The sequence below is a fragment of the Hyperolius riggenbachi genome, chromosome 9 (genome assembly GCF_040937935.1).
Source record: "Hyperolius riggenbachi isolate aHypRig1 chromosome 9, aHypRig1.pri, whole genome shotgun sequence".
Lineage (NCBI taxonomy): Eukaryota > Metazoa > Chordata > Amphibia > Anura > Hyperoliidae > Hyperolius > Hyperolius riggenbachi.
Genome location: NC_090654.1, coordinates 279,290,857 through 279,351,804, shown reverse-complemented (window position 1 = coordinate 279,351,804; position 60,948 = coordinate 279,290,857). Strand labels below are relative to the sequence as shown.

At 45.8% G+C, this 60,948-nt stretch overlaps 1 protein-coding gene across 2 annotated transcripts; it reads left to right on the top strand.

The window, feature by feature from the left end:
* Nucleotides 1-2,676: 2,676 nt before the first annotated feature.
* FAM181A (family with sequence similarity 181 member A) lies at nucleotides 2,677-46,383 on the top strand. Of its 2 annotated transcripts, none has more exons than XM_068252320.1 (3): nucleotides 2,677-2,731; nucleotides 44,785-44,850; nucleotides 45,148-46,383. In XM_068252320.1, the coding sequence occupies exon 3, from the start codon at nucleotides 45,202-45,204 to the stop codon at nucleotides 46,057-46,059; it is 858 nt and encodes a 285-aa protein (XP_068108421.1). In that variant the 5' UTR covers nucleotides 2,677-2,731; nucleotides 44,785-44,850; nucleotides 45,148-45,201; the 3' UTR covers nucleotides 46,060-46,383. The 2 variants fall into 2 exon arrangements, with proteins under 2 accessions (XP_068108421.1, XP_068108422.1); XM_068252321.1 differs by lacking the exon at nucleotides 2,677-2,731 and adding an exon at nucleotides 39,116-39,155.
* The last annotated feature ends 14,565 nt before the right edge of the window (nucleotides 46,384-60,948 follow it).

The window sequence follows — 60,948 nt, the reverse complement described above, 5'->3', positions numbered from 1 at the left end:
CTTCCTTCACTGAGAGGGGCGAGGGAGAGGCGGCGATGCGCGTCTGATAGACGCGACTAGAGGCAGGGCTGCAGCCGTTAGCCCTGCCTCCAGGAAAAGAAGATTTACGACCAAGTCTACGACCAAGGTTTGCGGGGGTAGGTTTGGGGGTGAAGGGACCCCCGTTTAGAGGTGCGATGGCGGCGGTTTAGCAGGGGCACACATGCCCCTGCTAACTATGAGCTCTGAAGCGAGATTTATTCTCGCTTCAGAGTCTCTTTAAAGGACCATTGAAGTGAGAGTAATATGGAGGCTGCCATATTAATTTCCTTTTAGGCCTCTTTCACACCAGGACGTTGCGTTTAGGGGACGTTATAGGGCACATAATGTGCCCCTAACGCAACGCCTGGTGGTGTTGGAGCAGGACGCTACCAAGAGCTGTGTTACAAGCAGCTCTTGGTGCGCCTGCTCTGTCGGAGGCACTGCGGAGACCACGTGAGCGGAGCTCTCCGCATCACGTGGTCCCGCCAGCCAATCCGCGGCCGCTCCAGGATGTAAACACTGCAAGTGCAGTGAATAATAAGTAGCCATGTCCCTGGCTACGTAGCGGCCTCTCCCCGCCTCCTCTCCGCCCATAAAATGAAAAAAAAAAAAACCCACTGAGCATGTGCAAACAGTCTGTAAAGTACTGCATGCAGTACGTTATGTAGACGTGCTGCGTTACACTGTAACGCAACGTGGGCACTGTGAACAGCCCATTGATTTTTCATTGCTGTGCGGTGGGGTGCGTTACAGGCTGCTCTAACGTGCGCCTGTAACGTCCCACTGTGAAACCAGCCTTAAGCAATACCAGTTGCTTGGCACTCCTGCTGATCCTCTGCCTCTAAAGGCTTATACACACATCAGACCATAGTCTTTGGAAAATGAAAGATCACAGACCAATCTTACCACCCTTCATGTAGTATGAGAGCCATACTCTACACAGTCTTTTCTATGGAGCTGAACTCCACATCAGAAAAAAATCTTTGCAAGATGCTGCACACAAACATGCTGTACAGACACAAAAGATCAGTATCTGCAAAAGATCTGTTCCTGCCAAAAATCAATTCCTGCAAATTGCAATGAAAGTCTATGAGATCTGCAGATCATCATACACACATGATTTAACTGACATTCATCTGCAGATCAAGCAGTCATCTGCAGATCTGAAAATCCATCCTGGTGGATCTGATCTGCAGATGAATGTCAGTTAAATCATGTGTGTATGATGATCTGCAGATCTCATAGGCTATCATTGCAATTTGCAGGAATGGATTTTTGGCAGGAACAGATCTTTTGCAGATACTGATCTTTTGTGTCTGTACAGCATGTTTGTGTGCAGCATCTTGCAAAGATTTTTTTCTGATGTGGAGTGCAGCTCCATAGAAAAGACTGTGTAGAGTATGGCTCTCCTACTACATGAAGGGTGGTAAGATTGGTCTGTGATCTTTCATTTTCCAAAGACTATGGTCTGATGTGTGTATGAGCCTTAATACTGTTAGCGATAGCCCCGAACAAGCATGCAGCAGATCAGGTGTTGCTGACACTATTGTCAGATCTGACAAGATTGGCTGCATGCCTGTTTCAGGTGTTATTCAGACACTACTGCAATCAAATACATCAATCAAATATATCAGAAGGGCTGCCAGGGAACTGGTATTATTTAAAAGGAAAAAAAATATGGCAGGCAGCTTCCACATACTTCTCACTTCAGCTGTCCTGTAAAGTAGCAGTGTCAGCCATATGCCAGGAAAAAAACACATATAGATAAAGTAGACAAATACTTGTTCTATTGACATAACATATGTATTGCACTGTCCACACTTTGATTTCAGTGAATTTTATATAATAAATAAAGAGAATAAAGAGAATTCTGTTCCTGGCGTTTTCCATCTTGATTCCCTCTGACTCAAGGAAATCCTGATGTCATTTCCTCCCTTACTTTCTCTTAGAAACTTCCCTGTCATAGCTAGCTTGCTTTGTAAACATGTGAGCACAGCACAGATCATATTTCAGCCGCTCAATGAACTGCCTTCAGCCAATCAGTGAGGAGCAGGAATGTGGGAGGGGTGTTGAGAAGCTTCCTTCTCCCAGGCAATGTAAATAATAGAGCCAGGATGACTGAGATAAGATTTATTACAGCAGAAACATTTCTGATTAGATTGGAGTGCTTGCAATGCAGGGTGAGGTTCCAGGCTATGTAATGAACACAGTGCAGTGGGTAAGTGGAATTTGATTTTGTGGCTGACAATCTCGCTTTAAGGCCTCTTTCAGATGGGAGGCTGAACTGTGAGCTTGCTGAGCAGTTGGGGTGTTGAAAGTGTGTACCAGGCTTAAAGAGAAACTCCGACCAAGAATTGAACTTTATCCCAATCAGTAGCTGATACCTCCTTTTACATGAGAAATCTATTCCTTTTCACAAATAGACCATCAGGGGGCTCTGTATGGCTGATATTGTGGTAAAACCCCTCCCACAAGAAACCCCTCCCACAAGAAAAGTACATACTCTTGGCAGTTTCCTGTCTGGGAACCTTGCTGCATCGTGGAAAATAGCTGTTTACAGGTGTTTCCAACTGCCAAAACCCATGCAGCAGCTACATCACCTGCCAACAGTAAAAATGTTCACTGGAGTTCCTCTTTAACTATCACTGGGGGGGTGCGGGACTACATACTAAGATATAAATATAGGAGGTGTTTCTGATGTTATAACCAGGTAAATTACCATAAAAGTGGGTAGTATCCTAAATAATTGACTAGAATTGTACTATATGTCACTACAGGGCCTCTTTTATGTTTTGTGATGACAGGGCTAAACTTCACTGTTGCATCATGGCACTATGGCAGCAATTGGGCAATCCATGCAGCCAATCAGTAGCCAGCTATGTGCACCTGTCCTTTGTCCCGCGACAAGAGCTTACATTGTATGTTGGCGGCTGCAGGTGGTACCAGCGATATTTGGAGTGTTTGGTAGAAACAACTTAAGCATTTGCGAAACATTATGAAGAAATCCTGATACTGATTTAAAAGCCTAACAGGGGGTTAAATCTGAGAACTCGGACTTCACCAGCTTATCATCTTTATAGTAAACATCGGAGAGCGGAAAACTGCGAACAAAAGGCCAAGAAGATAGAAGAAGATCTGGGGGAGCATAAACACGAGCTTCGTACGCGGCTGACATAAATCTCTGTCTGTTTGGCTGTTTATTGGGAACGATACACTCCGCAGAAGGGTTACGTGAAGGTCAGCCAATCAAGCAGGGCTTACTGCGCGCAACGCGTCAACTGTATAGATAATGGGCGCGATAACTATTCTGCTGGCAGCTGTTTTCATATAAACATTGTTAAGGGCAAGAGGTCCAATTTTCTTTTGAATTGTTACATGCCACATAAAGCATAAAACTTCTATTATTTCGATAAGGTTTTCCTTCTGTCCTGTGGCGGATGTCCGACGTTCAGGCCTTCGTTCTCATTCAGTTTACGTCACAAAGTGACTGACCTCCTTAGATCAACTGTCTTCTGAGCCATACACTGAAAAAAATGCAAGGTCCCCGGACCTGAGATAACAGAGTGTGTTGTATTCAAGTGAATAATGGACGCCGGCCAGTTTATTTCAAGAACATTAAGCAGAGCCATTTATTGAACATTCTTGTAATTTTTCTTGCACAGCATCAAACAGTACAGGGGCTATCCTCCGAACATTCAACGTTCCAACAAAACAAGGCTTTAGAGACTCTTGGTAGCATTATTATCGTGGTAAGATTGCAGTGGATTTCACACTTTCTGTAAAGCTGGGGCCCCACTTGCGCTGGACCACCAACAGCTAGCAGGAGCGGACATTGTAATGGTCCACTGTGGTCTGATTGGGGCCTGGAGCACATGCGTTTCCACCATAGGCTCAGGGCAGTTTCTAGGCATATTTGCATCCAGGGGAAGGGTGTTAAAATGATGAGAACGTTATTTGGGATGCAATATTTAGCCCCTTCATTATAAGTAGCCAGGTATAGGTGCCCCCAGTATGCGTATATTAATTTTTGGCAGTGGGGATTTTTGGTGCAGGATGAGCAGAATGAATACTATTATCTCTCCGAGTTGTCACAACTCAGAGGGAGAAGTAATTAACAGTCCAGCAAGTGCCAAAAAGCCCTGCTTTTCCCAGTACAGGTATCCAAGAATAGGGGCCCTCAGTATTGGTAGCAAGGTATAGGTGCCTCCAGTATAGGTATCCAGGCATAGGTGCCCCCAGTATAGGTAGCCATGTATAGGTGCACCCCGTATAGGTATCCAGGTATGGCTGCCCACTGCACAGGTAGCCAGGTATAGGTGCCCCAGTATAGGTAGCAAGGTATAGGTGCACCAGTATAAGTAAGCCAGACATAGGTGACCTCAGTGTAGGTAGACAGGCATAGGTGCCCCCAGTATAGTTTAGCCAGGCATAGGTGCCCCCAGTAGAGGTAGCCAAGCATAGATGCTTCCTGTATAGAGGAGCCAGGCATAGGTGCCCCCAGTATAGGTAACCAGGCATAGGCACCCCCAGTATAGGTAACCAGGCATAGGTGCCCCCAAAATAGGTTAGCCAGGCATAGGTGCCCCCAGTATAGGTAACTAGGCATAGGTGCCCCCAGTATAGCTTAGCCAGGCTTAGGTGCCCCCAGTAGAGTTAACCAGGCATAGGCACCCCCAGTATAGGTAACCAGGCACAGGTGCCCCCAAAATAGGTTAGCCAGGCATAGGTGCTCCCAGTATAGATAGCGACGCTTAGGTGCCCCCAGTATAGGTAGCCAAGCATAGGTGCCCCCAGAATAGGTAGCCAACTGTAGGTGCCCCCAGTCAGTTTAGCAAGGCAGGATCCCCCAGTATAGGGGAATGTCTTTAAGAACTCGGAATGTCTTTCGTCGTCAGGAGTTATTTCAGGAAATAGGGCAAAACACAAGGTAATTCCCCAGACTTTAACACGGAAATCTCCACTTAGTGAGAATTACGCAGACATTACTTCAGGCTGGCAGGACGCAGGATCTGTAAGTATCTCCCAGCTCATGCCAGCGTTAATCCTCGGCCCGCTAGCGGGGGGGCTGAGGGAGTAAATGGTACGCAGACCGCCAAACGCTGCCGCTATTCTGGGAAAGGTTAGGCTTACAAACAGGTCAGGCAGCCAAAATAGAAATCACTAGAAGCCATTTTTATCAACCGCAATAAAATATTGATGTGAAATTCCAATTATATACATCTGGAGCCCAAAATAGGTAACCCCGACCACCTTTCCCATACGTTGGGGAACGCAGATTGCGTAACGCGAATTTATTCTGCTGCTGCACACAAGTCTTAGAGTCGGCCTTTTAGATCACCCTAAATATAGCTTTGTTAGGAAAACTTGCCTCTTGGCAGCTAAACTTTACAAGATTATACTGTAAACAGATATTTTATATCTTGTTTAATATCGTGCAAAACCAGGGGCTTTACAATAAACCCTGCAAGGGATGCATCAGCAGAAGGGCCCAGAAGCTGCAGAGGGCCCCATGAGGGGGGGGGGGGGAGGGGAGGAGAAATTTCTTTTGCCTGTTCTGAGAGACTGACAACTAAGGGTACGGAGAGAAAAGGCATTCTGATCTCTGCACAATTGTTCTAATGACTGCATCTGCTCAGCCACTGATAAGGAATCATTCAAAGTTTTGCAGAAAAAGCTTTGTAGACAGTCCCTATTCAGTAGAATAGTAGAAGGAAAAAAACAGAGAGAGATCCGGGAGCCCAATCTGGTGCAATACGGTTATTGGATCTGGATATAGCTATTAGATGCAATAATTATACTCACAAACATGGGTTGCAGTAAGGCAACCACTTGTGTCCGCAGGTGGGGAAATACCGTCCCCACTCGGCCTTTGGATCCTTAGGTGGTCGCTGCTCCAAGAAACGATTTATTGGTCGACCGTAGTCGGCCTAATCTCCCCTACTGGCAGGAGGGGTGTTAGACTTTTTGGGTACAGTCAGATAGGAGGCGCCCGGTTAAGGATTTCACTATAATATTCTATATGACAGTATCCAATTATTACAAGTTAGGTTGTCCTACTTTATAGGTGTCCCTTTAGGAAAATTTGAGACAATCAGAAGCATAAAGGAATAATTTTAATGGTGCACTAGAAGACCGTCTTCTAGTACCCAAAAAGTCCCTATTCAGTGTTCAGCAGGGTCTTGTGTACAGCGCCCAGCCCCCAACCTCTCTACCCCTCCCCTAGTGCTGTGTATTGTAGTGATGCTGGAGGAGTCTACAACGACAGTTCTGCTCCATCAGAGATGGACAGAGTGAGTGTAATAAGCTGAAGCTGGGAGCACGCTTATGTGTTAGTTTTCTATATGTGTTTTCTGCACACCACGTGTGTCTTTGTGTGTGAGAACATGCACATTTTATCACAGAAGCTAATGTAATTGATAGAGAAAAAGCATGCAGTGCTTCACTGCTGTCTGGTTTTATCTGCATGGGGAAAACACATTCAAGTGTGCACTAACCAACTGAATAACATTGGTTCTCGGATTACCTGTGAGAGTCTGAGGCACTCAGTGTGGTTTTGATGCTGATAAGCTGTATGCTCCTTTTTGATTGGCCTGATGAAGCGGGATTGAGCCCGTGAAACGCGTTGCCTATTTTTACTGTGGAGTGGAGTATAAATAAATTGTTGTTTGACTGTTGATGCCACAGTCCTTCCTTTGTTTGCTTTGTCTGCATGGATGGGATAGGCCCACCACTGCCCCATCGGTTTTAAGCTTGTTTAAGTGACTTTTATTCTATTGGTGCCTCTGGAAAGCTTCTACATATTGCTAAGTCCACCCTTGGTGGAGGGTTGTACCCATCTTCTTCCCATCTACAGAGAGCGACTTTTAATCCTGAGTGGGGTCAGGTTAATCTCCCCACCTGCCTTCACAGTGGTTGCCTAATGGTAACCCTGGTTTGTGAGTATTAAATTGTTATATTACTCATTATTAATTATCATCTATACAATATCACACTATTGGGCTCCTGGTGTCCCCCCTCCCTTTAACCCTTTTACACATAGAAACGATAATATCTTTGATAACCTAAAATCTGTACATACAAACAAAATAATATGACAAAAACTATAATGTTGCAAGCTTCTAAAAACCATAACTTATTTCAAAAACGTTAATAAAATCTCTTCCAAGTGCCCAGGAGCACTCACAGTGGCTTTAGTGCAGGAAAGTGTGCCTAGGTCCTCACCCCAGTACCAAGGGGTCACAACATAGAATCTCGCCAAAGGACCGGCACCACTCGATGTATTTAGAAGCCCTTTATAAATTTATTGGCATCAATATGATAGCAACGACAGACGCTGTTTCGGCCCCCATGGGCCTTTATCAAGTTGCACAGGATCATCAAATGACAATATCAAAACTGCACATATATATAAGTGCAGTTTTGATATTGTCATTTGATGATCCTGTGCAACTTGATAAAGGCCCATGGGGGCTGAAAGAGCGTCTGTCGTTGCTATCATATTGATGCCAATAAATTTATAAAGAGCTTCTAAATACATCGAGTGGTGCCGGTCCTTTGGCGAAAAACTTTAATATCCTAATGGATATTATCCTATCCTTATCGGCGGCCTTTTCTCTCTGATTTGGGCTACCTTTTTGTCCACACTTAGCCAGCCCCCTTTTTTCCTGTTACCTTCCCGACTGATGCATGGAACTGGAAAGACCTGTGCTGAGGGGGAAGTGGTATTGTGTCCCGTGCTCAGGAGTCGCCAGCGTTAAAACTACGCTGCATCAGGCAGCCATAAGTGCGTCGTAATTTTAACTACATGCGGCCCCAAAGTCTGGAGACATTTTCTCTACCAGGCTTCTCCCCCTAGTGTCTGAGAATAAATCAGACACTAGAGTGGGGCATAACTAGAGGGCAGCAGCCCTTGCGATCTCGGGGGGCAGAGCTGTGGGGGGTAGGGAGGGTCGGAAACGCCGATTTCCGATTCTGCAGAAATTTCAATTTCTGCCAATGCCGATTAATGATTCAGAGGATTCACGATCGTTCTCCGATTTCCAAGTAGTGGGGTTTTTTTTTGTCATGTTTTGCATTCTCTGATTGGCCAAATACATCCGAGTTGACTCTACATTCCCTGATTGGTCCAAGCTCAAGGCTGTAAAGGGCACCAAAGGAAAGCAAGGGAACATTTGGGGGTCCCACCAAAGTTTTGCTGGGGGGCCCCCATGGATTGCCCTAGAGCTCTTTCATGCACGCCACAGGTGTGGCCAAAGGTCCCCCTGATCTTTTAGGATCCTAGCCACGCCCCTGGTACTTACCTAAGTAGAGGAGTGCCCTCCTCCTTGCTACTCCAGTGCTGAGAACGGCCAAAGCTCTGCCTCTTGGACAAGGACCTGTTGATGGAGATCGGCTGCACTGTGCACTGCAATAAGCACTCGCTTATTTACATACGGTAGCTTCAGAAGGTCCCAGCACTGAAACAGCGAGGCAGACTGAAACGGGGGAATCCACTGGAGGATTCCTCTACCGCCATAAGCATGTGACTTTTTCTGTTTTAAATGTGACAGGTTTGCTTTAACAAGACAGGTATCTTGTCGCCTTTGTGTTTAATAAATGACCTCAGTCACTTGGGTGCTTCCAGCCTCCTATATAATGAGAGATTTATGGTCCGCCTCGAACGATCCATTTCAATTTCCAACCTAACACCCCCCTCCCCTCCCCCGCCAACACTCCACCTAATTATTGGCTCATGTATTTATTAGCTGCGAGGCCGGATTCTCATATCAATCACCGGTACCGCGGGCGCGAAGCACCAATTCAGCCGGCGCAGCTGCTGAGGGTCGTTTGTCAACAAGTCGATGGAGAAAGACGGGGAAGGGGGCCGGTTCGAGGCCCCCCCTCCCCCTTTACGACAAATAAATCGGGGAGATGGGAGCGCCTATAGAGGATTGCGATTTATAGCCGCCAAAGTGCATCCATATTGTAAAGTCTATTCAGCGCTGGCAGCTGGCCTGAATTATACCCCGACAAGTCAAATCGTAATAATAAAAAAAAAGTGCGACCGCCTTTTCTGAGATTCCGCCGCGTCTGCTTCTTTCACTCGAATGGTTAACGGCTTATTTTAAATAAAACGCGTTTAAATCAATTGTGCTGCTGTGTGACCTGCAGGCTCAGAGTCGGCACGCCATATCCAGACCCAATTTCCATAAGTGGTTTTCTATAAAATGCTTATTCTGATTTCTTTTACAAACGTGGCCTGGATTGATTGTAAAAATGTTTCGTACCGGGAGCAAGAATCTAAATTCCCTGCCTGGATCATATTAGACCATAGCAATGGCTTCTTATGTATAGAGTACAGTGCAAAAAGTTTTCAGGACTTGGGGAACCTTGGAGTTATATTTAAAGATTAGAAATAAGCTCGCCCATTAAAAAATGGGCAGTAGGCTTTGGCTGCGCCCACCAGCACTGCCTCTCTCCCTCCAATGGCTGCACTCACACCACCGCCAGGCACCTGATCACTGCCGTCCCAAGTCTGTCCGCGTGTCGTGCATGCGCAGTATGCAAAAAGCACGGACACAGGGACAGAGGACACAGGGACGCAGCAGTTTTATTATATAGGATGGTTAGATCTCAGCTATACTTACCCGGGACAAGGTACTCCAGCACCCGAGGCAGGGATACCAAAGTGCTCCCCTCCATCCCTCCCACCACAGCCGTCCCACACTGATTAGACTAAAGGTGGCCACACACGATACAATAAAATGATCCGATTTTACAGTAATTCGATAAAAACGATCGTATCTCTCAAAAAAATCGAAAGCTTTTTTTCATTCGATCGGATTTCCCGTTTTTTTCGATTTAAATCGAGCCGGAATGCCAGATATTTTTCTTCAATTTCTACTAAAGATTGTATGGTGTGTGTTGGATTGTTAATTTATTAATATACACACCCTAGCAATTTTCTCTGCGTTTCCAATCATTTTTATCATAATTGAGGAAGAAATTGAACATAGGTGTGTGGTACATTGGTTATATTTTTGAAATGATACAATCAGTCAGAAAAATTGATTGCAATTCTTAATTGAACAGATATTTAAAAAATTGTATGGTGTGTGGCCACCTTAAGAGGTGCCCCAAGGCCCCCAACACCTTAATGTCTAGTTATCTGGCTTGCAGTCACAGCCATGTGTCCCCATTTTTTCTCTGCTTTAACCACAATAGGGGAATGATAGCTGAGTGAGTTGTGCGCCCTGAGGCTGGAGTCTCTCTCGCCTCTGCCTTGGCCCGGCCCTGAATGCGTGGGGGAGTGGCGTGTGTGGCGGCGGTTGCGCGGAGATCTTTAATCAAGGTCTCGTCGAGAGGATATTGGCTTAGTATAATTTCCGAGGATATTGGCGTGGGAAACATTAATTAAAGGTAAGTGTTCATGGTTAATTGGCAGAGGCTTGGTAGAAGGGACCCCACATCATTTTTTATAATTTCCCACACACTGAACAATTTTTTTTAATAAACATGTTATGTTAGTATGAAAATATGTACAGTATGTATGACAGTATGACTGATATATGAGAGTAGTTTTCATACAATGCAAGTAAAAAATTATGGTCGTAATTTTGCGTAATACTAAAAATTACAACTCGAAATCGGAATCAAAACAGTAATCCATTCCACTTGTATTTGAAATTACTAGTGTGACCGAAATTATAAAAAATTTGGTTGAAGTAACTGGAAGTTGAAATTGTCAATTGCGAACATCACTAGTAAGGGAGAGGGCTGTATATTGCGAATCAATGCAGCTGTCACAATCAGTTATTCAGATAACCTCCCTTCGTTATTACCCCCATTCCTTTCAACAAAGCAGCCTATTCCAATCTGATGTTGGTTGGCCCAATCAGGCAATCAGATCCGGATTTGTACTTATTACCACCCAAGGCCCACTATCACTCACCAGCCACCCCCAGACTGACAGCCAGAGCCGGGACAAGGTCCTCCAGCACCCAAGGCTGAGACACCAAAGTGCGCCCCTCCATCCCTCCCACCCCAGCCATCACACACTGATTGCTATTAGACTAAGAGGCGTCCCACGGCCCCCAACACCTTAATCTCTAGTTATCTGGCTTGCAGTCACTGCCATGTATCCCCCTTTTCTTATTTCTCTCTGCTTCAAACACAATAGGGGAATGCTAGCTGAGTGAGTTGTGCGCCCCCTCCTACACTGTGCCCCGGAGGCTGGAGCCTCTCTTGCCTCTGCCTCGGCCCGGCCCTGCTGACAGCATCATAACCCTCCCCCAACACAGCAGGGATTAGATTGTAGTCTCCTCTGAGGACAGTTAGTGAGGGCAGGGGTTAGATTGTAACCTTCTTGGCGAGCGGCACATTTGGTGAGTGACAGGCAGCTCAGAGATCACTGTGAGTTCCTGTTCGCTGCCCCTTCATCTCCTGAGTGCCAGATGCGGCTGTTTGTAGATGCCCACAGCTATGTGCAAACTCTGTGTAGCAGGGCAAATGTTCGGCAGGCTAACAGCTACTGCCACCCTGCTGTCTACAGTCCGCCCTTTACTTTCCTGGCGCCCTAGGCCATGGCCTTTTTTAGCCTTCCCTGAAATCCGGCCATGGGTACAATGGGGCAACAATTTCACTGTATAAGACTTCTCCGTCCATCATTGATTAGGCCTTGGCATGGCAATGCCAGCGGCTGAGGAACTACATATCCCAGCATCACCCACCAGCCCACAGCACTGATAACATGCATGGGCGCCCTCCGCGCAGTCGCAGGAACGGTCGATCGAGAGATGGGAGTTCATTAAGCGTTGCTTTGCCTTCCCAGAACCCTATCTGAGCAGCAGACTGCGTCTGTTGCCATTAAACGAGAGCGATAATCGAATTATCTGCGTATTAATAACGTAACCAGCCTGTCATTAGTCGGGGAGAGATGGTATATCTTTCCACTTCCTGACACTTCCCAGCCCGCTTTCTTCACGCTGAATTATCCCTGCCTCTGCTTAGTTTCCCCGCTGCTAATTAGTGTGATGAGCGGGACCCTCCGCCTCGCCCGGCAGCGGCTAAACGCTTCACAAATAGCATTATCTCGCTAATGGCTCTAATCACACATGAGAAGCGGGGTCTGGAGAGCCTCAGCCCGTCTCCACAAGTAATGAACGTGATATCAAAGTTTCCCTCCACAGTTACTAAAAATAATAATAATATAATAACATCTAAATCATTCATGCATAAAGGGGCATAACAATCGCCCCGCAATGGATGCAGCCGCAGGGGACCCCATGGCAGGAGAAGGCTGGGGGTGGCGGCTCTGGGGCCCAACCAGGGGCGTTTTTAGGGGCAGGAGGGGGGAGCAGCGCAGGAGGGAGGAGCAGCGAGCAGATACAGCGGCGGGGAGGGGGGCCCGACTCACATCATGCGGCCCACCAGCACATATCATGTAATGCAGGTTACATGATGAGAGACACTGCTGGAGCCATAGAGTCTGCTGTATGCCTGATCAGCTAACTGGGAGAGTCCTTGTTTACCTCCCCAGCTCTGTGTAAATTGTTACATGTCCTCATACTTGCTTCCTAGAACCAGCTGCAGCTCTTCTGAATCTTCCTGCCGCATCTCATCTGTTCTCATACCCTACATAATGGTCATGTGATGCTAGGTAGTTCCCATACCCTGCAGGATGGTCATGTGATGCTAGGTAGTTCCCATACCCTGCAGGATGGTCATGTGATGCTAGGTAGTTCCCATACCCTGCAGGATGGTCATGTGATGCTAGGTAGTTCCCATACCCTGCAGGATGGTCATGTGATGCTAGGTAGTTCCCATACCCTGCAGGATGGTCATGTGATGCTAGGTAGTTCCCATCCCTACATGATGGTCATGTGATGCTAGGCAGTTCCCATACCCTGCAGGATGGTCATGTGATGCTAGGTAGTTCCCATACCCTGCAGGATGGTCATGTGATGCTAGGTAGTTCCCATACCCTGCATGATGGTCATGTGATGCTAGGTAGTTCCCATACCCTGCATGATGGTCATGTGATGCTAGGTAGTTCCCATACCCTGCATGATGGTCATGTGATGCTAGGTAGTTCCCATCCCTACATGATGGTCATGTGATGCTAGGCAGTTCCCATACCCTGTATGATGGTCATGTGATGCTAGGTAGTTCCCATACCCTGCATGATGGTCATGTGATGCTGGGTAGTTCCCATACCCTGCATGATGGTCATGTGATGCTAGGTAGTTCCCATACCCTACATGATGGTCATGTGATGCTGGGTAGTTCCCATACCCTGCAGGATGGTCATGTGATGCTAGGTAGTTCCCATCCCTACATGATGGTCATGTGATGCTAGGCAGTTCCCATACCCTGCAGGATGGTCATGTGATGCTAGGTAGTTCCCATCCCTACATGATGGTCATGTGATGCTAGGCAGTTTCCATACCCTGCATGATGGTCATGTGATGCTAGGTAGTTCCCATACCCTGCATGATGGTCATGTGATGCTAGGTAGTTCCCATACCCTGCAGGATGGTCATGTGATGCTAGGTAGTTCCCATCCCTACATGATGGTCATGTGATGCTAGGCAGTTCCCATACCCTGCATGATGGTCATGTGATGCTAGGTAGTTCCCATACCCTGCAGGATGGTCATGTGATGCTAGGTAGTTCCCATACCCTGCATGATTGTCATGTGATGCTGGGTAGTTCCCATACCCTGCATGATGGTCATGTGATGCTAGGTAGTTCCCATACCCTGCATGATGGTCATGTGATGCTAGGTAGTTCCCATACCCTGCATGATGGTTATGTGATGCTGGGCAGTTCACATACCCTACATGATGGTCATGTGATGCTGGGCAGTTCACATACCCTGCATAATGGTCATGTGATGGTAGGTAGTTCCCATACCCTGCATGATGGTCATGTGATGCTGGGAAGTTCCCATACCCTGCATGACGGTCATGTGATGCTAGGTAGTTCCCATACCCTGCATAATGATTATGTGATGCTAGGTAGTTCCCCCGGGAGTCAAACTTATGACCTCATGCTTCTCAGTCAGGGGCAGTACCTCTGGTGCTATAACCGGGAACCTTTGGGATTGTGCACAAGGATTCTACGGAACACTGGCATTCTGTGAAAACCTTTTTCTCCGTTTCTATCCATTTCTGATACTGAATGCAGGGCAAAATATTCCCATTTCCCCAGTGATGTGACCAGTAGGTCACTACCGACCACATGTTTTGAGGCTCTGGAGACAGCAGTGCATCACTGAGAGCGAGGAGATGGAGACAAAACTGACAACAAGGGGAAGTAGATGACGATGGCTTTTAGCATGTCTCTGGCCACACTCCCTGGTTTACTTTTAGGTGCCAGTGGTGCCCATACGAAAAAAGGCACATGGAAATGTGGGTGCCCAGTAATCCCAATAGTAAAATATCAGTATTAAATACCGATATTTTACTATGGCTAAACCTACTCTCACACAGAACACCCCCCGCCCCGACGCCTAACCCTAACCCGTCCCTCCGCACAAACAAACTTCCTGCATGACACAGAACCCCCGCGCACCACACAAACTACCTACTTGGTGCCTAACTCTAACCCCACGCAAAATTCCTAACTAGTGCCTAACCCTAGAACCCCCGCCCCCTGCACACACTACCTACCTGACGCCTTGAATACACCTCCCCCCCACCCTCGCCCGCACAAACTACCTACCTGACGTCAATATTACCTCTCAATAGCGATATTTCAATGGGCGCCTATGCCGACGCCAAAACTTCCAACACTAGTGGGCACCCATATTGCCTGCTTCATTGCAATACACCTCTCATTCTACTGTACTTGACCAGCGGCCATACACCTGCTAAGATGGATAGCCTATCTATATAATACTTTTATCTAATGCTATACCATCCCCTTCTATGATACACATAACCCTCCGCTACCTATGCCTACCTCTAACCCTCCCCGGCTCACACTAACCTCCCTCTACCTACCGCTACCATTGATCCCCCTCCAGCGCTCCTTGTTTTGGAAACTCCAGCACTAAAAGCAACCCCCAAGGTCGGCTATTGCTAATAACAACAGTCACCAGAATTACATAATTGGCACTGCCATATTGCATTGCGGCCCAAAATCCGCAGGTGTGCCTCCCGCCCGTTTTTAATGCCTGTTGATAAATTTGCCCTACAGTCTGAAAAACACATTGGAAGCTTATAGGCCTAGTGCACACCAAAAACCGCTAGCAGATCCGCAAAATGCTAGCAGATTTTGAAACGCTTTTTCTTATTTTTCTGCAGCGTTTCAGCTAGCGTTTTGCGGTTTTGTGTAGCGGTTTTGGTGTAGTAGATTTCATGTATTGTTACAGTAAAGCTGTTACTGAACAGCTACTGTAACAAAAAACGCCTGGCAAACCGCTCTGAAGTGCCGTTTTTCAGAGCGGTTTGCGGTTTTCCTATCCTTAACATTGAGGCAGAAACGCATCCGCAATCCAAAATCTGCAACAGCCCGGAGTATGCGTTTCTGCAAAACGCCTCCCGCTCTGGTGTGCACCAGTCCATTGAAATACATTACCCTAGCGGATCCGCACCCGCAAGCAGATCGCAAACCGCAGCGGAAACGCTCCGGTGTGCACTAGGCCATACTGTTCACTCTGTAAGGGCTGTTGCACACCAAAAACCGCTAGCAGATCCATAAAACGCCAGCGGTTTTTGAAGCGGTTTTTCAGAGCGATTCTAGGCATGTATAGAGAGATTTTCTAAACATGCATAGCGTTTTTTGGAGCATTTTTGTGTAGCAGATTTTATATTTTGTAACAGTAAAGCTGTAACTGAACAGCTACTCTAACAAAAACACTTGGAAAACCGCTCTGATCTAGCATTTCTCAGAGCAGTTTTCCACTTTCCTATACTTAACATTGAGGTCAGAAATCTGCAAAAATGCTGCAGGACCCGAGTTTGCGTTTGGGGGGAAAACGAGCCGCTCTGGTGTGCACCAGCCCTTACTTAACCTTTGCCCATCTTCCTGGTACTCCGATGAAGCCAGGCCTGCTTCCATTGACCCCCGCGAGATGCAGCAGACCCCTCCCAGACGGCGGCTGCGATCTGATGCAGATTTCGGGTAGAATGAAGCGTATGAAGCCGCCTCATCAGTTTGGCAGCCTTCCAGCTGAGCTAAACACACAAATTTCTCCATCCTCGCCGCCGAAAGGAGCAACACGCTCTAATTGCTTTAGCAAACGCTTGTCAGAATTTCAGACGTGTTTTCACAAAACACCAAGTGCGGCTGACGGTTGCCTGACAGATTACAAACAAGCGCAGCCGGCAAAGCTGGTAATTGGCTTCTACTCGCCGCTGTTTGGTTGAACGAGGACGCAGATCCCTTCTGAAATAAATCTTGTAGTTGTCCCCCGTCTGCCAAGGAATGTCTGTTTCACCAGTGTTATTTTTTTTCCGCTTTACTCGTTTCGAAGGTGCGTCCGAACGGCGGTAAAATGTGCTGACGCTGTCGCCTTTTCATCTCAGAGAACCTGCAGTCTGAAAACTCAATTATAGTATATTAAAGGGCCAAATCCCACTTTCTTAAGGTAAGGCCTCTCTCAGACGAGCAGCTGACAGGCGGCGAACTCTGTAAGAGGCCTTAAAGTGGATCCGAGATAAACTTTTACTCATTGCATAATTGTGTTCCTTACATATAGTTTATAGGGAATTCTTTAGGCCAAATACTTTTTTTTTGTTTTAATACCCTAATTCCCTATAAACTAAACAAGCCTCACCCACAGCTCCTCCAGCGCCTAGGCACTCTGAGACCCATGTAGCAAGGGCTTATGGGAGCTCAGTCTGGGCACGAGGGGGAGGAGGTTACTATCCAGAGATTTTAGAGGCAGAGGGGAGGAGGGAGGAGGAGAGGGGAGAGAAGTTTTCCCAGGCTGAGGGGTGGAGATGCAGAGCAGCTTGCCTGTGTGTAATGTTTACAAGCAGAATATGGCTGCTCTCATTGTATCAAAGGAAGAAGTAATCATATACTTTTGAAGCTGTTTGCAGCTAGATTTGCTGTGTAAACTATCTAAACTTTAGATAAGATATATTGACAAGTTACTTGTTATAGTTAGTTTTTCATCTCGGATCTGCTTTAAAGGATCGCTATCAAACCAAGTGTTCTAAAATGACAATGTACAAATAATGTCTAAGTAGCTGTGTAAACATTTTCCTACTTTTCATGTTAAATATCAGAGGGAAAAGCTGCAATTCATTGTGTGTAGATTTTCGCTACGTTTGGAATGTCTGACTTGCAGAGGTGAATCTCGGCAGTCTGACATGCTAAGAATAGTGTAATATTGAAGCAGAGTTATATGAAAAGCCTGTCAGGTTTTACACACACACAATTACAAATGTTTATGTTGCACATAAGATACATTTCCTCTGCTCTCTGCAGAGACCTCAATCAGAGACAGGCAGAGCTTTCTCTCTCTCTCTCTCTCTCACACACACACACACACACACACACACACACACACACACACACAGAGTTAACAGATGCATTGTGAGGGAATACCCCCTCCCCTCATAGCTTAGTCTGCCGTCAGAATTGCGTCAGAAAAGTATGAAGGGAATTGGATAACTGTAAACAAAGAAGTAAGAAGTCAAATGTAAACACCAGTACTTAGCTGCACTTCCCAAACATTTCCTATCTCAATTGAAAAAAAGCCCCCCCCAAAAAAAGCACTGCACTGATGTGGCAGTATTTACCTAAATTACCTTCAGGGCTCCAGCGCAGGCGCAGTAGCAAGACTCAAGAAATACCTTAGTAGTAGTAAATACCATTTAGGCCTAGTTCACACTACAAATGGCAAGTCCAATCACAATTGCTTTTGTGAACGATTTTATAACGCGATTACCGGCAGTTTTTGTGCAATTTGCATTTTTGCAAGCAATTTTATAAGCGTATTTGTTTTGCAATTTGCGTTTTTGTGTGTGCAGCCAATCAGGTAATGCTTTCTTTCACCCGGAACTGAATGTCTTTTAAAGCAAATTTCCCTGAAAACGCACACAAAATCTCTGTTCCAATCGCTTTTAAAGCGATTTTCCCTATATCTTGCATTGAAGCGCAAACACCCAGAATATTGTGCAGGACCTGCGTTTGCGATTGGAAGGAAAGCTCATCGCTCACAAGAGAACACTCACATTGGATTTCACATTACACAAGAGCTTTTACAGCTATTTTAGAAACATTGATTTATATAAAAAAAAAAAAAAAAAGAAGCTCAAAACGCTCATAGGCTATCATTTATAAAGCATTCCTGCATACGGTAATGCTGAAAACGGCTGACTTTACCGAGCACTTAGCATGTCAATTCATAAAAGCTGCTACCGCATGAAAAGCTCAAATTACCGAGCAGTGAGGTAAATTACCACCTTGTGCGCCATGCTGACACTGTATTAGTTTGAGGTACTCTGGCTCGCAGTGGCTTTGCTTCTGCCTCTTAGAGCGCGGGCGTACCCGCTTAGTAGAAGCTCCTGGATTGCGTCTGCCGCCCTCTGTGGTTAGCGTCTCCTGCATGCGCTGTTCGGGGATCACAGCAGCCAGCTCCGTGGCAATCTCAAACCGCTAACGCCGCTGCTACGGTGGCCTGGGTGGGAAAAACTAGGTCAACGCTTTTCATCAGTTACCCTGACTTTCTCAAGACCAAAGACTTGTAAAAACCCTTCTGGCTACCTAATACTGGGGGCACCTGTAGCTACCTATGATGGTCAAGGGGGGTAAGGGAGAAGTGACAGCGGGGACAGCCAGCACACTTGTGGAGCAATTTGGTGGAAGTTTGTAGGTTCATGGAGGGCGGAGTCTAGGGTGCCAGGACATCGGTGCCTATAGGCTCCTGAGATGTAAATCTGGGCCTGAGGTCATCAGACTTTGAATACTACGAACAGATTGTGTAGATTAAGGCCTCTTTCCCACCAAGACGTTGCATTTTAGGGGACGTTATAGTCGCATAACGCCTGGTGGTGTTGAAGTTGGACATCAGATTAAGCCGCGTTATGCGGCTCTCAAAGCAGCCGCTCCAGGTTAGTGATAGGAAGTCCGGATCTTTTTAAGGATTTGGATCATTCGAATCGGATCATTGAAAAGAGACGAATCTTTGAACCGAATCATTTGAATCATTTTACTAGGGAAGCAGACTGGGTGAAATGACTAGCAGGACAGGACTTTTCCTGCACTGTACATTCTGTACGTTCCTGTTTCTTCCAGACATCCACTGTGAACCGAATCTTTCATTGTGATAATCCGGATGATTCGACTCACAAAAAAGATCCGGATCAAATGAACGATTCGTTCATGATTCGGACAACACTACCAGTCCCACCAAGAGTCACCACAGTGCAGTGAATATTAATTAGCCATGTGGCTAGTCACTGAGCATGTGCAAACAATCTAACGCAGCTCTATAGGGGTATAACGTACAGCATGCTGCACTTTCATTTAACGTGCAGCGTTATACCCTAACGCAACGTGTGCACTGTGAACAGCACATTGATTTTACAGTGCTGTGAGTTAGGCTGCGTTACTGGCTGCTGTAACGTGCGCCTGTAACGTCCCACTGGGAAACCAGCCTAACTACTAGAGCTTATATTACATGGAGGTGGTAAACTTAGTAAGTGATTGGCCAATCATAATTGAACGTGTATACCAGGCTTTAGTTTGGTAACAGGATATCAGGCAAGCTACGCTTATGAAGCCTTTCTGCAAACTTTGAATTACTTTTAAACCTGCATCTTTTCTGCCCCCTTTAAACTATAATTAGGACTGGAAGCTGCATTACAGTTCAGATAACAAAAAAAACGGACCAATATTCTACTTTATCCAATAACAATTTAGTGATTTACTGACCTGCATTGGGAAAAACAGACTTGGAATGTTCTCTGCAAGGCATCAGTGTACCAAGGTGCGTATTGAAGATGCCAGGGTAGATAAACACTGTCTTATTTATGTCCTTGATAGACTACATCTCCTGCTGCCTGCAGAACTCTGTGATGGAACTTTTCCGCCATCTGCTGGTGACAACAAGGTACACTTCCCCATTGCATGAATACGCTATATAGATACACATATAGAAAATGCAAGAAACGTTACACGGTGTAACGTTTACACCACATAAAGGAAATGCAGGAAATGTTATGCCACATGTATAGGAAATGCAGGAAACATTACGCCACATATAGGAAAAGCAAGAAACATTACACCATATAAAGGAAACGCAGGAAATGTTATGCCACATATAGGAAAAGCAAGAAACATTACACCCTATAAAGGAAATGCAGGAAACATTACGCCACATATAGGAAAAGCAAGAAACATTACACCGCATTAAGAAAACGCAGAAAATGCTATGCCACATATATAGGAAATGCAGGAAACATTACGCTTCATATAGAAAATGCAGAAAACATTATGCTACATATAGGAAAAGCAGGAAACGTTACACCACATAAAGAAATGCAGGAAATCAAATATATTAATGCAGCACACATTAAAAAAGATATGAAATGCAAGATAACCTTATATTCCCTTCTCTGCTGCTGTACAGCATGCACCGCCCACCATCACCCCATATTTCAATACTTCTAAAGCCTGCACCCTCCATATTTAAAGTAAACGTGAAGTGACATTTTTTTTTTTAAAGATACTTAACTATGGACATGGAAGGCTCTGCATCCTATAGAGCCTTCCATGTCCTCTATTGCTTTCCTCATTCCAGCGCTGACACCTCTGTTTAAATGTACCGCCTCGGGGCGGAAATATTGCAACGCAGACTTTTGCATGCAAACGCATATAAGCATCGCAAAAACATGCAAAAATCTTCATGCAAAAAAGGACTGAAAAGTCGCAAATGCAGAATTGTACATGCAGGAAATTGCATGCTGTTCTACAAGGAGGTGTATGAACTTGTGAAAAAAGTGAGTCATTAAAACCTGACAGAACCGACAGGATTTGGACTAGTCCATCTCCTCATGGGGGATTCTCAGGGTTTTTTTTGTTTTCAAAAGCATTTCCTGAACTGCAATTGCTAAATCTAATGCTGGCTGGGAATACAAGGGTCGTTTTTGAGCCAGATAGATGGCTCGACAGATCATTTCCGACATGTCCGATCTCCCGCCCGATCGTTTCGCCGCTCGATTTGTGATAACAGTGAATGGAAAAAGATAGGAAAAATGAGCGGAAGATAAGGAAATCGACTGCAGAATCGAGCAGCGAAAGGATCAAACGGGAGAATCGAGTGGCAAAAACGGGCCGTGTATGCCCAGCATAACTGACAAAATAGTGTGCAATGTAGTGGGGAGGCTGGCTGGTATCTTACTATTTTGGTAGTTCAACTGCCCTTCAGGAAATGATTTTGAAAATAAAGAATACCCTGAGAATCCCCCATGAGGAGATGGACTGGCCCAAAACCTGTCAGTTCTGCCAGATGTTAACTGACTACTTTTTTCGCGATAGTGGTCCTTCAATCAGCATTGTAGAGCAGCACCAGCACAGATTTGTTTATAGCAATTCTAATTTTCCTTTTTGATTCATGTTTTCTGTTTTATCCTTGTTAGAAGACCCAGAATCCTCTCTGGCACTCGTGTCATGTGAACGTCCGGTCTCTGGGACACATATGATGATTTGATCTATTTGTGTCCAGTGTGTTTATACTTGCACAGATTAGAGGCCCGTGCTCCATCCAATATATCCTCCTGTAAACTCTTTACTCCTTGATTGCAGTCCGAAATCTAGTGACCCTGGTGTTATGGTTATAAATATGCCCTCTGTAATCACACTGCCAGTACATTATACGGCTTCAGTTAGGGAAAATTTCCATATTGTCAACATTTAGTATCATTATACAACTTAAAAAAATAAGAGGAAATGTACTGTACCCTACCTAGTATGTCCATCCCCCTACTTTACCTAGTGTGTCCATCGCCCTCCCCCCCCCTTAGATTGTAAGCCTTTGGCGGGGTCCCCCCTTCTCTAGTGAATTCTACATGATCGTGTGTTCCTTTCCTATGACCCCCTCGTACTTGTATCGTGTGTGTGCGCCGCGATCACGCGAAAACGGATTTGAACGAAACTTGATATACAGATCCCTTACTACCTGGGATGATATGTTCTGGGGGTCTCGCGGCCCCCCTGCACACCTGGGCGGAGCTACAAACAGCTAATCAGATTTCACCCATTCAAGTCAATGGAAAAAATGTAAAAGGCTGCCATTCTCACAGTAATCAAGCCAGAGTCCCCACACTTGGCACAGTTGGTCACTTGGTGACCGAGGTTACAAATCCAGGAAAAGTGGGCGGAGCATAAAACAGCCAATCAAATTTCAGCCGTTCATTTTAAATGGGAAAATGTAAACTGCAGCCATTCTTAGACTGTTAATCGCAGGGGTCTCAAACTGGGCACACTTGGTCACTGGGTGAATGCGATTAAGATTCAAGAAAATGGGTGGAGCCTACAACAGCCAATCCAAAATTCACCTATCGATTTTCAAGAGGAATATTTAAACTGCTGCTATTTTAATGGCAGAGGCTTCAAACTTGCTACAGTCAGTCATTGGGTGACTGGGGTCCAAAATCAATAAAGGGGCGTGGCCACATAAAGCCAATCAGATTTCCTTGGTGGATAAACTGCTTCCATTCACACATTTTTTATGCCAGGAACCTGAAAGCTCACAAACTTAGTAATTGAGTGACTGTGTGTCAAGGTTACAAAAAGTGGGCGGAGCCAAAACAACTTTTACTGGGAAAATATAAACTGCAGCCATTCTTACACCGTTAATGGCAGAGTTCTCAAACTTTGCACAGTTGGTCATTGGGTGACTGAGGTTAGGATTTTGGAAGGTGGGTGGAGCCTACAACAGCCAATAAAAATTCACCTTTTGATTTTCAAAGAGAATATTTCATCTGCTACCATTCTCTTATACTGTTAAAAGCTGATGCCTCAAACCTGGTACAGTTGGTCACTGGGTGACTAGGGTCCAAATTCAGAAAGGGGCGGAGCCACAAACAGCCAAATTTGTTTATTTTTCAATGGTAATATACAAAGCATTGATACCAAGGACCCCAAAGGTGATAAACTTGATAATTAAGTGACTGTATGTCAAGGTTTGAAAAAGTGGGCGGTGGCAACAACTGCATTTTTAACATGGCAGGGTTCCCAAACTTTACACAAATGGCCACTGGGTGACTGGGATGAATATTCAGAAATGTGGGTGAAGCCTACAATAGCCAATCAAAAATTTACTTATTGATTTTCAAGGGGAATATTCACATTGCTACCATTCTTACACTGTCACATGGCAGAGGCCTCAAACCTGATACAGTCAGTCATTGGGTGACTGGGGTCCAAATTCACTAAAGGGGTGGAGCCACAAACAGCCAATCAGATTTGTTAGATTGATTTCAGCCATTCTGTTATTGTCAGGTTTCTCAAACATGACACAGTGGGCCACTGGGTGACTGGGACTAATATTCAGAAAAGTGGGTGGAGCCTACAGCAGCCAATCAAAATTCACCTTTTGATTTTCAAGGGGAATATTTACATTGCTGCCATTCATGCACTCTTAATGGCAGAGGCCTAAAATCTGCTACAGTCAGTCACTGGGAGACTGGGGTTTAAATTCTGAAGATTTGCTTAATTTCAATGGTAAAATGCAACTTATTGATGCCAAGGACCCCAAATCTCATAAAGTTGGTCATTAAGTGACTGTATGTCAAGATTAGAAATAGTGGGCGGAGCCAAAAACAACTAACTTTTTACATGGGAAAATGTCAACTGCAGCTTTTCTTACACTGTTAATGGCAGGGTTCTCAAACTTCACACAGTTGGTCACTGGTTGGCTAGGATTAATATTCGGAAAAGTAGGTGGAGCCTACAAGAGCCAATCAAAATTCATCTATTGATTTTCAAGGAGAATATTGAAACTGCAGCCATTCCCACACTCACAATGTTTATAGCAGAGGCCTCAAACCTGCTACAGTAGGTCGTTAGGTGTTTGGGGTTCAAATTTAGTAAAGGGGCGGAGCCAAAAACAGCCAGATTTCTTTGCTGTGTAAACTGCTTCCATTAGCACAATTTTGATGCCAGGACCCCAAAAGCTCACAAACTTGGTCATTAAGTAATTGTGTGTTAGGGTTAGGAAAAGTGGACGGAGCCAACACCAGCCAAATACATACCCGGGCAACAGCTAGTTATTGCTAAAATTAGCGATAGTCTACTACTACTGGATTTTGATGTTTGTAAAATATTGGTAATAATTACTGATATTTTACTATTGCTTAACCTAACCCTACTCTCACAAAGAACCCTTCCATGGTGGTGCCTAACCCTAAGACACCCCCCCCCCCGGTGGTGCCTAACCCTAACCCCTCCACTGCCTAACCCTAAGACCCACCTGGTGATGCCTAAACCTAAGCCCCCCACTCCCTGGTGGTGCCTAACCCTAAGCCCCCGCCAGTGATGCCTAACCTTAAGACCCCCCCCTGGTGGTGCCTAACCCTAACCCCTCTGGTGGTGCCTAACCCTAAATCTCCCTCCTAAAGACTTACCCCGCCCTCTTCTGCAAAGTCGCGATATGTGGCTATGAAGGTATATTTTGGCGCCCGATTAGCGGCAAGAGGGGACAATTTCGGTGGACAGGCTTGCAGAAAACACTATTGCTATGGCGACACCCAACTCAGGTGTTGCGTGTCCGATGCCGTGTGCCGAAACCACCTCCTTCACAGGGAGGGGGGGGGGGGTCTCATTACAAGGAGGGGGGAGCAGCAGGTGGCTGCAGCGCTAGGATGATTTTGATTAGATTTCATCCTGGTATCTATTGGTGATCTGTCCGCAGTGTGTGGGCAGGCAATAGATGCCTCTCTGATCAGACTACTGCACTTAACTAGTCCAGTTTCAAACATCCTAAAGTTAGCATAAGATTTGCATCTATGAATTCCTAGCATGTCAATGAGCATCCCAATAGGCAATAAGGGCACGTTCACACTGCAGTGCCTGCTGAATAGCTGGCGATTCCCGCTAAGTGCTATTCTAACCTATGGCAGTCTTATCACAGCCGCTATTGCTGCCGATCGTCGGCGTTTTTCGATTAGCGCCAAACGCGCTACCTGCAGCATTTTTGCAGCGAATCTGGAGCGATCGCAGTCCAGTGCTTAGTAAAGTGCTGACCGCGACTGCTCTGAAATCGCAGAAGTGTCCAGTGATTTTTACCACACTAATCATGGTAAAATCACTCGAGCAAAACGCTATTGCTAAGTGCTAGCGTTTTCCAATTTCGGACGTGAACGGGGAGACTAAATAGAACTTGCAAAAGGAATCTACCTGCACTCTTCCTAATTAAACCGTGCCTATCCTAGCTTCATGCTTAGGGCCCTTTTACACTTAAGTGTTGGTATGCATTTTTTTTCTTTCCATAGCAGCGCATGGTGAAAGCGCTTTCAGTTAAAACACGTATAATAGGAACTGAGCCATAGGAAAACATGGGCATTACATTGAAAATCAGTTGTCTTTCAGGTAAGGCAGACAGACAAATGACAGCACTCAAGGCTGCACCTGCAATGTAAACCAACAGAGGCAATGCAGAGCTCCACTGGGGCTAAATACAGGCCTTGAATGCAAAACAGATGCAAATTATGTACTAATTCCATACCTCCCAACTGTTCCTCTTTCGGAGGGACAGTCCCTCTTTGGGAGCCCAGTCCCTATGTCCCCCTCTTTCCTCCTCATGTGTCCCTCTTTCAGGACTTTGTCCCTCTTTCTATGTAAATCTATATATTCCTCTACTAAAAATGTGTTTGATTGACTCTAAACTTTATTCCCATCCTTTAACCACTTAAGGACTGCAGTCATAAAACCCCTTAAGGACCAGAGCCTTTTTTTCCATTCGGACCACTGCAGCTTTCACGGTTTATTGCTCAGTCATACAACCTACCACCTAAATGAATTCTACCTCCTTTTCTTGTCACTAATACAGCTTTCTTTCGGTGCTATTTGATTGCTGCTGCGAGTTTTAGTTTTTATTATATTCATCAAAAAAGACATGAATTTTGTCAAAAAAATGACTTTTTTAACTTTCTGTGCTGACATTTTTCAAATAAAGTAAAATTTCCTATACATTTGAGCGCGAAAGTTATTCTGCTACATGTCTTTGATAAAAAAAAAACCATTCAGTGTATATTTATTGGATTGGGTAAAAGTTATAGCGTTTACAAACTATGGTGCCAAAAGTGAATTTTCCCATTTTCAAGCATCTCTGACTTTTCTGCGCACCTGTCAGGTTTCATGAGGGGCTAAAATTCCAGGATAGTACAAATCCCCCCCAAATGACCCCATTTTGGAAAGAAGACATCCCAAAGTATTCAGTGAGAGGCATGGTGAGTTCATAGAAGATTTTATTTTTTGTCACAAGTTAGCGGAAAATGACACTTTGTAACAAAAAAAAAAAAAAAAAAAAGTTTCCATTTCTTCTAACTTGCGACAAAAAAAAATGAAATCTGCCACGGACTCACTATGCTACTCTCTGAATACCTTGAAGTGTCTACTTTCCAAAATGGGGTCATTTGTGGGGTGTGTTCACTGTCCTGGCATTTTGGGGGGTGCCTAATTGTAAGCACCCCTGTAAAGCCTAAAGATGCTCATTGGACTTTGGGCCCCTTAGCGCAGTTAGGCTGCAAAAAAGTGCCACACATGTGGTATTGCCGTACTCAGGAGAAGTAGTATAATGTGTTTTGGGGTGTATTTTTACACATACCCATGCTGGGTGGGAGAAATATCTCCGTAAATGACAATTGTTTTCTTTTTTTAACACACAATTGTCAATTTATAGAGATATTTCTCCCACTCAGCATGGGTATGTGGAAAAATACACCCCAAAACACATTATACTACTTCTCCTGAGTACAGCGATACCACATGTGTGGCACTTTTTTGCACCCTAACTGCGCTAAGGGGCCCAAAGTCCAATGAGTACCTTTAGGATTTCACAGGTCATTTTGAGAAATTTCGTTTCAAGACTGCTCCTCACGGTTTAGGGCCCCTAAAATGCCAGGACAGTATAGGAATCCCACAAATTACCCCATTTTAGAAAGAAGACACCCCAAGGTATTCCATTAGGAGGATGGTGAGTTCATAGAAGATTTTTTTTTTTTGTCACAAGTTAGCGGAAATTGATTTTAATTGTTTTTTTTCACAAAGTGTCATTTTCTGCTAACTTGTGACAAAAATAAAATCTTCTATGAACTCACCATACTCCTAACGGAATACCTTGGGGTGTCTTCTTTCTAAAATGGGGTCATTTGTGGGGTTCCTATACTGCCCTGGCATTTTAGGGGCCCTAAACCGTGAGGAGTAGTCTTGAAACCAAATGTCGCAAAATGACCTGTGAAATCCTAAAGGTACTCATTGGACTTTGGGCCCCTTAGCGCACTTAGGGTGCAAGAAAGTGCCACACATGTGGTACCGCCGTACTCAGGAGAAGTAGTATAATGTGTTTTGGGGTGTATTTTTACACATACAGATGCTAGGTGGGAGAAATATCTCTGTAAATGACAATTATTTGATTTTTTTTACACACAATTGTCCATTTACAGAGAGATTTCTCCCACCCAGCATGGGTATGTATAAAAATACACCTCAAAACACATTATACTACTACTTCTGAGTACGGCGATACCACATGTGTGACACTTTTTTGCAACCTAGGTGCGCTAAGGGGCCTAACGTCCTATTCACAGGTCATTTTGAGGCATTTGGATTCTAGACTACTCCTCACGGTTTAGGGCCCCTAAAATGCCAGGGCAGTATAGGAACCCCACAAGTGACCCCATTTTAGAATGAAGACACCCCAAGGTATTCCGTTAGGGGTATGGTGAGTTCATAGAAGATTTTTTTTTTGTCACAAGTTAGCGGAAAAATGACACTTTGTGAAAAAAAAAACAATACATATCAATTTCCGCTAACTTGTGACAAAAAATAAAATCTTCTATGAACTCACCATACTCCTAACGGAATACCTTGGGGTGTCTTCTTTCTAGAATGGGGTCATTTGTGGGGTTCCAATACTGCCCTGGCATTTTAGGGGCCCTAAACCGTGAGTAGTCGTCTTGAACCCAAATGTCTCAAAATGACCTGTGAAATCCTAAAGGTACTCATTGGACTTTGGGCCCCTTAGCACAGTTAGGCTGCAAAAAAGTGTCACACATGTGGTATCGCCGTACTCAGAAGAAGTAGTATAATGTGTTTTGTGGTGTATTTTTACATATAACCATGCTGGGTGGGAGAAATATCTCTGTAAATGACACATTTTTGATTTTTTTTTACACACAATTGTCCATTTACAGAGAGATTTCTCCCACCCAGCATGGGTATGTGTAAAAATACACCACAAAACACATACTACTTCTCCTGAGTATGGCGATACTACATGTGTGACACTTTTTTGCAGCCTAGGTGCGCTAAGGGGCCCAACGTCCTATTCACAGGTCATTTTGAGGCATTTGTTTTCTAGACTACTCCCCACGGTTTAGGGCCCCTAAAATGCCAGGGCAGTATAGGAACCCCACAAGTGACCCCATTTTAAAAAGACGACACCCCAAGGTATTCCGTTAGGGGTATGGTGAGTTCATAGAAGATTTTATTTTTTGTCACAAGTTAGTGAAAAATGACACTTTGTGAAAAAAACAATAAAAATCCAATTTCCGCTAACTTTTGACAAAAAATAAAATATTCTATGAACTCATCATACACCTAACAGAATACCTTGGGGTGTCTTCTTTCTAAAATGGGGTCACTTGTGGGGTTCCTATACTGCCCTGGCATTTTACGGGCCCAAAACTGTGAGTAGTCTGGAAACCAAATTTCTCAAAATGACTGTTCAGGGGTATAAGCATCTGCAAATTTTGATGACAGGTGGTCTATGAGAGGGCAAATTTTGTGGAAACGGTCATAAGCAGGGTGGCCTCTTAGATGACAGGATGTATTGGGCCTGATCTGATGGATAGGAGTGCTAGGGGGGTGACAGGAGGTGATTGATGGGTGTCTCAGGGGGCGGTTAGAGGGGAAAATAGATGCAATCAATGCACTGGGGAGGTGATCGGAAGGGGGTCTGAGGGGGATCTGAGGGTTTGGCCGAGTGATCAGGAGCCCACACGGGGCAAATTAGGGCCTGATCTGATGGGTAGGTGTGCTAGGGGGTGACAGGAGGTGATTTATGGGTGTCTCAAGGTGTGATTAGAGGGGGGAAATAGATGCAAGCAATGCACTAGCGAGGTGATCAGGGCTGGGGTCTGAGGGCGTTCTGAGGTGTGGGCGGGTGATTGGGTGCCCGCAAGGGGCAGATTAGGGTCTAATCTGATGGGTAACAGTGACAGGTGGTGATAGGGGGTGATTGATGGGTAATTAGTGGGTGTTTAGAGGAGAGAATAGATGTAAACACTGAGCTTGGGAGGTGATCTGATGTCGGATCTGCGGGCGATCTATTGGTGTGGGTGGGTGATCAGATTGCCCGCAAGGGGCAGGTTAGGGGCTGATTGATGGGTGGCAGTGACAGGGGGTGATTGATGGGTGGCAGTGACAGGGGGTGATTGACAGGTGATCAGTGGGTTATTACAGGGAAGAACGGATGTAAATAATGCACTGGCGAATCGATAAGGGGGGGTTTGAGGGCAATCTGAGCGTGTGGGCGGGCGATTGGGTGCCCGCAAGGGTCTAATCTGATGGGTAACAGTGACAGGTGGTGATAGGGGGTGATTGATGGGTGATTGATGGGTAATTAGTGGGTGTTTAGAGGAGAGAATAGATGTAAACGATGGATTTGGGAGGTGATCTGATGTCGGATCTGCGGGCGATCTATTGGTGTGGGTGGGTGATCAGATTGCCCGCAAGGGGCAGGTTAGGGGCTGATTGATGGGTGGCAGTGACAGGGGGTGATTGACGGGTGATTGACAGGTGATTGACAGGTGATTGACAGGTGATTGACAGGTGATCAGGGGGGATAGATGCATACAGTACACAGGGGGGGGGAGGGTCTGGGGGGGTCTGGGGAGAATCTGAGGGGTGGGGGGGTGATCAGGAGGGAGCAGGGGGCAGTTTAGGGACTAAAAAAAAAATAGCGTTGACAGATAGTGACAGGGAGTGATTGATTGGTGATTAGGGGGGTGATTGTGTGCAAATGGTGGTCTGGCGGGTGGGCTGGGGGGGGTCTGAGGGGTACTGTGGGCGATCAGGGGGCAGGGGGGGGCAGATCAGTGTGTTTGGGTGCAGACTAGGGTGGCTGCAGCCTGCCCTGGTGGTCCCTCGGACACTGGGACCACCAGGGCAGGAGGCAGCCTGTATAATACACTTTGTATACATTACAAAGTGTATTATACACTTTGTAGCGGCGATCGCGGGGTTTACAACCCGCCGGCGCTTCCGATTGGCCGGCGGGTTGACGTCGCGGGTGGGCGGAGCCTATTGCCGGTGGATGCGCGCGCATCCCAGCGCGCGATCCCCGGCCAGAGAGTGCCCCAGGACCTGACGCCAATCTGCGTTACGTGGTCCTGGGGCTGCCACTTTGCCGCCGCCAATATGAAGTAGGCAGTCAGCAAGTGGTTAAATTGATATATTACTAATTTTAAAATGTTAATATGAAGGAAAATGAACCACGATAGAAAGGACCAGTGTGGTTTGAATTATAAAACAACATATTTTTCTTATGAAATCTTTATGGTATGCATGACTAGGGGTGGGATCAGGGGTGTGACAGGGGTGTGGCTTAAGTGTCCCTCTTTCTCATCTCAAAAAGTTGGGAGGTAAACATTTGGATGTAGATTTGAAGCAATGAATGCAGCTAGCCACTAGTATACTTGCTTTCAATTTGTACAGCGGGAGACATGGCAGCGCTTTCAAACAGAAATTATACATGAATGATCAATCTGCATGGATGTGCAGAAGCAGCCCCGTTTCTATGGGCATGCGGTGCGGGCAATCGCCCGCAGGGTGCTGGATTGTTGCGGCAGGAGGGGGGCGCAGTGGCCGTGGGAGCTGGCATAATAGTAATAACTCACTTTCCCTCAGCCGGACTACCAACCCATGCAGCTTCAATGTACTTCCTTTCCCGGCAACTGTCTCAGTAACAGCGGTACATGCGGTACGTCATCACAGGGGGGCGCTGTTACTGAGACAGATGCCGGGAAAGGAAGTACATTGAAGCTGCGTGGGATCAGCTATTCAGCTGAAGGAAGGTGAGTTATTACTATTATGCCCGCTCCCACCGCCGCTGCAGTCACTTACCTTCCTAACCTATACAGCAGGCACCTACCTACCTAACCTATACAGCAGGAACCTACCTAACTAACCTATACAGCAGGAATCTACTTACCTAACCTATACAGCAATCACTTACCTACCTAACCTATACTGCAGTCACTTACCTACCTTACCTATACTGCAGTCATTTACCTACCAAACCTATACTGCAGTCACTTACCTTCCTAACCTATACAGCAGGAACCTACTACCTATCTAAGCTATACTGCAGAAACCTACCTATCTAACCTATACAGCAGGCACCTACCTACCTAACCTATACAGCAGAAACCTACTACCTATCTAAGCTATACTGCAGGAACCGACCTATCTAACCTATACTGCGGGAACCTACCTATCTAACCTATACTGCAGTTACTTACCTACCTAACCTATACAGCAATCACTTACCTACCTAACCTATACTGCAATTACTCACCTACCTAACCTATACTGCAGTCACCTACCTATCTAAGCTATACTGCAGTTACTTACCTACCTAACCTATACTGCAGTCACCTACCTATCTAAGCTATACTGCAATCACTTACCTACCTAACCTATACTGCAGTCACTTATCTAACCTATACTGCAGTCACCTACCTATCTAACCTATACTGCAATTACTTACCTACCTAAGATATACTGCAATCACTTACCTACCTAACCTGTACTGCAGTCACTTTCCTACCTAACCTATACTGCAATCACTTACCTATCTAACCTATACTGCAGTCACCTACCTATCTAACCTATACTGCAATCACTTACCTACCTAACCTATACTGCAGTCACTTACCTATCTAACCTATACTGCAGTCACTTACCTATCTAACCTATACTGCAGTCACCTACCTATCTAACCTATACTGCAGTCACCTACCTATCTAACCTATACTGCAGTGACTTACCTACCTAACCTATACTGCAGGCACCTACCTATCTAACCTATACTGCAGTCACCTACCTATCTAAGCTATACTGCAATCACCTACCTATCTATGCTATACTGCAGTCACTTACCTACCTAACCTATACTGCAGTCACCTACCTATCTAAGCTATACTGCAGTCACTGACTTATCTAACCTATACTGTAGTCACTTGCCTATCTAACCTATGCAGCAGACACCTACCTATCTAACCTATACTGGGGGCACCTACCTATCTAACCTATACTGGGGGCACCTACCTATCTAACCTATACTGAGGGCACCTACCTATCTAACCTATACTGAGGGCACCTACCTATCTAACCTATACTGAGGGCACCTACCTATCTAACCTATACTGAGGGCACCTACCTATCTAACCTATACTGAGGGCACCTACCTATCTAACCTATACTGCAGGCACCTAGCTATCTAACCTATACTGCGGGCACCTACCTATCTAACCTATACTGCGGGCAACTACCTATCTAACCTATACTGTGGGCAACTACCTATCTAACCTCAACTGGTGGCACCTTCCTAGCTAACCTATACTGTGGACACCTATACCGGGGTCCACGGTGTGGGTGGGGGGGGGGGGGCAATTTTTACACCCTCGCCCTGGGTGAAATTTAGCCTAAAAACTGCCCTGGTGCAGAGCTCCAGTAACTGGGCAATATTACACACCTAGCACTCACTACAGGCAAAGGGAAGTGTCAGCTTCAGTGAATAATGTGTGCTCAGATTGTTACTAATAGACTTCCCCACGGTGATGACAGAACCCCTCGGGGAAGGTCTTTCAGGTAAGGCAGGGGACACACTTGAATGTTTTTGTGCGCTTTTTCTGCACAGAAAAACTGAGAACTCATGTTCACTTCCTTAGCGGTAATCCCGAGCCAGGGTCAGGCTGGAAATCCACAGATCTATCTAGCGGTATGATTTTTAGGGTCTAAAAGTATGTGAAAAATTGCACTGCTTTCAAACATTAAATCCAGAAATAATCATAACTCAAGGGAGGTTAATCAATGGACTAGTTCACACTTAACACTCAGAAAACATGACCCTCTGCAGGGTAATTCTGCACATTTTGACAGTTTTTTTCTATCAATTATATTAGCTGTTTTTAAAAAACGCACACGTTTTTCTGCATACAAACACACATTAGTTTGCAGAAAATGCATCCAGAAAACTGAAGACAAGTGTGATCCCTGCCTAAGTGCAAGGGCGCATTCACACTAGGGCGATTAGCGGGAGATTAAAGCAAATCGCCAAAGCGCTAGTGCTATTCTAACCTATGGCAGTGATCTCACTGCTGCGATTGGCACCGATCACAGGCATTTTGCGATTAGCGCCAATCGCAAAACTCTTCACCTGCAGCATTTTTGCCGTGATTCTGGAGCAATCGCAGTCCAGTGCTTAATAAATCGCTGATCGAGATTGCTCTGAATTTCGGAAGTGTACAATGATTTTACCGTGCTAATCGCGGTAAAATCACCCAAGTGAGCGCTAGCGTTTTGCGCTTTTTAAGTGTGAACGGGCCCTAAAAGGAACAGTGTTGCTTGCAAATTTTCACCAAAGTCCTTGTCGAGAAATTTTTTTGTGAAAATAGCTTGTAGAAAAATCAATATTTTACCACGATAATTCATGAAAAGCGCAAAAATGCAGAAAAATTATATGTTTCAAGCGAAAATTCGTAAAAAATAAATAAAATAAAACTTATTTTAATTGCATTTTTTTTAATCTAACATTATTTTCATGAAAATTAATGCGAAAAGAATATTGGTTTTTTCGCTCATCACTAAAAAGGACCCTTAGGCCTCTTTCACAGAAGGACGTTGCGTTTCACTGCGACGTTAAGGTCACATAACGCTACCCTAACACATATAGACTTTAACTTGGACGTTATTGTGCGTCCTTTAACACTGCGTTAAGGGTTATGATGTCTTTCTTTATGCGTCTCTTGGTGCGCTGTTTTCGTCGCACAGTGATGGAACAAAAACAGCGCATGCGTTACATTTAAAAAAAACAAAACAACATTATTGAGCATGCGCAACACAAACAACGCAGCAGATTCATTGCTAAATGCACAGCATGCAGCACTTTCTAATAACGCTACACACAAACGCAACGTGTGCACTGTGAATGTCGCACAGACTTAGTATTGCTGTGCGTTAGTCTGCGGTGACATATTTTCTAACGTGTGACTTTAATGTCGCACTGTGAAAGAGGCCTTAGAGGCAGAGAAGATCAGCAGAACAGCCAGGCAACTGGTATTGTTTATAAGGAAATAAATATGGCAACCTCCGTATACCTCTCACTTCGGTTGTCCTTTAATCTGAAAAAAGAACCTGAAACTTATTTTTATGAAACTTCTCAATTCATATGAGAAAACATCTTTGTGGATTTTAAAGGCTGCGTCCCCAGATCGAGGCACAGTGGTGGTGACTGAAAGCCAGCCAGAGGAACTCGTATCCAGAACAAAGACAGGTCCTCTTTATCCTCTACGTAGGAGGTATTGCTGGGTGGCTCCTCGGCGGGGAATAGGTTAACCTGGCCTCTGTATTGAGCCGCAGTGCGGATGGCAAGTGACATTATTCACGCAAGGCCCGGCGCAGGCTTGCACTGTCACCCCGCTCTATGAGTCTGACACCATCCATTCAGCACGCCAATCCCACCATCTGTGTGACTAGCGGGACTCTTCCCACAAGCTCCCCCCCATCTCCAGGGCTGCCATTACACACTCCTAAGCACTAAGCACTCCGCAGCCCTCAACAACACACAGGAGGGGGCGGACTTAGCTTCTTATCTGCTGGGGAGACGGCACAATGGGGGGGATTTATCACAATGGGGGGATACCACATAGTATCAGGGGCTTCACTTCTGCAAAACCAATGTTTACACACACATGCTAGATGGGAGTCAGCTGAGGTGGCCATTCAGGACCTCTTTGGATCAGAATCAGGCAGGGGTGTAACTAGAAATCACTGGGCCCCCCTGCTAATCTTTGGATGGGGCCCCCAATCTCCAACTGCTTTCTGCACAGGTAGGGGTTGATTCACTAAGAGAAATAGCACGCCTTGTCAGAGTTAACACATCTTATCAGAGTTACGGTGCCTTATCCGAGTAGCATAGCGAGTGCTACGAACTTATGCCTGCTAATTGGCAATGACAAGAGCTCCACTCGTCCTGCCCTGAGCCCCTGCGGGTCCAATCACTTTAAAGGACATTATCTCCGCATTTTGATTGGCCCAGTAGGCTGCCTGCCAAGTTTCCTGTCAAGTGACAGGAAGCAGCCTACTGGGCCAATCAAAGTGCAGGGATAATGTCCTTTAAAGTGATTGGACCCGCAGGGGCTCAGGGCAGGACGAGTGGAGCTCTCGTCATTGCCAATTAGCAGGCATACGTATATGCTTCTCTGATAAAGCGTGTCAACTCTGATAAGGCGTGTTAACTCTGATAAGGCATGTGATTTGTCTTAGTGAATCAAGCCCGTAATCTGAGAACCAATGTTATTCCATTGGCTAGTGCACACTTGAATGTGTTTTCCCCATGCAGATAAAAACAGACAGCAGTGAAGCACTGCAGGCATTTTCGCTTTTAATTACATTAGCTCCTGTGATAAAACATGCATGTTTTCACACATACAGACACACATGACATGCAGAAAACTGACAGACGAGTGTGCTCCCAGCCTCAGCTTATTACACTCACTCTGTCCATCTCTGATGTAGGAGAACTGGCTCTGCAGATTTTTCCAGCATCACTACAGTGCATAGCACTTGGGGAGGGGTGGAGAGGCTGGGGTCTGGGCTCTGTACACAAGACCCTGCTGAATAGGGACTGTCTACAAATATTTGTCTGCAAAACTTTGTATCATTCCTTATCAGTGGCTGAGCAGATGCAGTCATTAGAACAATTGTGCAGCGAGCAGAAAGCTTTTTCTCTCCGTGCCCTTAGTTGTCATTCTCTCGGGACAGGGAAAAGAACTTCTCCCCCATCAGAGCCCGTTGCTTTTTTCTGGGCCCCCTGCGGCTGCATCCCTTGCAGGGTCTATTGTTAAACCCGTGGAATCAGGGTAGTTTCTAGACTACCATGGATGGTGAGTGAGGATGTAAAAATCATAACATACACCCCCTCCGAAGGCTCCATAGGATGCTCTTTACTACGTGATATTTGGCCGGTTTTATACTAGAGGCGAGCGTTGTGGGATGCTCCGCCCCCCGCAAGGCCAAAAAATAGATTGATATGAACCTGTGGCAGAGTGCGGCAACAGAGTCATATGCACACCCCTCACAAGGTCCCCACATGCCCTTAGCCACCCCTCAACACCCCTTGCCAATGACTTACTCCCTGCTGGATGGGAACCACGCCGCGTCTATTTAAAGTTTTTGCATTGCCCATTGACTTGCCACGGAAGTCTGAAAGTAACGGGCTGTTGACTTTGCAGCTGGTCAGTGGCGAATCAGCTGCGACTCAGCTGCTTCCGGCGCAATGCGTTACCCTGCGTGCAAAAAGGGTAACGCAATGCAAAAATAAAGCATCTAAGTGTAAAAGGGGCCTTTGGCAGCCCACAGTATCATACCTCCCAACTGTCCCTCTTTTAGAGGAGTCCCTTTTTGGGAACCCATTCCCTCTGTCCCTCTTCCTCCCTCATTTGTCCCTCTTTCAGGACTGATGTACAGATTGGTGTAAATTTGTATTTTTCTACAGAAAAAAATGTGTTTAATTGACTCTAAACTTTATTCCCATTCTTTAAAATCAATACATTTCTTATTTTCAAATGTTAATATGAAGGAAAATGAACCAGGATAGAAAGGACCAGTGTGGTTTGAATTACAAAACCACACACTTTTCTTATGAAATCTGTATAGTTTGTGTGACTAGGGGTGTGCTGGGGGCGTGATTTGTGGTGTGACATGGGTGTGGCATAAGTGTCCCTCTTTCTTACCTCAAAAAGTTGGATAATATGCCCAGTATGAGTTAGCCAGTGGTGACCCCAGTATTAGGTAGCCAGATGTAGCCCCCCAACAGCTGGCTGTTGTAGGCTCCACCCACTTTCCTGAATATTAATCCCAGTCACCCAGTGACCAACTGTACAAAGTTTGAGAACCCTGCCATTAACAGTGTAAGAATGGCTGCAGTTTATATTTTCCCGTGTAAAACATTTAGTTGTTGGCTCCGCCAACTTTTTCTATTCTTGACATACAGTCACTCAATGACCCAATTTATGAGCTTTGGGGGTCCTTGGTATCAATAATTTGTATATTCACATAGAAATTAAACAAATCAGATTTGCCGTTTGTGGCTCTGCTCCCTTTTCAGAATTTTAACCCCAGTCACCTAGGGACTGACTGTAGCAGTTTGAGGCATCTGCTATTAACAGGGTAAAAATGGCAGCAATTTAAATATTCCCCTTGAAAATCAATAGGTGAATTTTGATTGGCTACTGTAGGCTCCACCTACTTCCCTGAATATTAATCTCACTCACCCAGTGAGTAGTGACCAACTGAGCAAAAGTTTGACCCTGCCATTAACAGTGTAAGGCCTCTTTTGCATGGACTGTTGAGCTGTGTGCTCAGCAAACAGTTACCAGGCATCGGTGAGCTGTTACCAGGCAGCAACCAGCAGTTGCCGGGCAGCAGCAAACAGTTGTGAGAGTTTGAGAGGCATTTCACTGCCTATCAACAGTCCATGGAAAAGAGGCCTAAGAATGGCTGCAGTTTATATTTTCCCAGTGAAATTAGTTTTTGGCTCCACCCACTTTTTGTAACCTTGACACACAGTCACTCAATGACCAAGTTTGTGAGCTTTCGGGTTCCCGGCATCAAAAATGTATGAATGGAAGCAGTTTATCCACCAAGGAAATCTGATTGGCTGCTTGTGGCTCTGCCCCTTTAGTGAATTTGAACCCCAGTCACCCAATGACCTGACCGACTGTAGCAAGTATGAAGCCTCTGCCATTAACAGTGTAAGAATGGCAGCAGTTTAAAGCAGGCCATACACTGGCTCGATTCGCGGCCGTTTCGACAGCAGATTCAATCCTGGGATCGAATCTGCTGCCAATCGTTCGCGGTAAACGCAGCCGCCGATCCGATTTCCTCCCGAAATCGGATCGGTCCGTCGATCGCGCCGTGCGGGAAATTACCCTCGATCGCCCACGGGTAAAGTGTGCGTCGCTAGCGGGGGCCAAACCGATCAGGTATACATTACCTGAGGCTGGCTCCCGGGCGTCTTCTCCGTGCTGCACGGCTCTGTTCTGGCTCCATCCATCCCGGCGCTTCCTGCGTCACTGCAGTGACCAGGAAGTATAGAGGGCGCTCTATTTGAACTTCCTGGTCACGGAGTAACACAGGAAGCGCCGGGATGGAGCCGGAACAGAGCCGTGCAATGCGGAGAAGATGCCCGGGAGCCAGCCTCAGGTAATGTATACGGGGGGGGGGGGGGGGGGGGAACGGCGGCAGGAGCAGCTCAGCAGATGGTGAATCGGTTTCAGGCTGAAATCGATTTACAATCTGTTTGCAGTAAAGGCAGCCATACGATCCCTCTCTGATCAGATTCGATCAGATAGGGATCTGTCAGCTGGTCGATCTAATGGCACATCGACCAGTGTATGGCCACCTTAAGTATTCCCCTTGAAAATCAATAGGTGAATTTTGATTGGCTGTTGTAGGCTCCACTCACTTTCCTGAATCTTAATCTCATTCATCCAGTGACCAAGTGTGCCAAGTTTGAAAACCCTGCAATTAACAGTCAAGAATGGCTGCAGTTTACATTTTCCCATTGAAAATGAATGGCTGAAATTTGATTGGCTGTTTTATGCTCCGCCCACTTTTCCTGGATTTGTAACCTCGGTCACCAAGTGACCAACTGTGCCAAGTGTGGGGACTCTGGCGTGATTACTGTGAGAATAGCAGCCTTTTCCATTTTTTCCACTGACATGAATGGGTGAAATCTGATTTGCTGTTTGTAGCTCCGTCCAAGTGTGCAGGGGGGCCGCGAGACCCCCAGAACATATCATTCCAGGTAGTAAGGGATCTGTATGCCAAGTTTCAGTCAAATCGGTCAAGGCATTTTCGAGTGATCGCGGCACGCACAGACACAGACACACACACACACACACACACACACACAGTTTCAGCACCGTACAAATAGAAAAGTACCAAAAAGTAAGTGAAAAAGTACTATCAATTTTATTCTGAGCATTTTTTTCTTTTTGTTTTGCTTGCTGGTGGCTTGAAAGGCATTTTATTGACTAGTTTGAAAATATCAATTAGGAGAAAACTTAGGGAAAAAAATGGATTGCATATGGCCCCCTGCCACCATATGCAATTAACTTTGTCCTAGGTGATATTTTCAAACTTGTGAACTTTACACCATCAGCAAGAAAAAAAATACTCAAAATAATTTTGATTGTTCTTTTTTTCACTTGCATCTTGGTTCTTTTTCCATTGCAAAGTGCAGAAACATTATTTTAAATCGAACATAAAAAAATTATCTCCTTTGAGAAAACTCAGGAGAAAAAGTTGGCCTCTGCACCCCATTCAAACCTGAGGCCTTGTAACACTAACAAGTATTATGACCCCACCCAGGGAGGGAAAATATCTAATAGGGCAGCATGTTGACATTCTTCACTTAGGGGGTGAACTCATATTTGTTGCCAGAGGTTTAGCCATTAATGGCTGTGTGTTGACTGTTGACTTGTCCTGATGGGACAGCAATTTACACTGTTATACAAGCTGTAGACTGACTGCTTTACATTGTATCACAGTGTCAATTTTCTACAGGGCTGTCCCATGAGAAGATATACAATATTACACTGTTATACAAGCTGTACACTGCCTGCTTTACATTGTGTCACAGTGTCACATCTGCAGTACTGATCCATGAGAAGATATCATACAATATTACACATTTATACAAGCTGCACCCTGACTGCTTTACATTGTATCACAGTGTCACATCTGCAGTGTTGTCCCATGAGAAGATATCATACAATATTACACTGTTATACAAGCTGTACACTGACTGCTTTACATTGTATTACAGTGTCACATCATCAGTTCTGTCCTATGAGAAGATATAATACAATATTTACACTGTTCTACAAGCTGTACACTGACTGCTTTACATTGTATCACAGTGTCACATCTGCAGTGTTGTCCCATGAGAAGATATCATACAATAGTACACTGTTATACAAGCTGTACACTGACTGCTTTACATTGTATCAAAGTGTCACATCTTCAGTGTTGTTCCATGAGAAGTTACAGATTGCCCAGGAAGCTTGTGGTTAACTAAAACTCCTAGGAGTGTGTAAGGGGCTAAAAGGGACCAAAAAGCACTCTTGCTATAAAAGCACTGCAAAACATAAATGTCCCTTCCTAAAACAGAAGGCATTTGCGATTATTAAGGTTGGAGTGAGTATATGAGGAGATCTCCCACAATGCACCACTGCTGAATATGCAAACCTGCAAACCATACCTTCGATGTCCCTGATAGCTAAACACACCTTGTGACCTCCAGAACCGCTGGAATGCAATGATGTGTCAGCTTGTTAATTGTACAAATAATTACAGAAATGTGAGAGATGTCCTCAGTTCTGTGATATACTGTATATACAGAAGGGCAGTGGAGCCTATACAGTACAAAGATGGTCTATGGAACATAAAGGTCCAGGCCCAGCTTTGCGTCTTACCTGGGTCCATCTGGAGGGTGGATGAAGCAGCTGGGAGAGGCTAGGCACTGATGTGCGATGTGTGTGTGTGTGATGTATGCGTGTGCGTGTGTGTGCGTGTGCGTTCTGTCTTTGATGTGTGTATGTGATGTGTGTGTGTGATGAGTGTGTGTGTGTGATGAGTGTGTGTGTGTGTGATGAGTGTGTGTGTGTGTGATGAGTGTGTGTGTGTGTGATGAGTGTGTGTGTGTGTGATGAGTGTGTGTGTGTGTGATGAGTGTGTGTGTGTGTGATGAGTGTGTGTGTGTGTGATGAGTGTGTGTGTGTGTGATGAGTGTGTGTGTGTGTGATGAGTGTGTGTGTGTGTGATGAGTGTGTGTGATGAGTGTGTGTGATGAGTGAGTGTGATGAGTGAGTGTGATGAGTGAGTGTGATGAGTGAGTGATGTGTGAGTGTGAGTGTGAGTGTGATGAGTGAGTGTGAGTGTGATGAGTGAGTGTGAGTGGGAGTGTGTGACAGGTCAGGCTGGGAGATTTCTGCTGCTCTTCCACTACACTGCACAACATGGGGGGCTGTCAGTGTCCCCCCAGCCAGGCACAGACATTAGAATGCAGCCCAGGCTCTGGGAGGAGACGGCCATTGTCAGCCCTCTCACTACACATTTACATTAGAAGGAACGAGGTCTGAGAACACAGAGGGGCAATGAGAAGAAGTCACCACCCAACACAATGCCACCCCCTCCTCACTGCCTGGGGGGCACACATCAAATAAAATATCGGTATCAAATACCAATATCTTACTATGGCCCTATGACCCTACTGTCAGACAGAACCCTCCCTGCTGATGCCTAAACCTAAGCCCCCCCCCGCACACACTACATCCCTAATATCTAATACCTAAACTCCCCTCTCCACCGCACACACTACCTACCTGATGCCTAAACTCCCCTCTCCCCCGCACACACTACTTACCTGATGCTTAACCCTAAACTCCTCCCCCCGCACACGCTACATTTCTAATACCTAAACTCCCCCGCACACACTACCTACCTGAATCCTAGCCCTAAACCTCCTACTGCACACACTAGCTGCCTAACCCTCAACCCTACAACCCAAGCCCCCCCCCTGCACACAAACTAGCTACCTGCCTAGTCCCTAACCCCAGACTCCCCCCCCCCCCCCCCCCTACACTACCTACCTAAACCGACCCCCCCCCCCCCCCCCCCGCACTCACTTCCGAGGGTTAACAAAAATAGGTTTTTTTTGGGGGGGGGGGTAAGGGTTAGGCATTAGATAGGCGATTTGTGCAGTGGGGGTTAAGAGTTAGGCATTAGGTAGGTAGTTTGTGCAGGCGGGGGGTTTAAGGGTTAGGTGTTAGGAAGGTAGTTTGTGCGGGAGTGGGGGGGATTTCAAGGGTTAGGCGTTAGGTAGGTAATTTGTGCGGGGGAGGGGTTAAGGGTTAGATGTTAGGTAGGTAGTTTGTGCGGGGGGTTAAGGGTTAGGTGTTAGGTAGGTAGTTTGTGTGGGGAAGAGGGGTTAAGGGTTAGGTGTTAGGTAGGTAGTTGGGGTTAAGGGTTAGGTGTTAGGTAGGTAGTTTGTGCTGTGGGTTACGGGATATGGCGTCAGGTAGGTTGTTTGTGCAGGGGGGGGAAGGTTAAGGTTTTCAGCGCCTGCTTTTTACCGGGCGACCAAATTTCTGCTCCAGCATTAGGTAGGTAGTTTGTCTGTGTGTGTGTGGGCGGGGGGTTAGGCGATAGGTAGGTAGTTTGTGGGGGGGGGGGGGTTAGGGTTAGGCATTGGATAGGTCATTTGTGCAGGGGGTAAGGGTTAGGTGTTAGGTAGGTAGTTTGTGCGGGGGTTTAAGGGTTAGGCATCGGGTAGGTCGTTTGTGCAGGGGGGGGGGGGTCAGTTAAGGGCTAGGTAGGTGGTTTGTGCAGGGGGGGGCAGTTAAGGGCTAGGTATGTGGTTTGTGCGGGGGGGGGGGGGAATTCAAGGGTTAAGCATTGGGTAGGTAGTTTGTGTGGGTGGAGGGGTTAAGGGTTAGGTAGGTAGTTTGTGCAGGGGGTGGTTAAGGGTTAGGTGTTAGGTAGGTAGTGTGTGTGGTGGGAGGGGTTAGGCGTTAGGTAAGTAGTTTGTGCGGGGGGGGGGTTAAGGGTTAGGTGTTAGGTAGGTAGTTTGTGCGGGCAGGGGTATTTAAATATCGGTATTTAATACCATTACTAGGCGCCCAAATTTTCCGGCGCCTTTATTGGATGTTTGCGGCTGGGGGGCCCTTTGCCACCCACTAGGCCCAAGGCACCTGCCTAGATTGCCTGGTGGATGATCCTGCTGTGGAATGGCATGATTGTTTATCATTATCCAATACCTCTGTTTTCACCCGGTTACCACCGATTGCCAGAATGGATTGGTCGAATTGGATCGGTTTATCAGACGATAATCATGGTCTGTCAGGGTCGTTACAGTGCTAATATTGCAACAACAATTTAATGATGATTGTTTGTTGGTCGTTCATCGTTCGTTTATCAACTAATTGCGCGTGTGTATGAGACGGACACGCTGTTTTATTATAAATGCAGTCAATCCACGCAATAGTTTCTTCTGACAAGCCCCACGCACGCATATCTAATATGAATATTAACACGCCGGTCGGTCACAGTCTGTTTTTATGAATGGACCTCGTTGGTTGCAGCAAATCATGGCCCTAACTACTCTTTATTTGCTTTTAGTTTCACACACGGAGTAGATATTTGTCATCCGGGGGCATGCTGGTCACCTCCTTTCTTCATCACCTCTAAAAAGCATCTTTTGCAAGCCTGGAGACCTCACATCAATAAAAGAATCGTTTTAACGGGGGACCTCCTCACCCCTCCTGCCCTGGCTTTCATCCAGGCTGGTCATTGTCCACCCCAATAAACCCTGCCTGGCTACCTCCAGGCTTTGACAGGCGATGTGGCAGTGACATGTCGGGAGGGTGGCATCTCCAGGGTTAAATAGATTGTCCTCCCTCCAGTCAATGCCGTGGTTGGCAGGGCGACAGTAGTCGAGTGTGCAAACTCGTGCTATTGTCCCCGGGCCTTTGGGGTGCTATGGTGACACGGTGAAATGACAGAGGGAAGTATCTTCTGATGGCAATTCTATGGGCTTTGTCTGAGTCTTTCTCCATCTTGACGACTCGATTTAAGTCTCTAACTGTTTGACTACAAATGCGAAAGTGCTATCCAGCTCGGTCCCTTTTGTCCGGTGGGTTTGAATGGGTAATTCAGCTTTTGTGTGGCTCAATTGAGGGGGCAAACAGATTCCACAGCACTCCAGCCTCCTTTCCATGACTATGCGTTCATCTCCTCAAGGACTTTGCTTTTCATTCTTACCTTTTCTGACATCACCCCTCCATTCCCCACCCAAAAAAAAAATCAAAAAAGAAGAAGAGAAAAGGGGACCAAGACAACAGAATGTTGGTCAGTTAAAGAGTAAGCCGGGCCCTCCAGTAATGCCCCCATTGTCCGGTGTCAGTGAGGCATGGTCTGCTTCAGCCTCCCAGACACATTCTCTTGTAAATAAAAAAAAAAGGGGAAAAAAAAGGGGGAAGAGGGCCGTGCACCTATCCTCCTCTCTACCCATCGGCATATCATGTTGTATTGTGCCGAGGATGAAGAGGGGGGAACATGACAAAATAGAAGAGAATCGATGGTATGTTATTTCTTTTGGTGACTATTCGTGGCCGTCCCCATAGAGACCATTTGAAACGGACAAGAATGTGTGAACAGGCTGGCTAAGGCCTGATTGCAATTCTTTGTATTTGCACAGTGGAATTTGATTGGCCAACATTTCCCCCTAACTATGAGTGTTCTTCTGTACAGGTTCGGAGTGTAGCGATAGTAGCCCAGCTCAACTCTGCAGCCAACACTTGGAGGAGACTCTATACAGTAAGTCACGGGGTTGTTTGCTGTTATTTGTGTGCGTTCTCTGAACAAACGATTAGAAAATGAAACTGAATTGTGATTTATGTCTGTCATTATTTTCCCGTAGAGGGATAAGGCATGGTCCATTGTAATTTTGACTAGGCAGTAGTCACATTTTTTAAATTTTCCTCTTCTGGTGGCACTTGGACGGATGTCTTTTTTTAATCAACCTATGTTATTTGTTCTCCTCACTGTCCACTTACCTATAGCTGGACCATATGCTGTTGTTTTGACTTTTCTAAAATAATTTTTCTTTACCAGGTCTGGTGACGCCTTCCTTTCCAATTTTCATGGAAATCTGGAACCGTGACAGCCATGGCATCTGACAACGAGGTGAAGACTTTGCTGAATTTTGTCAACTTGGCGTCGTGCGACATCAAGGCCGCCTTGGACAAATCGGCGCCTTGCCGGAGGTCGGTGGACCACCGAAAATATTTGCAGAAGCAGCTGAAAAGGTTTTCGCAAAAATATTCCAGGCTGCCGCGGTGTCACTCCGGCAAGACGACGGATATTAGGAAAGGACTGGTGGAGAGGATCAACTTGGCCGCCCACGGGAAACGGCTGGACAACAAAGTTATGGCAACGCTGGATGAGAATGGCATAGGGGATGTGCGTTCCCAGGAGAACAGTACGGAGGGCGGGAGACCAGATCAGGTGCCAATGAGAAAGAGGCAGCTTCCAGCTTCTTTTTGGGAAGAGCCTAGACCTTCTAGTAGTCTGCTGGAGATGTCCTGCCCTTCCAACCTAGACATTTTGTACAGAGAGAGGACTTCTCTTCATGAAACCTCGGCATCTGGCATGGAAAACAAAAAATCTAAAAACATAGTGGTTCAGGAGACATCTATCCCTACTTGTTTTCAATCATCAGTAGATAAGGAGGCTGGAAAATTACCCTCTATAGCCACCTTGACTGGACGCATTAATGTTTGTAACTGCTGCCCACTTCAGTACCATGGACAACAGATCATGTACCAACACAGTCACGGGAGCATGCCACCTGACCCCTTCACAGCTCTGGCTTTGTGGAGTAAAAACACATCCGTCCCCACAGTTGAGATTCAGCACCTGTGCAAGGACTCTGGACAGAGAATCTATAGACATGTGGTCCTTAAGCCCATACCCACCAAACCAACCATGCCGCCCTCAATTTTCAATGTTTTTGGATATATTTGACACAGGAGGGAGACTTCAGTGGTTTTGTCATTGTGTTTCCAGTGTATTGAACACTTCGCTAGACTGGGCAGATGTTGACCTACACAATACGATGTTCTGGGGATTTGTGTAGGAAGGTGTTTAGTGATTGTTTCAGGATGTGAAGAAGAATACAACCAGCACCGATCAGGGTTCTTGCTGAATTCAGATATATTGCCTATGTACGCAGATAGATCCCCTTATGATAGGTTTCAAGAGACCAATGAAACAGAGGCATCTCTGCTCCAACTGCCATTTGGTAAGGTATAAAAAAAACCCTTCAATAAAAAGGAAAGCTCAACCATTTTCTGCAATTGCATTAGGATTTAACAAGTAACTGAGTGTAACCTGTTCTTCAAAGGGCTCATGCATCTCAGGCCCCCCCCGAAAAAAATAAGAATATCATAGTTTTTGGGGTCGGTAGCTACTGGATTCTTCTATCTTTGTAGATTTCTTCTTCTCTTGAGTTCCGAGGCTTGTTCACTGGAGAGGAACATTTCAGAGGTCCTATCCTACCTACCGAATTTGTAAAGGTGCATACACACATCCAATTTTGATTGGCCAATCACTCACCAATTTTACTACCTCTGAGGGCCAAGTCTATGAACAAATTGTGTAGGTAAGCGCTTATTCTAGATGGAAGAGGTAAAATTGGCCAATCAATATTGGATGTGTGTACCTGGCTTTATTTATGCTTCTGTTGACAATACAACAGGGAAGAGGGGCAGTGGGCATATTATGGTCTAGAACAAGACTGCAAGGTGGATACAGAGATAGGAATCATAGCAGAGTGATCTAGAGCCCCTAAAACTCGAGGTACAAACGGTTTCCTAGCTGTGTGGGAATGTGTTGGTATCCTATGTGTTTGGTTCTTGTATAACTGAAGTCCAATACATCAATTTTACTGTGTGTGGTCAGGAGCCCATTCAGCAGCCACTTCATGCAGCAGAGATTAGGCCTCGTCCACATCAGGGCCGTTTCTGTGCGCTTTTTACAGCGCACTGCCCTTTGCGTGCTGCAAGGTATGGATTTTAGCATGTAATTAAATGTGCCTGGTTCACATCTATGCGCTGCATCAGGCCCCATTCACACTAGAGTGTTTTGCCGCGATTTTGGTAAAATGCTCAAACGCTAGCGCTTTTTAAAAGCGCTAGCATAATGAAACCCTATGGGCCCATTCTTACTTGGGCGATTTGCGCTAATCGCCGCAAATCGCCCAAAAACACGAAACGCAAATGCGTCACCTGCACCATTTTCAGGCGATTTCCCGGCGATCACGTTTCAGTGCTATAGAAGTGCTAAACGCCATCGCGGCAAAATCGCTGCACTGTTCAGTGATTTTTCCACGTAAAATCACGGAAAAATCACTCCTGCAAAACGCCGGGAAAAAAAAAAAATCGCTGGCGTTATGCGTTTCTAAGTGTCAATGGGGCCTCACAAAAACATAGTGTTGCATGTATTTCTGTGTGTTGAGTTGTAAAGCGCACATCAAGGCAAGGGAATGGGTGCGTTTTTTAGCGCATAGAAGAAGAGCATGCGGTTTTTTACTCCTAATTGAAAAAACCAAACATATTTTCACACAAAAACAAATCTTTATTGACAACTGCTACAATAAGCAAAACATGCTAAGACAGCTGTGTCTTAGGCCACATACACACATCAGACCATAGTCTTTGGAAAATGAAAGATCACAGACCAATGCTACCCCCTTCCATGTAGTATGAGAGCCATACTCTACACCAGAGGTTCTCAACGTGTGGTACGCGTACCCCAGGGGGTACTTCTGATGGTTCCAGGGGGTACTCGGGCTTCATATACTTAAAGGATACCACAACTGAAATGTGACATAATGAGATAGACATGTGTATGTACAGTGCCTAGCACACAGATAACTATGCTGTGTTCCTTTTTTTCCTTTCTCTGCCTGAAAGAGTTAAATATCCGGTATGTAAGTGGCTGACTCAGTCCTGACTCAGACAGGAAGTGACTACAGTGTGACTCTCACTGATAAGAAATTCCCCTTTTTTACCTCTTTCTTGCTCTCAGAAGCCATTTTCTGCTAGGAAAGGGTTTTATAGTTGGAATTTCTTATCAGTGAGGGTCACACTGTAGTCACTTCCTGTCTGAGTCAGGACTGAGTCAGCCATTTACATACCTGATATTTAACTCTTTCAGGCAGAGAAAGAAAAAAAAGGAACACAGCATAGTTATCTGTGTGCTAGGCACTGTACATACCCATGTCTATCTCATTATGTCACATTTCAGTTGTGGTATCCTTTAACCAAGAATAACCTATTTAGAGTTTAGAAAATGATACATCTTATTTAAACAACACCAAATTAGTATTTAAGTTAATTAAAAGCATTAGTAAGTGCTTGGAAATTGTTTCAAACCAATTATCATGTACTACGATTAAATATATATTTGTCAAGGGGTACTTGTGATAATGTCTACTATACTAGGGGGTACTTGGTGAGTACAGGGTTACAAAAGGGGTACTTACCAATGAAATGTTGAGAAACACTGCTCTACACAGTCTATTCTATGGAGCTGAACTCCCCATCAGACAGAAATCATTGCAAGATGCTGCACACACAGATGCTGTACAGACACAAAAGATCAGTATCTGCAAAAGATCTGTTCCTGCCAAAAATCCAGTCTTGCAAATTGCAATGATAGTCTATGAGATCTGCAGATCATCATACACACATGATTTAACTGACATTCCATCTGCAGATCAATCATCCGCAGATCTGAAAATCCATCCTGGTGGATCTGATCTGCAGATGAATGTCAGTTAAATCATGTGTGTATGATGATCTGCAGATCTCATAGACTATCATTGCAATTTGCAGGAATGGATCTTTGGCAGAAAGGGCTGGTGCACACCGAGCGGCTTTTTCAGCGTTTCTGCAGCCGCTTGCGGCTGCGGATCTGCTTGGTCAATGTATCTCAATGGGGTGGTGCACACCAGAGCGGGAGGCGTTTTGCAGAAACGAAAAATGCCGGGGTGAGGCATTTTTTGGATTTCGGATGCGTTTCTGCCTCCAATGTAAAGTATAGGAAAAACGCAAACTGCTCTGAAAAACGCCTGTTCAGAGCGGTTTTGCCGCGTTTTTGTTACAGTAACAGCTTTACTGTAACAATATATGAAATGTACTATACTGAAATCCGCTGCAGCAATCCGCAAAACGCTAGCAAAACTCCATAGAAAAATAAGAAAAAGCGTTTCAAAATCTGCTAGCATTTTGCGGATCTGCTAGCGGTTTTTGGTGTGCACCAGGCCTAACAGATCTTTTGCAGATACTGATCTGTTGCATGTGTACAGCATCTGTGTGTGCAGCATCTTGCAAAGATTTCTGTCTGATGGGGAGTTCAGCTCCATAGAAAATACTGTGTAGGTGTGGCTCTCATACTACATGAAGGGTGGTAAGATTGGTCTGTGATCTTTCATTTTCCAAAGACCATAGTCTGATGTGTGTATGAGCCTTTACAGCCAATAAAAAAAACATGGTGGTGCTTAAAGGACAACTAAAGTGAGAGATATATGGAGGCTGCCATATTTAAATTCCACTGAAGCAATAAGAGTTGCCTGGCAGCCCTGCTTATCATCTTCTGCCTCTAATACTTTTATCCAGTTTTATCCATAGACTCCAAACAAGCATGCAGCAGATCAGGTGCTTCTCCATATCTCTCTCTCATTACAGTTGTCCTTTCAAGGTCCTTATTTATTTCTTTTTAAACAATACCAGTTGCCTGGCAGTCCTGCTAATCTCCATGGCTACAGTAGTGTCTGAATCACACACTTGAAACAAGCATGCAGATATCAGTCAAAACACCTGATCTGCTGCATGCTTGTCCAGGGTCTATAGCTAAAAGTATTAAGGTGCATACACACATCAGACTATAGTCTTTTGAAAATGAAAGATCACAGACCAATCTTACCACCCTTCATGTAGTAGGAGAGCCATACTCTACACAGTCTTTTCTATGGAGCTGAACTCCACATCAGAAAAAAATCATTGCAAGATGCTGCACACACAGATGCTGTACAGACACAAAAGATCGGTATCTGCAAAAGATCTGTTCCACTTCCTGCCAAAGATCCGTTCCTGCAAATTGCATTCATAGTCTATGAGATCTGCAGATCATCATACACACATGATTTAACTGACATTCATCTGCAGATCAAGCAATCATCCGCAGATCTGAAAATCCATCCTGGTGGATCTGATCTGCAGATGAATGTCAGTTAAATCATGTGTGTATGATGAACTGCAGATCTCATAGACTATCATTGCAATTTGCAGGAATGGATTTTTGGCAGGAACAGATCTTTTGCAGATGCTGATCTTTTGTGTCTGTACAGCATCTGTGTGTGCAGCATCTTGCAAAGATTTTTTTTTTCTGATGGGGAGTTCAGCTCCATAGAAAAGACTGTGTAGAGTATGGCTCTTATACTACAGGAAGGGTGGTAAGATTGGTCTGTGATCTTTCATTTTCAAAAGACTATGGTCTGATGTGTATATGTGGCCTTAGAGGCAGATGATCAGCACAGGACAGCCAGGCAATGTGCTTATTTAAAAGGAAATTATTAGGGCAGCCTTCATATCTCCCTCAGTTCAAGTGTGCTTTAATCAAACATCAGCACTGCCTTCATTGCCCGCTGTTAACTCCTTCAGCGGGACTGCTCCAAGCTACACTACCAAATATTTTAAAACAGGATTTTTAGTTGACACGTCTGCTTAGTAATTGGGATGGTCAATGAGGTTCTGATAGTTCTCAGTTGATGCCTGTTTTAAGCAAATATATAAGGCTGGGAACACACTAAGCAGTGCGGTAAGGCTAATTTCACACCAGGACGTTGCGTTAGAGGGGGCGTTAAGGTCGCATAACGTCCCCCTAACTAAACGCCTGGTGGTGCTGGATCTGGACGTCAGAGTGAGCCGCGTTGTGCAGCTCACTCTGGCGTCAGTGATGCCGTGATGCAAACTCTTGTGCGCATGCGGCATCACGTGGTCCCGCCGGCCAATCGCCGCACAGAGCGGCTGCTCCAGGAAGTAAACACTGCACGTCATAACGTGCAGTGCATATTAATTAGCCATGTGCCTGGCCGCTCTCCGCTCCTCCCCAACATTACTGAGCATGTGCAAGCAGTCTAACGCGGCTCAGCCGCGTCCAAAGTACTGCATGCAGTACGTTGCCTTGTGACGCAGCGTTACTATGTAACGCAACGTCCGCACTGTGAACATCCCCATTGATTTTTCATTACTGTGCGGTGGGCTGCGTTACAGGCTGCTCTAATGTGCGCCTGTAACGTCCCACTGTGAAACCAGCCTAAAGGTTGCGTTTTGCTTCATATGCATTTGTGTGTTTTTATTGCGGATGTTATGGGTTTTCTGTGCATTTGCATTTTTTCCCCGCACATGCGTTTTGTATTTGTTTTGCGTGCGTTTTTTTCTTATGTGTTTTATGCAAATCACTCAGAAGTCAACAGGAAGTTGAAATACATACTCAAAAACGCATACAAAATGCACTAAAACGCAATACCTCTGCATCACCATTGACTTTCATTAGGTGCGTTTTTGATGCGTTTTGGAAAAATATGCAACAAAACCAGCGTTTATAAAAATGCACGTTGCTGAACTCAAACATACGCATTTTTTCATGCGGCCCATTGACTTGCATTAGGTGCGTTTTCTGCAGCGCTAGCGTTTCTGTCTAGTGTGCTCCCTGCCTGAAGCTTTGAATCAAACAAGCAGTTGCTGCACTGAGGGTAGGAACACACTAGGCAGAAACGCTAGCGCTGCGGAAAATGCATCGAAAACGCACATAATGCAAGTCAATGGGCCTCATGAAAAACGCGCATATGTTTGCGTTCAGTAATGTGCGTTTTTAAAAAACGCAGCACTTGCTGCCAGTTTTTCCAAAACGCATCTAAAACGCACATAATGAATGTCAATGGGGACGCAGAGGTATTGCACTCTAGTGCGTTTTTTATGCTTTTGAAAAAAAAAAGCATAAGACGCATATCAAAAATGCAAACAAAACGCATTTGCGATTTCTATATGCAGACCGCAAATGCATTAAAATGCTCACAAAACACAAGAAAAAACGCATGTGCGGAACAAAAATGCAAACGCATAACGTAATTTCGCGATAGTTCATATTACTGTAAGCGTTAATTTTCGCGTTGTTTTTCGCGTTACGGAATGAAATTTCGCATAAAAAATGGTATCCCTGCAGCCACAATTACTTAAAAAAAAAAAAAAAAAAAAGTTTACAAAGTGTCCAAAAACCCCAGATAGAGTCACTGCAGGGTGGTGGTGGTGGTGGTGGGGGGGGGGGGGGGGGGGGGGGGGGGAGAATCAAAAGCAAACATTTTAGCCAGTTGAGGACTAAAGGCTTATGCTGGATACACACCATGCGTTTCCGCGTCCGTTGCGTTCGTCGATACGCATCGATTCGGTTATTTCCGACATGTCCGATTCACGTTTCAATGGATTGTTAGGTTCATTTGCCATACTTCACATGGCAATCGACCTAAAAATCATCGAAATGCGTTCGGAAATAATCGAATCGATGCGTATCGAAGGACGCATTCGACACGGAAACGCATGATGCGTATTCAGCATTTCACTCCCCTCGCGACCAGGCAATTTTTTACACTTCTGCACTCTGCAGCTTTAACAGCTCGCTGCAGGGCCATACAATTTAGCAAACAAATTAATCTTACCTCCATTTCTTCACACAAATAGGCCTTTCTTTTAGTGGTCTGTGATAGCTGCTGCGATAGTTTTTTTAATTTTAATTTTAATTTTTTTATTTCTAGTTATTTCTCCCTCCCCCTCTCCCTCCCCAATTGGCTTAAGGCTGCGATCCATAGTTTTTTCCCACTTCTCATTGGGCATTAGCATGGGGGTAGCTGCGATTCTCATTCTATTGAGCGGGAGGTCACATCACAGTAAAAATGTTAAATTGTGTGCCGCAAAATCAATTCACGATTTGTGCTGCTGCTGCCATGTGGTTCAGTGAGTCAAGCTGTAATTAGGGTTTACTAATATAACCATGCCATACTAACCATACTAACTATCACAACAATGTGACGGACTCTGACCTACTGGAGCATGGTTGGAGGAGAGTTGTACAATTGAGAGATTGAGAGACGAGAAGCAGTGGTGACGAGCAGTGGAGGCTGATATCCCATGGCAAGAGGGAGGAGCAGCAGATTAACATTACTGCAGCTGCAATTGAGACTGGGAAGCAAATGTTTCATTTGAACAAACACACAGCACAAAATAGCCTTTTTATGCATTACCTGTCTACTCAACAGCACTCCAAGAGTTCAAAAAGCGTATTGCAGTTCTCCACATTCTTTTAGAATTCTCAAAATGTAGCTGAAAATGCGCAGGCCTGGGGTGCCGACGCTGCGGACCGCGGGTCGGGGCCAGCCAGGCACCTCCAGGCCGCAGGCCTGGGGTGCCGACGCTGCGGACCGCGGGTCGGGGCCAGCCAGGCACCTCCAGGCCGTTCTTGGTTCCTGTCTGTAATGTAACCCCCAAACGTGTTGTGTTGTGTTGTGTTGTGTTGTGTTGTGTTGTGTTGTGTTGTGTTGTGTTGTGTGCAGCATCTTGCAAAGATTTTATCTGATGGGGAGTGCAACTCCATAGAATAGACTGTGTAGAGTATGGCTCTCATACTACATGGAAGGGGGTACAATTGGTCTGTGACCTTGCCTTTTCCAAAGACTTTTATCTCAAGTGTGTATGTAGCATAAGACAGATTCAATGCAGATTCAGGGCAAACAGAGGCGGTTTAAAAAAAATGCACATGTAAAGGGATGCTGGGGCTGCCACTTCTGTAGTAACGCTGTCTCTGGAGGAGAAAATGTATCAACTCAGCAGCTTCTAGTGTTTCCGCAAGCCTACCACCTGCCTAGAGCCAGCCTAGTTCGGGAAAATACCGCAGTGCTATCGCAACTGTAAACATTTTTATGAATGAGCACACAGAAGTCTATAAGGGCCCGTTTCCACTATAGCGTTGCGGAATCGCCGGCGAACCACCGCAGGCAAATCGCATGCGGGTGCGATTCCACATGCGTTTTTTGCCGCGATTTCGCATAGGTAAGGCTGTCTGCGAATTTAACCATGTCACTGCCTGTGTAAATTAACATTAATACCTATGCGAAATCGCATGCAAAATCGCGGCAAAAAACGCATGGGGAAAACGCATGCGATTTCCCTATTAACTACATTGCGTGCGATTCGCCTGCACTCCACACGCAGGCGAATTCTGAGGGCCCTACCCTGCAGATTTTTTCTGCACAGAAAAACGTGCGGGGAAACGCACAAGTGGAAACAGTCCCATCCACTTGTACTGACTGTGTGAATCCGCATGCGGGCAACGCATGCGGATCGCGATAGTGGAAACGGGCCCTAAAATACTGAATGTGGTATTTTCACGCACAGATTTTTTTTTTATTTTTTTTTTTACTGCAATGCTTTTATGAATGATAGCCAATGTGGGCTGCACGACCGCTGTCTGGAACCTAGTACTGATGTTAACTGACAGCTTTTTTTTTTTAATGTATTTTAACTCCCCACATAATCAATTAGCGTTTCTCTTTAATAAAACATGATGATACATGCATCATTTACCCTAAAAAAACATTTTAAAAGCAATTTAGAGGCCACTTCCGGTTTTCTATGCGGATATCTGAATAGGTCGGATATTTGGAGGATAACGCGTTCGGATATCCACATGAACGCGGATAGCAGAACGTTTGGATGCGGATATCCAATCCAGATATCTGGGTATCCAGATCAATTCGGATTTTGAAAAGGAGTATCAGAGCACCCCTGAAAACCAATAGAAAGTGTATTATATTGATCCAGGCCCCATATAATACACACACACACACACACTTAAAGAAAACCTGAACTGAAAATTAAAAGTCAAAATAAGCATACACAAGTCATACTTACCTTCCATGTAGCCTACTCCTCAGTGTCTTTCTCCTGTCTGTGTCCTATTTGTTCACTGTGATCAAGGGAATTTTCCGTCCTCCATTTTGAAAATAGCCATTACCCATAACAGCTTCCTGGTCAGCACACAGTTAAGCTGTAACATCGTCCACTTGAGCCATAGGGAAACATGGACATTGCCTGGTACATCAGTTTTCCTCTCAGCTATAACTGACAGCAACTGATATTTTACTGACAGCAACTGATATTTCAGATCTGACAAAATATTGTCAGAACTGGAAGGGATTATTGTCAGAAGAAAATGGTGAGCTTCTGAGAGGAACTGATGGCAAGGTAACTATGTAATGTTCAATTGAAGTTACCTCATGTGTTTATTTTAAATATTTTTACTCAGTACAGGTTCTCTTTAATACAGACCTGTTATCCACCATAGCAGCATATCCACCATGTATACTGATGTATAACCCACCTGCCTTCCAAAATAACACATCACCCTCCCCCCAAAAAAGAAAAAAAAAACCCTTCAGGAATGCACTTCACACCAGACCAATTCCCCTGGTGGTCAGAAAACAGCTTATAGTTGGAGCTAAGACCACCTGTGTGCAGGAGCCGGGAACTCCCACAATGGGCTCTATTCTCAAAGAGCCAAAAGTACCGCAAAATTTTAGCGCTAAATTCCCGCCAGCGGTAAACTCCGCATTTTTTCAGCATTCACTAACATTTTCCGCATGTTTTCCGCATGCGGGAAAAAAGATGCGGAAACAGGCATTATTCATGCGGGAATCATGCGGTAAAAAGGTTGCATGAAAAAGTGTTTAAAAAAAAAAAGTTAAAGTCCACCAAGCACAGCCCTTAAGCCTCCACACTTCATTAAAGTCAATGGGATGCGGAATATATCACCTACTACTTGTAGGTGATAAAAATTCGGTAATTAACGAAGAAATGATGCGCCTGAACATCTTTGAGAATTGATCTTTTATTGCGGAAAATACCGACTTTTGTGGAAATTTTACCGCATGAATCCCGCACTTTTATCACACTTTTTCCGCATGCGGAAAAAACATGCGGAACATTTTGAGAATCCCAACTTGCCGGTATTTTGGGTGCAAACTTCCCGCATGTACTTTACCGCATGCGGGAAGTCTTTGAGAATAGAGCCCAATGCAGTAGTAGGGAGGGTCAATAAGATGCAAATGCTAACAGTTGATGCAGGATCATGCAATTTTATATGCAAATATATACAGCTTGGAAATTGGCCAGATAAATCCTGCCATGGTGATTATCCATTTTCAAAATGCATACATTTGCATGTAAATTTTGCATAATACTACACCAGCTTGCTATCATTTGCATTTCATTGCCGATCCCTAGTCAGGGACTCTGTAACAAATACTGGCTATATTTTAATGGTCAAATTCTAAGCAGCAAAAAATTGCCTCCAATCAATATAAAATTGACATCAACACAAAATTGTTACCATTTCATTGACCAGGGGCATTGCTAGGGCCCTGGGAGATCTGGGGCACCAGGCCAGAGTCAAGCTGTGACACGTGTTCCCGACCCACATAGAAATACCATAAACAGGCAGCATTTTACAATAATGGCAGAGCTTCTATGTTGGCCTGGGTGTGGTGCTCGGCTTGCCTGCCGGTGATGTGGTGCTGGCTGGACTGGCAGTGATGGGAGCAGTGCTGGCTTAACAAGCTTGTGGAACTGTGCTGCCTGGCTTAATGAACTGGTGATGTGGACTGTGTTGTGTCAGCTGGCTGAGTGACCAACTGACCTGGTGATGCTATGCTGTGTGAGGCCCAGTGCACACCAAAACCGCTAGCAATTTTTGGTGCAGATTTCAGAGATTTGGCCCAGTGCACACCGAGCGGATTTGGATGCGATCTGCTGGCCGCATCCGCCTGTAAATCCGCTTGGCTATTGTATTTCAATGGGCTGGTGCAAACCGGCGGTTTGAGGTTTTTAGCAAACTGCAAATGTGCAGCAGGAGGCACGTTTGCAGTTTGGCAAAAAACAAACCGCTGGTGTGCACCAGCCCATTAAAATACATTAGCCAAGCGGATTTACAGGTGGATGCGGCTGGCGGATCGCATCCAAATCCGCTTGGTGTGCACTGGGCCTGACCTAAAGTACTGCAGGATGGCTGACCCATACCAACTGGCAGGCAGCAGACGGTACAGTGAACGGTTCTTTTCCCTTAGCTGGGCGCATCCTGTTGGAGGCGACAAATCTCCACCAGAGTTACATCTTTCCCTACTATCCATGGCGGCCTGGAGTGGGAATAGTAATTAGCGCCACTGCCGGATGCACCCGGCTAACGGATAAGTACCCACGGAACTGCCCAACAAGCACACAGTTCAACCTCCTGTTTGTAATTAAGGAAACCCAAGACTTCCAGACTGCAAGCATTTATAGTTACATGGGTGCTTTCTCCAGCCCCCTGTAGGCCGTGGGCTTCCTCATCATCCTCCCAGTCCCATCCATTTATCCGCTGTCCAGCTCGGTAGTCTGGAAGTTCTGCAAATGCATGACTGAGCATCCGTGGCCACACTCCTGTGGCTAGGAGTATTCTGCGCAGACAACCAGACACAGAAGCACCATTGGGGCTGCACACAGTCAGGTATACACAGGGGAACATGACTGAGCCCAGTCACAGCTTTAAAGGTAACCTAAACTGAGAAGTATATGCATAGTCCACAACCGTCCCGTTTTCGTCGGGACTGACCTGATTTGGGAGGGCTCTCCCGCTATCGCGCTATGACCCCCCAGTGTCCTGGCTGGCTGGGGGGGGTCAGATGCAGGTGCGGACTCACTATTGGTGCAGGAAGGGAGGCAGCCAGTGAAAGGGAGCTGGTGGCAAAGCGGCGGAGAAGGGGGGGGGGGGGGGCGGGAGTCTCCCCCCCCCTTCCCTCACCTTGGGGCTCCCTTTCCTGGCTCTCCCTTCCGGATTGATGCATCTGCTCCGATGGCGCAGCGGCTGACAGCGGGGGGGAAGACTTACCGCTGTTACGCAGCCGCCGGAGAGAGCTGTGATCTGTGCGCCGCAAGTCTGGTCTACTCAAGACCAGACTAGCGGCGCACAGATCACAGTTCCCTCTGCCGGCGTCTGCGTAACAGCGGTAAGTCCTCCCCGCCCGCTGTCAGCCGCTGCGCCAGGAGGAGACACATTAATCCGGAAGAGAGAGCCAGGAAAGGGAGCCCCAAGGTGAGGTAAGGGGGGGGGGGGGGGACTCCCCCCACTCCCCTCCCCCTTCTCCGCCGCTTTGCCACCAGCTCCCTTTCACTGGCTGCCTCCCTTCCTGGGGGCACCTATACACCTGGCTATACTGGGGAGACCTATACAGCTGGCTACATATACTGGGGACACCTATACACCTGGCTACATATACTGGGGACACCTATACACCTGGCTACATATACTGGGCACACCTATACACCTGGCTACATATACTGGGGACACCTATACAGCTGGCTACATATACTGGGGACACCTATACACCTGGCTACATATACTGGGGACACCTATACACCTGGCTACATATACTGGGGACACCTATACACCTGGCTACATATACTGGGGACACCTATACTGGGGACACCTATACACCTGGCTACATATACTGGGGACACCTATACACCTGGCTGCATATACTGGGGACACCTATACACCTGGCTGCATATACTGGGGACACCTATACACCTGGCTGCATATACTGGGGACACCTATACACCTGGCTGCATATACTGGGGACACCTATACACCTGGCTGCATATACTGGGGACACCTATACACCTGGCTGCATATACTGGGGACACCTATACACCTGGCTGCATATACTGGGGACACCTATACACCTGGCTGCATATACTGGGGACACCTATACACCTGGCTGCATATACTGGGGACACCTATACACCTGGCTGCATATACTGGGGACACCTATACACCTGGCTGCATATACTGGGGACACCTATACACCTGGCTGCATATACTGGGGACACCTATACACCTGGCTGCATATACTGGGGACACCTATACACCTGGCTGCATATACTGGGGACACCTATACACCTGGCTGCATTTACTGGGGAGACCTATACACCTGGTTGCATATATTGGGGACACCTATACACCTGGCTGCATATACTGGGGACACCTATACACCTGGCTGCATATACTGGGGACACCTATACACCTGGCTGCATATACTGGGGACACCTATACACCTGGCTGCATATACTGGGGACACCTATACACCTGGCTACATATACTGGGGAGACCTATACACCTGGCTACATATACTGGGAAGACCTATACACCTGGCTACATATACTGGGGAGACCTATACACCTGGCTACATATACTGGGGAGACCTATACACCTGGCTGCATATACTGGGGAGACCTATACACCTGGCTGCATATACTGGGGAGACCTATACACCTGGCTGCATATACTGGGGAGACCTATACACCTGGCTGCATATACTGGGGAGACCTATACACCTGGCTACATATACTGGGGAGACCTATACACCTGGCTGCATATACTGGGGAGATACTTAAAATTGATATATTACTAATTTTAAAATATTAATATGAAGGAAAATGAACCAGGATAGAAAGGACCAGTGTAGTTTGAATTATAAAACCACATATTTTTCTTAGGAAATCTTTATGGTATGCGTTACTAGGGGTGTGATCAGGGGTGTGGCAGGGGCGTGGCTTAAGTGTCCCTCTTTCTCATCTCAAAATGTTGGGAGGTATGGTATATGGATTTTTCCTTTAACCACTTTGTCCTCCACTACAGTATATCTACATCAGCTGTGGCACCCTCCAAGCCACAGTGACGTAGATATACTGACCTCCTTGCAGCCCTGCTGTGCACGATCGGGTGCGCTTCAGAGCGCACCCTCCGGCACTGTCAGTTGCAATACTAATTGGTGGAAGGGAACATGTTCCCTTTTGGCCAATTAGTATACCCTCCTCCCATGAATGATCGCTGCAGTAGTGAACTGCAGCGATCCTTCATCTGTCCCCCTCGGCGCACAAATAGTTAAAAAAAAAAAAAGGCACAAGCAAGCAGCCACACTCACCTACCTCGGTCCTGCGACTGTCTTGAAGCCTGATCCTCCGACCACCACTCTGAAGTCAGCCGCATATTGCCAGAAATCCGGGTCCCGGCTTGATGACGTCATCAAGCCAGGACCCGGGTTACCGGCAATATGCGGCTGACTGCAGAGCGGTGATCGGAGGATCAGGCTTCAAGACAGTTGCAGGACCGAGGTAGGTGAGTGTGGCTGCTTGCTTGTGCCTTTTTTTTTAAACTATTTGTGCGCCGAGGGGGCTGCCTAATGGGGGGGGGGTGCATCTGGATCTATGGATTATTGGGGGGGAGGGGGGATATGTAAAGGGGGGTACATATGCACAGGGGGACATCTGAGTAACCAAGGGGAGGGGGGTTTACACATTTTGCACATCTGGGCACCTGGGGGGCCCATAACTTAATACTGGGGGCACATTTGGTTATAATGGGGGGCAGCACTAATCTTGGGGGTACATCTGACTATAATAGGGTAATCCTGATCCAGGGGACACATCTGGCTATAAAGAGGGGCACTATTCTTGGGGGTGTATCCGTCAATCGATTCTGGGGGTGGCAAACACAGGGGACACATCTGGCTATGCTGGGGGGGCTGATATTGGGGACACATCTGGCTATACTGGGGGGGTGATACTGGGGACACATCTGGATATCTATACTAGGGCGACTAACTGGTTGCACAGTTTTTATGTCAATCGCACTTTTTATTTTTAAACAGAAATTGGTCAAAATTGAGAAATGATGCATTTTTTTATTTTCTCCCCCCTTTTTCCC

What these genes read in the sequence shown, in the direction of transcription:
- FAM181A (XM_068252320.1), top strand. Translation starts at nt 45,202, where the DNA reads ATGGCATCTGACAACGAGGTGAAGACTTTGCTGAATTTTGTCAACTTG.